Source organism: Misgurnus anguillicaudatus, chromosome 3, assembly GCF_027580225.2.
Source record: "Misgurnus anguillicaudatus chromosome 3, ASM2758022v2, whole genome shotgun sequence".
NCBI classification, from domain to species: domain Eukaryota; kingdom Metazoa; phylum Chordata; class Actinopteri; order Cypriniformes; family Cobitidae; genus Misgurnus; species Misgurnus anguillicaudatus.
In genome coordinates this window covers 42,360,474-42,413,466 of record NC_073339.2, presented here as the reverse complement: position 1 = coordinate 42,413,466, position 52,993 = coordinate 42,360,474, and the positions used below count along the sequence as shown (strand labels likewise).

At 37.8% G+C, this 52,993-nt stretch overlaps 3 protein-coding genes across 3 annotated transcripts; 1 reads left to right on the top strand and 2 right to left on the bottom strand.

Annotated features, from left to right (window-relative positions):
• Positions 1-7,710: 7,710 nt before the first annotated feature.
• On the top strand, positions 7,711-8,921 carry LOC129429908 (interferon-induced protein 44-like). Its single transcript, XM_073866355.1, has 5 exons — positions 7,711-7,728; positions 7,840-7,986; positions 8,098-8,269; positions 8,548-8,651; positions 8,733-8,921. The coding sequence occupies exons 1-5, from the start codon at positions 7,711-7,713 to the stop codon at positions 8,889-8,891; spliced, it is 600 nt and encodes a 199-aa protein (XP_073722456.1). The 3' UTR covers positions 8,892-8,921.
• Positions 8,922-12,921: 4,000 nt separating this feature from the next.
• nol6 (nucleolar protein 6 (RNA-associated)) lies at positions 12,922-27,485 on the bottom strand. Its single transcript, XM_073866229.1, has 26 exons — positions 27,328-27,485; positions 26,939-27,151; positions 26,674-26,790; positions 26,405-26,581; positions 26,029-26,197; positions 24,872-25,006; positions 24,618-24,781; positions 23,619-23,739; positions 23,459-23,517; positions 22,794-22,895; positions 22,201-22,316; positions 21,880-22,057; positions 20,757-20,879; positions 20,518-20,666; positions 19,757-19,829; positions 19,541-19,681; positions 19,329-19,446; positions 17,795-17,949; positions 17,515-17,678; positions 17,236-17,388; positions 16,540-16,637; positions 15,912-16,036; positions 14,613-14,702; positions 13,544-13,741; positions 13,351-13,452; positions 12,922-13,249 (listed from the first exon to the last, which is right to left on the bottom strand). The coding sequence occupies exons 1-26, from the start codon at positions 27,376-27,378 to the stop codon at positions 13,100-13,102; spliced, it is 3,441 nt and encodes a 1,146-aa protein (XP_073722330.1). The 5' UTR covers positions 27,379-27,485; the 3' UTR covers positions 12,922-13,099.
• Positions 27,486-27,789: 304 nt separating this feature from the next.
• Positions 27,790-35,830, bottom strand: LOC129445016 (uncharacterized). The gene is made up of 2 exons (XM_055206085.2): positions 35,759-35,830; positions 27,790-30,530 (listed from the first exon to the last, which is right to left on the bottom strand). Exon 2 carries the CDS (start codon positions 30,514-30,516, stop codon positions 29,845-29,847), a length of 672 nt encoding a protein of 223 aa, XP_055062060.1. The 5' UTR covers positions 30,517-30,530; positions 35,759-35,830; the 3' UTR covers positions 27,790-29,844.
• Between the last annotated feature and the right edge of the window lie 17,163 nt (positions 35,831-52,993).

Below are 52,993 nucleotides of genomic sequence, written 5' to 3'. Positions count from 1 at the left end.
ACTTGGCTAAAGCCAGCACTAAAAATATTTAGCCTAATTAATAAGATTTACAGTATGTATGTATGTAATATGCATGGGTATATTTGTAGAAAAAGCCAAAACTACAATTTTAAAGGTCATGTTCTTTCTGATCCTATTTTTTAAACCCTAGTTAGTGTGCAATGTTGCTATAATAGTATAAATAATACCTGTAAAATGCTAAAGCTCAATGTTCACTGCCAGGCGATATATTTTCTTCAATAGAATTCATCTTTCAAAGTCTATACAGAGAACGGCTGGTTTGGACTACAGCCCTCTATTTCCTGCTTTAAAGGATTAGTAAATTTTCTTAAAAGAAAAATCCAGATAATTTACTCACCACCATGTCATCCAAAATGTTGATGTCTTTCTTTGTTCAGTCGAGAAGAAATTATTGCAGGATTTTTCTCATTTTAATGGACTTTAATAGAGCCCAACACTTAACTCAACACTTTCAACAGAGTTTCAAAGGACTATAAACAATCCCAAAGGCAAAGGGGTCTTATCTAGCAAAACGATTGTCATTTTTGACAAGAAAAATAAAAAATATACACTTTTAAACCACAACTTCTCGTCATGTAGATCTGGTCGTGATACGCCAGCTGACCCCACGCAATAAGTCATGACGTCAAGAGGTCACAGAGGACGAACGCGAAACTCCGCCCCAGCGTTTACAAATGTGTTGAAAGAGGACCGTTGCTATGTTGTTGTATGTCAACTGATACTAATTAATGTCTTTGTGTCAGTTTATTGTTTAAAATGGTCCGTAAATGTTCGTTTTATATATGTAACACGTGACCTCCCTACGTCACTACGCATTTACGTTAGGTCGCGCTGGATCGGATCTTGACGAGAAGTTGTGGTTTAAAAGTGTATATTTGTTATTTCTCCTGTCAAAAATGACAATCGTTTCGCTAGACAAGACCCTTATCAATCGTTTGGGATTGTTTATAGTCCTTTGAAACTCCGTTGAAAAAAACTGTTAAGTGTTGAGTTATGTATTAAATGTTGGGCTTTATCAAAGTCCATTAAAATGAGAAAAATCCTGCAATGTTTTTCTCAAAAAACATAATTTCTTCTCAACTGAACAAAGAAAGACATCAACATTTTAGATGACATGGTGGTGAGTAAATTATCTGGATTTTTCTTTTAAGAAAATGGAATATTCCTTTAATGACATCACTAGAACAGATTTTTGACTAAACTCCGCCCACAGGAATAAGTCAGTCACCAGCTAAGCTAACGGCAAGCTAAGCTGCTATCGAATCACAACACACTAAACAATCAGAACTCGATACAAATTTCTGAAGGAGGGCAAAAAAGACATCAGTCCGTTTTTAGGACAGTGAAAAGAGCGCTATACAGATAAGTAAATTGTGTGAAAAAATACTTCTTGTTTACACGTGAAACATAACCACATGTTGTATTGTGCACAGTAAACACAATCAAAGCTTAAAAAACACAGAAAGAACGTGACTTTTAAAATATAGATGTTTGCTTTTATGTCAAAAATCATTAGGATATTATGTAAAGATCATGTTCCATGAAGATATTTTGGAAAAAAATGTGTATCCCCATTCAGTCCACAAGGTCATTACAGTGGTAAGCCAGCAGAGAGTGCTAAAACAAACCTTTTCATTAGTAATATGCATTGCTAAAAACTTCATTTGGATTTTCTCAAGATTTGGATTTTTTTTACCCTCACATTCCAGATATTTAAATCATATTTCGGACAAATATCAACCTATCATATCAAACCATACATCAATGGATAGCTTCCGGGTGATTGCAATTTCAAATATTTTACCCTTATGGTCACATATAACAAAAGAGATGTTACAAGTACAATCTCAAACTTGTTTCTGTTCAAGCTTATTATCAAAATGCAGTATAAACATAACCGTATCAAAAAGTTGCATTGCAGTAAAGCTGCACTGTAAAAAAACTTTGCTGCCTTAAATTTTTTTGTTAAATCAACTCAGATTTACAAGTCATGTCAACAGAGAAGAGTTGTCACAACTTATAAAATATAGTTGAGAAAAGTCAACTTAATTTTATAAGTTATAACAACTCACCTGTGAGGGTTAGCAGGAACAGATGAACCCAATAGCAGACGATGTCGGGGAAAACAAAAGACACTTTATTTTAAACACACAAAAACAAACACCCACGAGGGGGTACGCAACATCAAACACGAACTTCACAAATAACACTAAGACTGGGTATCTTGACTTAGATAGCAACACGAAACACGGCAACAGAACACAACACAATGATCCTGCACAGAACTAAAGAAACACTGACATTAAATAGAGCAAACCAAACAAGATAACGAGCGGGGAACAGGTGATGGGAATAAGTGATAATTAACAATAAGCAGGAGGACGAGGGAGCGGGGACAAATGACAAGACACCGGAGGTACATGCCCAAACACAAAAACAAGGCATGAACCTCCACACAAGGCCAGGGACTGCCAGAACTCTGCCACCATGACAAGATACAAAATTTAACAAGACTTCAAGGCAGAGTCCTGACAGTAGCCCTTCCTCAAAGGACGCCACCTGGCGTCCAAAAAGGGAACACACAAGACAAGAACATGACAAATAATAAACATGACAAGACTATGAACACATCAGACTATAAAATAACAAAAGGTGCAAAACAAAACTTATCAAACACACTGAAGTCCACAAGACACTAAAACAGGACAGTCCACGGGGGTTTGGGGCAAGGACGCAGCTGGGACTGCGCAGACCTCACTGGCTTCAGATGCTCAGTCTCCAATAACGCGGGCTGGGTCGACTGCGCGGGCTGCGCGGGCTGGGTCGACTGCGCGGGCTGCGCGGGCTGGGTCGACTGCGCGGGCTGCGCGGGCTGGGTCGACTGCGCGGGCTGCGCGGGCTGGGTCGACTGCGCGGGCTGCGCGGGCTGGGTCGACTGCGCGGGCTGCGCGGGCTGGGTCGACTGCGCGGGCTGCGCGGGCTGGGTCGACTGCGCGGGCTGCGCGGGCTGGGTCGACTGCGCGGGCTGCGCGGGCTGGGTCGACTGCGCGGGCTGCGCGGGCTGGGTCGACTGCGCGGGCTGCGCGGGCTGGGTCGACTGCGCGGGCTGCGCGGGCTGGGTCGACTGCGCGGGCTGCGCGGGCTGCGCGGACTGCGCGGGCTGCGCGGGCTGCGCGGGCTGCGCGGGCTGCGCGGACTGCGCGGGCTGCGCGGGCTGGGTCGACTGCGCGGGCTGCGCGGGCTGGGTCGACTGCGCGGGCTGCGCGGGCTGGGTCGACTGCGCGGGCTGCGCGGGCTGGGTCGACTGCGCGGGCTGCGCGGGCTGGGTCGACTGCGCGGGCTGCGCGGGCTGGGTCGACTGCGCGGGCTGGGTCGACTCGTGAGCAGAGACAAACCAAACGGCGGCCAAGCCAAGGATCGGACCGGACAAGGCAGCCAACTCCTTAAGGTCTGGATCGGACTTGACAGCAGCGCTCCAAAGCTCGGCAAAGAGCCGCCCACGGATCCTCCTGGTCAGCCAATCCGGGAAAGGACGCCCCACGATTGGCAGCAGAACACAAACAGGAGGTGTAGAAACCAACCCCGACACCGTTGCTGGGTTCAGTTTTGGCAGGATCATTCTGTGAGGGTTAGCAGGAACAGATGAACCCAATAGCAGACGATGTCGGGGAAAACAAAAGACACTTTATTTTAAACACACAAAAACAAACACCCACGAGGGGGTACGCAACATCAAACACGAACTTCACAAATAACACTAAGACTGGGTATCTTGACTTAGATAGCAACACGAAACACGGCAACAGAACACAACACAATGATCCTGCACAGAACTAAAGAAACACTGACATTAAATAGAGCAAACCAAACAAGATAACGAGCGGGGAACAGGTGATGGGAATAAGTGATAATTAACAATAAGCAGGAGGACGAGGGAGCGGGGACAAATGACAAGACACCGGAGGTACATGCCCAAACACAAAAACAAGGCATGAACCTCCACACAAGGCCAGGGACTGCCAGAACTCTGCCACCATGACAAGATACAAAATTTAACAAGACTTCAAGGCAGAGTCCTGACAGTAGCCCAACAAGACTAAATACATTTAACACTTGGGATCCTGACATCACCTGTAGTTATAACAACTCATCTCTAGTCAAGATAAAGCATAGTAAGTTGAAATGACTTGTAAATCCGAGTTAATTCAACAAAAAATTTTAGGCAGCAAAGTATTTTTTACAGTGTGCATATTGCAGTATTGTGTATTGCACGTACCATGCAGGGTGCTGGTTAGGAAAGGTTTATGATGTGTCTCCAGTTCCAGGGTCTGGGCCTTAAAGTTGTCCCTTTAGATCAGCATTCCCTCTGGTGTCTGTCTTTCCCTAAGGATCTGTGGTTCCCTGTGATAAGCCACCTAGATGCGGAAGGCTAGCCCACCTTGAACAGACGCATATAAAATGTTGACAAAGACAAAATGATAAATTACCCCCTGTACATGTTCGCCTATGCCAAAAACGGTTACTGCTTGCAACTTTTAGAGATAGAGAAAGCGAAAGGGATTATCTTTTTGAAAGTTCATTTTAAACCACTAAAGCTAATACTCATAAATACAACAAAATAAAAGTGAAAGTATAACAATGGACTATAAAAGCCTTGTACAGTTGTTCACTGCAGCTGAATGAATCAACACAGCACAATCTCCAGCTAAGACAATCTTCAAGTATTCAGAATAAACACAGGTCAGCAAATTAAAATTCATTTATATAACATTTGGAGCCAACTGAAAAAAGATTATAGCTCCGATAAAAGATTTTTAAATTTAGTTTTTAGCACAGTTTGTCTCTGTTCATGTAAATACATAAACGTACTAAGTTTTGTCAAACACAATATTTGCAAATAATATGGTTGGTGTGCAAAAAGTATATGTAATAAGTTATATATGTGAACATGAGGATTTGACCTAGTGTAAAAACGAAAACCCTTCCATAATTGACTTAAGTGAGAGCTACGATGAGAAGTCATTTTGTCAATTGGTCTTTGTTTATAAGAAGATATTGCTGATGAATATTCATGATGTAGGTAAAAAACAACATAAAAATGGGGTCATCAGAATCAAAGCCTGCAGCACCAAAGCCAGGTAAGATTTCTTTATTCCAGACAAATAACCAATATTTGGATGATTTGTATTAATATTTCTAAAACAAAATGAATTTTTATGTGATCTATATTTTTCCAATAGAATTGGATAAACCATGGAGGAACTTTAAATGGGAGTAAGTAATTAAAGTATATTCTTCAGTACTTAAGTTATTCTAGGCTATTGGTAAACTGTGTTGATTTTCCTGATTAACTTTATTCATATGTAATTCTTGTTGGGACAGTTTCACAGACAGAGTTTAATTATTTGTTAATCAGGGACCAGATTGCAGAAAATAGCAGCAGTCAGTGTATAATACTTTCATACTGCTACACCAGCTAAAGCAAGAACTACTAACCCTCTATGGCTTTTTATTTTTTGTGGAAAAATATTTCACCTCTTTTGGGAGCTTGGGTGTCACTGATAAAATATCCATCACACAATTTTTTCCCTCCACCATTCCTGACTTTTTTTGCCTTACGGCAACATTGTGCTATAATGGTATAAAAACACCAAGGTTTTTTATATGATAAATATGCATTATATGCATATATAAGCAATATATGCATTAGAAAAAAAACACCAATCACAAATTATTCCAGCAGAAGGTGCACACTACTAAGTGTAACTATCACTGCATGTGCAAATGTTTTTCACATTTTCATATAAACATATAAACCAACAAGTGTGTGCGTGCGTGCGTGCGTGCGTGCGTGCGTGCGTGCGTGCGTGCGTGTGTGCGTTATGCATCATTTTGGCATGATATTGCTTGAACAAAAGTGGTCTAACTGCACAATGTTGCCCATAAAACTAATTAGTCATGTTTGTGATTAACTGGAATCATTTGTGATTGATGTTTGTTAGAGTTGAACTTTTTTAATACATATATCTTATCAGATAAAAAAAACTTTAGTGTTTTTGTTCCCTTATAGCACAACGTTGCCCAGGGGCAACAAACACGGTCCAAGAATGAAAATAACAACAAAGAAAGTCTTCAGACAAACAAACATACTTCTTTACATACTGATGCACATACATATATTTTTTCTGTAAAATTATTTCAATTTAAACATGTTAAAAAGTGATATTTATTCTGCCAATTGATGGCATCCCATGTGGCTTTGATTCCAAAAAGCACTGCTCCAGCCCCAAACAAAAGGTCACAGCCACTTCAGCCCCTCATTTAATTGTTGAGACATGTCAGGTGATATTATACATATATTTTTTTTTAATTTTGTTTGTTGCCTGAGGGCAACCCTGTGCTGTAGCAGTGTTCTTCAACCCTGGTCCTGGAGGACCCCCTTCCAGAAAGTTTTGGATGTCTCCTCATTTAAAACACCTGAACCAACTCATCAGCCTCCTTCCAGAATGTCTCCCTAACAAGCTGATAAGTTAAAACAGGTGTGTTGATTAAGGAGACATCTAAAACATTCTGGAAGGGGGTCCTCTAGGACCAGGGTTGAAGAACACTGCTGTAGAGGGTTAAAGGGGCCATGTCACAAGACTTTTTTAAGATGTAAAATAAATCCTTGGTGTCCCCAGACGTGAAGTTTTAGCTCAAAATACCATATAGATAATTTATTAGAACATGTTAAAATTGACACTTTGTAGGTGTGAGCAAAAATGTGACACTGGGTACTCTGGGGACAACAAAGATTTATTTTACATCTTTAAAAAGTCCTGTGACATGGCCCCTTTAAGGGGCGGTATTATTATAATAAGATCTCCTTATGACATCATAAGGAGAGCCAAATTTCAATGACCTAATTTTTCATGTGCTTTCAGATAATGTTTTACCAAAACTAAGTTACTGGGTAACTTAGAAGCTAACTTAGAAGCAACCCAATTATAGCACTTAAACATGGAAAATGTCAGATTTTCATGCCATGGCCCCTTTAACAAAAGAACTTAATGATCACCATAATGGTGACATCAAACAAAACAACAACGAATATCAAATGGTTTACTGGTTTGTAAATGGTAATATGTTTATGGAATTGTTTAATCCTCTGTGTCTAACTCTTATAAGCTACAATAAAATGTTTCTCATATTGCTCAGAACAAAAGATTCAGGTCAATAAACAAATCGTCCTTTTGTGGCAATATGCCCCAGAAGTGGGGAGATGTAATATGACATATGAGAAAACATCTTCTTTTAATGAAAACAAAGAATTGTATTTCTTGTCTTAACACAGTCAGAAAGATGCCCTGATAAAGCATCTAGAAGAATTCACTCCCAGTAATCCAGTTGTGAAAAACATCCAAATCCTGGTTGTCGGACAAGTTGGAGCAGGAAAGTCCAGCTTTATAAACTCCATCAATAATGCCATTCAAGAACGGATCACATCCGGTGCACTAGTAAATTCAGCTGGTGGCGATAGTAAAAGTTTCACACGAAGAGTAAGTATTTGTCAACATAATTTTAGAAATCAAGGAGTAAATTAAAATGTTAGAATATTCAACAGCTCTACTGTAGAAAGTTGAGCCAGACAAATTGTTTTTGTATAAAGGTTTTATAGAATTTGTAGACAAAAATACATGCTTACCTCTCATGAATAGCAATGTCAAGGTCATGAGTTTGATTTCTAAAGATTAGTTAAAATGTCTCAAAGCACTGTAATTCACTTTAGATAAAATGTCTGCTAACTGTGTAAATGCTTCTATATTTTTGTTCTTGTAGCTCAAAGGATATCACATCAAAAGTAGTGATAAGCCTTTGCCCTATATCTTCAGAGACATAATGGGCTTAGAAGCTGAAAATATGACAGGGTCACAACCAGATGACATTGTCAATGCTGTGTTTGGCCACGTGATGGATGGCTATGAAGTAATAGACCACATCATTTTATAGCATTTAAAAAAATAACATTTGAGATAGGATTTGTGTGTGTGCAATATGCCTGATGTTTTTCATATTTCATCTTTTTTACAAATTTAGTTTGACGAGAGAGACTCGCTCCCTCAAGATGATCAGCATTATAACAAGGACCCCAACCTCTCCGACAAGTCTTTCTGTCTGGTTTATGTCATAGCTGCTGATACAGTAACATACACAGATGACAAACTTATTGACAAGTTGAAGATCATCCGCCACAAAATCAGTGCTAAGGGTAAAACTGAACCCTAAATGTATATGTTGTGTATAAACATTTTTGTTGATTTTTGTTATTAAAATGATACATGGCCTGAAGTTATTACAAGACATTCTTTTGAGGATAGCCTCATATTTTTGATGTGGAGATTCTTGTTTTCAGTGTCCCTAATGACGATTTGTCACCATTATTTCTAATGCACTTGACACTGTGTTGTCTTTTCTTAATATCTGCATATTACAGTTTGTGCTGTTATAAAGTGTCTTACGTTTCCTCCCTCTGTGACATCATTGTAGGGATTCCTCAAGTGATTGTCATGACCAAAATAGATGAAGCATGTCCACTGGTGAAGAATGATCTAAGGAAGATCTACACTAGCAAAAAAATCAAAGAGAAGATGCAGTCATCAAGTCAGTCATCATATTTTGATATGGGAATTATGATGTGCAAGCTATTTTCTAGTTTTATTTCTTTTTAGATGGAGATGTGCCGTGATAAGATTGGGGTACCAATGTGCAACATCTTCCCAGTGAAGAACTACCATGAAGAGATCGAAACTGAAGATGATGTTGATGTTCTGATTCTAAAAGCACTGGATCAGATTGTTCGTGAGGCCAACGACCATTTGATTGATCACTGACATTAAAAAAGATTTACACAAGAAAGTCTAAGCGAACGTACAATATATCATCAAATCAGTCATCTATATCATATTTTGATATGAAATATATAGCTATATTGACATAAAAACAATATTAATGCATAAATAAATAACTTTTGACAGATGCCTTTCTTATTATGCGCTTTAATTTCTGTCTGTGGGGAAAATTTGATGTTAAATTCTCGAAAATGTAAAACTAAATTTAAATAGTATAAAATATATTAAAATGTCCAAAACACACAAAAGTTGAATTATTTTATTTTATTAAAGGGGACATTTGACAAAACATTGTGAAAATGTAAAATAAGTCTTTGGTGTACCCAGAATGAGTATGGAAAGCTTTAGCTCAAAATATCCCACAGATGTAAAAACTACCAATTGGTTTTTATATTGTATGAATTTCTTAAATGCTAGAGGCTGTTGTGTTATGATATGTATGATTGTGTTTTGATATTATCAATGTTCTGTTTTTATTTTATTAAGTTTTTGGATTGTTGCTTCGCTTGAGCACTTTGGTCGAAGCTTTGTATTGCTTAAAGGATAAATTAAAAACTTTAAACCTTGTAGGTGTGAGGAAAATGTGCCGTTTTTGGGTGTGTCCTTTTAAATGCAAATGAGCTGATAAAATGCAAAGAGTAGCTGGGTTTCCATCCAAAGGTGAAGCAAATCTTTTCAAAATTCACCAAAAAAGAAAGAAAAAGAAATGCAAATTAGGTGCGTTTCCATCAAGTTGTTCAAGTTGAATGACGGTGGTATTGGTAATTTAGTAACCAAAAAATAAAACAAGGCACGCTTGGTAAATGGAGACAGGACTGCATCTACTGTATTTTTTAGCAGTGCAGCTTGTAATTGCCAAACTAAATGCTGTGCGCAGAAGAAGGAATGCAGCATTTTTAAGCAAATTAGCTTACTTCAAAAAAATCGTATTCAAACTGGAGGACGACCACCATCATCATCATCATCATCAAACACATCTATAGTGATAAACGCATCATTGGCATAATCGGCGAAGCCTATCTGTCTGGTATAATTCCTAATGGTGACAGTGATGGCAGGAAAACACTTCAGCACAATCAGATGCTAAGGCTACAGTTCATCATTTTCTGGGACAGCTTACATGTAAGGGATAATGTAGAGGCAGCCGGTAGTTATCGGGATATAAGCCCCGACAGTGTGATCAGGTCTTGTATCACACTGAAGGGGCTTATTTCCCGATAACTACCGGCTGCCTCTACATTATCCCGCTTATTACATGGCTACTTGCTACATAAGAAAAAAAACTGGACATGAATATGAATTTAAAACATTTTATTGGCATATTTGTTTTAAATTAACATTTTTATCCTTCCGCGAAACTTTGCACAGATGCATAAAATGATCGTAATACCTTATTAAGATCCTCTGCTTCATACTTGTCTGTCTCCATTTTTTTCTCTTTTAGCCAGTCTTTGAGAAGTTTTAATGCCCATTCTGTATTTTTTGTGTGTTGGCTTCGTAGTTGTCATGCTCTATTTTGTCAAGTTCAGTCTCAGTAAGCTCTCTGTGTCTTGTCGTTGTTCGTTCTTCTATCCACTGTTTAAATGTTTTGTTTTTTCTGTACATGTTAAAATGAATGTCAAAATTGTCCATTCTTAATTGTGGCAGTCTAGTGTTCGTCACAAGATGGCGCCAAACAGTAATCTTTATTGGCGCGGAGCGATTTTTACTCGTACAAGTAGTACCGGCTATGCGTTATTACTTTGGAGCGATTATTATTTGAAAACAACGAACCTGCAAATGTCTCAACTGACCAATCGGAATCAAGCATTCCAGAGAGCCGTGTAATAAGGTGAAATAAAAAATATTATTGTAGAGGAAATACACAAAGCAATTTGCATTTGAGCAGATTTCATTTTTTGTAAAGAAAGACAAATGCCAACTGTGTCCTCTAATGAGACAAAAGAAGTAGCATCCGAATCCGTTCATCTCACAGCCCCTGAAGCGGTATATCCTGCAAAATATCCCACAGTTGTTAGTTCTGCACAGAAGACTGCTTTAAGTCAAGAAGTGCAGGATAAGCAAGACAAAATTTGTCAAGCTGTGCTGGCAATAAATGACACATTGAAAATAAAGACGTCAGCACACTTAAATCCTTAGCAGCAGGTTTTAATAACCTTAAAGGTTATTAAAACCTGCTGCTAAGGATTTAAGTGTGCAGACGTCTTTATTTTCATTGACTACTTTATTGTCTGGCACCTTATTGATCGTGAGTGCGGTGTAACTCTTCTAATAAATGACACATTAAAATAAATAAATGTACGTCTACGAGAAATATGTGATGCAATTAAACATAAAAGATACCGTTTTCAGAATCTATTTGGTGCACTTGCTTTTCAATGCACACAGTACATACACTCTTAGAAACGTATTAGTTCCTGACACCTTGCAGTTGCAGCAATAGGCTACTGTAATACTTTCACTTTCTATATGATGCCCTGTTTGTGCTGCAGACTATCTGCAATGCAGAGATATCTGTTAAGACATAAGCCTGGTTTCACAGATAAAGCTTAGCTAAAGCCAGGACTAGGCTTTAATTTAATTAGGATGATTAAGCATATTTTACTTACATGCCTTAGAAAAGACGTTACTGTTGTGCATCTTGAGAAAAATCAATGACAGTGGCATACTTTAAGTATGTTTTTTGTTGATATATCACAAACATGTCTTAGGACTAGCATTAAAGGGGTCATATTATGAGATTTTTTTTAAGATGTAAAAGAAATCTTTGGTGTCCCCAGTGTATGTATGTGAAGTTTAAGCTCAAAATACAGCACAGATAACTTCTTATTGCATTTTAAAATTGCAAATTTGTAGGCCTGACCAAAAGCGTGCCGTTTAAAATGCAAATGAGATGATGAAATGCAAACACTGATCACAATATGATGGTGGTTTGTTGTAATTAAATCTTAATTGTGCTGTCAAAGTATTTTTCTTTCTCCCTTTGTCTCTACACTAAATGGCAGTGCAGATTAAGCGGGTGGTATTATTGTAATTCGCCTTGCTACCTACCTCACAAAACAAGCGAAATCTGAACAACCTATTTTTTTCACATGCTTGCAGAAAATGGCTTACCCAAACAAAGTTACGGCCCCACGCAAGGCCGCGTCTGATCGTGACTTTGTATTGACTTTGTATGTAATCTACTCGCGCAAATCGTTGAACTCATGTCTGGTGTAAACCCTTAGTAAAGTGGTTTTAGTAGCCTACATGTCACATAATTGCCTGAATTTAAATAGTATATTTTAATTTATATATATTATATAATATATACTATTTTGCTACACTTAGTTACTGTATATTGACTATAGATTGTAAAAAAAGATGGACGACACGTTGTCGCCTCGCTCCATTGTAATGAATTGAAGCTAAAAATGTCCGCCCATGGTCGCCGTCATGTTACGTAAAAACGTCAGTTTGGAGCCAAGGCATGCGTAGAAGGAATTATCCGTGGAGCCAGAGGCGAAGCCGCGTTATCAAACTTCCGTCCAAATGCTTGTGCGACCGATTCAATCACGGCAATCATAACAACATGCCTCGTTTCTATAGCATTAATTACTAGTTAAAATTAGACTTATTACAAAATTAACACTTGAATATATATCAGCGTGATATCAACTACCTGAAAGGACCAAAACCATTTTCAGAAACTTTTTTTGGAAGTGTAAATAATTTTTTTTATTTAGAGCAGAGTCCCATTCGTTTGAATGGAGAGGACGGGGTTAAGACTTGTACTGCAGCCAGCCACCAGGGGGCGATCAAAGAGCCAGAGGCTTCACTGCATTGTAAAAACGTACATACAGAGTTTTCAGATGCAAAAATGGAGACTAGTAAAGTACAGTTTTATCATTAATATCATACAACATACTTGTTGTCAGTGTGATGTGTCCCTACCTACCCTCACAGGGAGAGCAGGTCATGTTTACATTTACATGATTTGGTGGCTTTTCAATAAAAAAAATGAACTCATACATAACAGATAAAAGGTTTATTCATAATCAATGTTTTCATAATTACAAATAATACAGCTGAACAAGTTTTCAAAGCAAATGTCAAGAAATCTAGTAAGGCAATCAGACTATATAAAGAGTCTCACATAATCAAACATAAGCTCACACATTATCCACATTAAGAGTTGTTCCCAAAATATCTTAGACAACCCATTTCTCCGTTCTTAACTCCACATTTTTGACAAGACCCTCCCCGATGATACGGAAATCCTGCAAGATGGCCTCTACGTTTGGCACAGTGGAGGCTACATCATTATGCACCTCCACACGATGAGCATTCATTAAAGACGTCTGAGGACAGAGAGAAAATCATGAGTTAGGATGTGCTTTAAATCATATTTGTAAATTAAAATTCTCCCAACCCTATTTAGACACATTAAAAACTATAAAACCTTGAAGGATTGAGGTTCAAAGGCTTTTGGTTTCCACAGGACAGCGATCACAGTTCCACCAAATGGGTCGTAGAAAAACAGAGCTAGATCTCCAAATGCATCCTAAAACAAGTCAAATGTATAGTTATCTGGTCTAATTTGCTGAGAAATCATACAATTCATAAAAGATAGATAGAAAAAAATAAATGCAAACCCTTAGTTCAGAAAGATACACTCTGACTGGATCATAGTCAATGACTGGCAGAGCTTTGTCTGTGGTGGCAGAACCTTTAGAGACACCCTGATGAAAGGTGAGAAGAGGAGGGTCCACTGCCTTCGCTAATAAAGGCACCTGCTTTGGTTCAAGGTGGATCAGAACATCATAAGCTTCCAGAGGAGGACGAAATACCAACTAAAATGGAAAACAAGATGATGTTATTTAAAAGATGTAAACCCGAGCATGGGCGTCGAAAATGTGGGTGGGTCCCCCCAGAAAAAAAAATTCTTGGAGTAGATGCTATTTTCTTGTATTCTGGTGCCTTTTAATTAAACAATTTCTTCTACAGCCTAAAAGTTGCGTTTACCTGGTGTGTTACGGGAGTACATAGGGGCAAATGTGGTGAAAATATTAAATGGACCAATATCACTGGTCTAAAAAAGTGTGGGTCTTTCAAATAACAAAAAAATTCTGTACTTTAAACCACAGACCAATCTGAAAAAAACATGAAAAGCACTGCTTATTTTATTAATTTGTGGTTAATTTCTCCATTTACATGCAAATATTTATGTGCGATTAAATGCAATTAATTTGATTAAGAGAATTATTAAGAGAAAACGCTTCCCTGCCAATTAAGAGTTTTTACTGCAATCTATATTTCCGCTATTATCCACTAGGTGGTGCTCTTACCCAACTTATAAAACACTAAAGCATCCACTAATTCAAAACAATAAAGACTTTGTGTGTGTTATGATCTTTGCTCTGAATCTGAACTCTAAAAAAAGTCTTTTTTTGTTCAAAATTTGGTATTTTTAAAGAAACCTACCCATATTTGAGAGGTAATAAAAAGAGAACGAATGAAGGATGATTTTTTTTTAAACAGAGGGTCTGTTATTTTGTTATATATTGTATGTTTATATATTTATTTATTTATTTATTTATTTATTTTTAATCATTAAAAATGCTTGCAACTTTTTTATAAACGCTGATGGGTAAAGAGTTAATTAGATAAAAAAAATGTAACTGCATGACAGACCTAAAAATTTCATAATCAAAATAAACTTACTCTGATGTCTTGTTTTTGGCTGGAGTCGAGGAGCTGTGCCTGTAAAACTTGCAGACTCTCTGCTGCCAACAAGACAGCACGCTGGAGCATCTGAAAAGGAGACTGCATCAGTTACAAACTTCAAACATGAATAAAGAATATATAATAAGGAATAAATATGACCGATTATAACAGAGAACAATATAGCATCTAAAATGTATGTCACCAGGGATGATCTCTGCCCCCTTTTTGCCTCAAGTAAACATTTCGATACTTGGGATTCAGAATTGACTGACACCAAGTACCAAAATAAATGTAATGTACTGTAAAGACTTCTTTGTTGAGCCTACACATCTTGTTTACCAGGGGACTACTTGCATTTATATTCATAACTGTAAAATGATAAGACTGTAAAAGCAAACATTCAACTACAGACATATAATAGTCCCGTTATACATCATGATATTTAAACTGTACTTGTATTTAATATGACATTAATGATTATTATGTGTAGACACATGAGAAAATAACTGATAGCATGATCTACTACCACATTGTCAAATTTCGTGCCACAGTAGAACTTGCTCCCTGGGTAATATCTTTGTTTATTACACAGCTCTCTGGCATGCTTGATTCTGATTGGTCAGTTGAGACATTTGCAGGTTCCTTCTCTTCAAATAATAACCGCTCCAAAGTAATAACGCATAGCCGGTACTACTTGTATGATTTAAATCGCTCCGCGCCAATAAAGATTACTGTTTGGCGCCATCTTGTGACAAACACTGGACAACCACAATTAAGAATGGAAAATTTAGACATTAATTTTAATTTTGTACGGAAAAAACAAAACATTTAAACAGTGGATAGAAGAACGAACAACGACAAGACACAGAGAGCTTACTGAGACTGAACTTGACAAAATAGAGCATGACAGCTACGAAGACAACACACAAAAAAATACAGATTGGGCATTAAAACTTCTCAAAGACTGGCAAAAGAGAAAAAAATGGAGACAGACAAGTATGAAGCAGAGGATCTTAATAAGGTATTACGATCATTTTATGCATCTGTGCAAAGTTTCGCGGAAGGATAAAAATGTTAATTTAAAACAAATATGCCAATAAAATGTTTCAAATTCATATTCATGTCCAGTTTTTTTTTCTTATGTGGCAAGTAGCCGTGTAATAAGCGGGATAATGTAGAGGCAGCCGGTAGTTATCGGGTAAATAAGCCCGACAGTGTGATCAGGACCCGACGCGAAGCGGAGGGTCTTGTATTACATAACTTTTTATTTTGAATACTGACAAATAATCTACAAACCGGTACTGAAGGAGCTTCTTTAGTCCACACAGACACTTTCTTGTCATTGGGTGTGGCAATAAACATGGTGGGAAGAGATTCTCGAGAGACCACAAAGTCATTTTTTATCTCTGTGTAGTCAGCAACTGAAAATAAATAAATAATCAAGCAGTCAGCATTAAATATTCACAATATATCAGATAAATGCATATTGCTTAAAGTCATGTCGTTATGTATAAAGCATGAATTTTTTTTTAAAGACATCTTTCAGTCATGACTTATTCCACAATATATAAGCACAGCCTCTTGGTACGTTACTGCTTATTCAAGCTTTACTTATTTTACAAGTAAAATCATTAAATGTTCTTAATTAAACACATACAAGCAGTGAAAAAGAATAAACTTAAGCAAACACTGATCATCATAACAGAGTGTGGCAATGTGATATTGATTCAATGCCTTTAACATTGACAAATCAACCCTTTATAACATTGTTTCATTGATCGCTTGCTATCTGGGTGGCTATGGACCAAAACAGCAGCAAAGACCAGAACTACTGTAATAGTTTTATAATGCACAGTAAATAACTATATTATTCACGGGAAATTATCCTTGAATAGGTTTGTGATAAAACCAGAGAAAAACCTACCTGTAAGTTTCTCATTGAGGTTGACGATCAGTGGATTGTTTTTCCAGTCAAAAGTTGAAAGCAAATGGAGAAAGCGAAGGAATCCAACCTGAGGTGAGCTGGGAATGTAACGGCATAACTATATATCAGAATGGCACTGCAGCAAGATTATTAACAAATGTTATTAAGTACAATGTCTCAAGAAAGGCCAATCTATGACATAATGTGACCCTGAACCACAAAAGTCGTAAGTCACACAGGTATATTTGTAGAAAAAGCCAAAAATACATTTTATGGGTCAAAATTTTCGATTTTTCTTTTATGCAAAAAACATTAGGATATTATGTAAAGATCATGTTCCATGAACATATTTTGTAAATCTCCTACCGTAAATATTATCTTATAACTTCATAACAAAACAATTAAAATCATGAACAAAATTGGCCAAAAACTTCAACTTGATCACATTGCTACCAATTCTTTCAAGTGTTTTTTGTATCCCGCATTCAGCATTCAGTCCACAAGGTCATTACAGCAGTTAACCAATAGAGCGCGCTAAAACAAACCTTTTCAGTAGCAATATGTGTTGCTACAGACTTCATTGGGATTTTCTAAATTTTTTGTAGACATTTTTTGATGTATAAATCGCAATTTAAAAAAAACTGACCCTTATGACTGGTTTTATGGTCCAGGTCACATATAAGAAAGAGATGTTACCATGGTGGAGTAAAGGGAGCAGAATGTAGGAAAAGTGAAGCCACCAGCAGGTCAGCCGCTTCCTCTCGTATGTCTTCCAACAGGAGCTGAGATGCTAACCAGCGTTTAGACAGACGGCACACCGCACCAAAACAAGCATGTTGTAGCTGAAGGCTGAAATACAGAAAGAACAATCTCAGATTTGTTTCTGTTCAAGCTTATTACCAAAAAACAAAGAATATCAAAAAGTTGCACTCCACTGAAGCTGTATATAGCAAAATTGTGTATTGCGCGTCTAACCCATGCAGGGTGCTGGTTAGGAAAGGTTTATAATGCGTCTCCAGTTCCAGGGTCTGGGCCTCAAGGTTGTCCCTGTAGATCAGCATTCCCTCTGGTGTCTGCATTTCCCTAAGGATCTGTGGTTCCCTGTGATAAGCCACCTGGATGCGGAAGGCTAGCCCACCCTGAAAAGACGCATATAGAAAAATGTTGAGAAAGGCAAAATCATAAATTATTATCCTTAATGTGTTCATTTAGAAAAGCATTTAAAACACAAATATGTCAACATAACAAACATTACCTTCCAAACATCCAGATGGGTGGGTTTGGCATGAAATTTGTATTTGTGGTGCCTGTTAAGCAGCCCGCCCAAGCAGATGTGAAAGGCTGCTTTAATGTGACGTATCGCCAAAGGGTCATTGGGCCATTTTCCACTTCCCTCCACATTAACGACGACTACAGACAAAAGTGTTAATAGAAAGCAGCATGTTAAAATAATTCATTCATACCATCATCTAACAAAAAAAGATTTTTAATTTTCAATGTGTTGTCACTTGGGATTATTTTATGAAGCTTTTGTATGTCTACTGATGTTATAATAGTATGAATGTAAAGGGTATCAGGGTTCCCACATTTTAGTTAAATTCAAATTCATGGATCTTTTAAGGACTTTCCTGGTCCAATACCCTCAAATTCAAGGACTAAATGTGGGAGCACATTTCAAGTGAAAGCAAGGTTACATCGTGTTACCTTTTAAGATACATTGTTACAGTTCCTTTTCAAGGGAACTCCCGCTGTGTCACTGCGGTGACACTTTGGGGACGCCTCCAGGTGTAAGTGCGTCTGAATGTGTATATCAAATTTAACCAATGGTGAGGCTTAACGACAAAGACAGGGTGATGCGGAGCCAGGAAGTATAACGCTATCTGAAATATTGACAAAGACGGCGTTACAGGGACGCAGGAAGTATGGCAGCGTCTCGTTCCCTTCTCAGGGAACAACAGTTACATACGTAACCTGAGACGTTTTCATGTGTCAAACTATGCAAAAAAGCATTTTGGTATGAATCAACATTCGCATACAGAAGATTTTAAAGCAAACAGTTTAGCATTAAAAAGTCTAGAATTTTTATGATATTATCCTACACTATAGAGAATAATATGGATTTTTTTCCCAGAAAACTTCTTGCATAAAATAGATTCAAGCACTTTCAATGACCTGTATCTATGTATGTATATTTCCAAAACTTCCCAGGGCCTTGAATTTTTCCCCCAGATTCACAAACTTTCAAGGATTTCAAGGACCTGAGGGAACGGACACAATACACTTGCAATCACAAACAAGGATTTGATGTTATAATAGTATGAATTCATACTGAACATCCATAACATATGGATCACTGTCTGCGATCACAGATCGAGAGAGTCGGGCTTGAAACCCGAAGGTAACCGGTTTGAGTCTTAAGGCCGGCAGGTTGCAACTGTGGTGACCTACTTTTTGTCTGAAGTACATCTAGATGCTAAATAGCAAAAGTCATGCAAATCGGACAAAGCCTCTAGGAGGAGTTCGAAAAAGTTTTTTTTGGGGGGGAAAATTCAAAATGGCAGATACATTTTCATGACTGAAATGAGGTCCTACAGTGCATTCGAATCACCATGAGCTAAGGATCCCTTTGGGGCTTGACCCCTAATAATAAGAACACTAACAGGGGTCTTGCCTTGACCCTTAATAAACCCTAAGGAAAATGATAGGGCTTTGCACCTGCATCTTGGGGCTCAGGCCCTAAAAAATTGGGTAAATAAAACTTTTCAAAACAAGTACTTAAAACACTGTACCTTTAATTGGGGTGATGTAATAAGGGCAGGGTTTGTCCACTTTTGGCACAAATCCTAGAGCGTTTCTCCCTCTGTCAAAAAACGAATAATCCAACTTCACAGCGACCGGTGGAAAAACCTGCAGAGGACACAATAAATTACTTTAATATGAGATCGCAAAAAATGAGGTTGTCAGAAAACAATTAAGAGGTTTAAAAAGCTAAGGTGGTGACCTGTGTGCATCTTAGGGCTTGGTGGGCTCCTTGGACAGAAGTAATGGATAGCGGCAAACCCTCCAACTGCCAAAGCTTCCTGCTCAGATCATCATAGGCCTGAACCACACTCAGACTCTCTTCCTCTCCTGTAGTGCACATCTGAAAAACAAAAACACACTGTGGACTTGTGCACTTGAAGCAACAATTTTGTTTTTACATTTTGCTAGAAATTACCTCTTTGTCAACCATGATAATGTTATCCAGCTGGCCGACAAATCTGATGCATGTATTAGGGATATCTGCATGACTGAAGAAATGACAAAATAACAAATGAATAGTAATGACATTTATTCAAAAATGACTTATCAACAGCACATGCAATATGCTGTAGGGTCCTATGGGTCATTACAAATTATTTTGACTCCTTCGTTACTGTCACATAACTTGGTTTGTTAAAAAATGTGGTGATGAACTACTGAAAGTCAAGATCTTCTCAATTTATCAATGCAAAGTCCTTAAAGGTGCAATGTGGGACTTTTAGAAGGTTCTCGTGATAGAAATGCAATTTAATATAGATAACTATATTATCAGTGGTGTATAATGACCTTACATAATGAACTGTATCGTTTCCCTAGAATGAGGCATTTTTATCTCCATACACCGTGGGTCCGCTTACATGGAAGTAGCCGTTTCTACATTAGCCCTAAACGGACAAACAGTTCTACAAAGCACGCTTCGTCCCTACGTTGTTTTGAAATTGAGCTTGGTTGCAATTGCAATCTCACTGCTAGATGTCGCTAAAAACCCCACACTGGATTTAGATTAGACTGACCAAATATGATGTTGATCTGGTGAAATCTCCATGAGCAGTTAATCAGTGTAAAACAAGACATTTCCTGCTGCCTATAGGTAGTGCATTGACTATAAATTAATTTTGGCATGTTGATGTGTTCAGGTCACGACTAAAAAAATGAATGAATTGAACAAAGACATACAGCTCTAGCAGGTAAGTAATGATCTCCAGTAAGATAAGTCTCCTCTGGCAGATGGAGCTTCCAGACCACATTACTGCTTCAGTTATGGACCCATCCTGAAAGCGTCTCAACTCTGACCGAGAACCCCACAGCTGTCTGAACTCTGCAGCCTGAGAACACCAACAATAGAGATGGTTTTAGAAACTTCTACAGTACTAACACACAAACACAGATGTCTGCACATATATGGGATGGTTTACCTTGGGACTGTCTGCTGGTGGTCCTCTTTCAATACAAGAGAGAGCATTTTCAAGATTTAGCAGCAGGCCAATGCTTAATGGTGGCTGGTTTTTGTGCTTTGGAGGTGCACTGTCCACAGACCACTGTAAAAACCAATGAATAAAGACCAATAGTAAATAATATATTTATAACTGTATTATATTATAATCTATGGCTCGTGCTTGATTCTGATTGGCCTGTCAGTTTTTTATTCCCATGTAATTTTGTTCCTGTGTTGTTATCGCAAAATAAGCCCCTTCAGTGCGATTCAAGACCCTCCTAATCTGTCTGGGCTTATTTCTGCGATAACAACTGGCTGCCTAAACATTATCCCTGACATAGTTAAATCAAAATGAGAGGAAGTGAATCTATTTTGTCTTAATAAAAATGAAAACTAAAACAAATAAAATTTTAAATAAAACTGAAGGGAACATATTTAGATTTATGCTTTTTTCCTTAATCCGGTACTGGGGCCATATCTACAGCAGTCTACTATTGTTACTTATTTCTGCTGAGTGACAGGCTGTTACATTTTTTCATGTCAAGTAATAATGCCCAGTATTTGAAGAGTTTGGTTCCAAAACGCAATAAATTCATTTTGACTAATTTGGGTAAAAATGTTTTCTATACCAATAAAGGGACATGATGAAAAACACTATTTTCTGTTACAAATGTTCACATTGCATCTTTAAGTTATAAAGCCATCAAAATTACTATTTTGCTTTTGTTTGTTTGTTGATCACGAAGTACAAAGTAGATGAGGAAAACTAGGATTCTGTGTGTATTCAAAAGCACCGCCTTTATTGTATACAATGCGTGGAATGGTGCGCTGTGATTTGTTGAGCGGATTTATTGCATTCTGCAGAGAAGGAGGACTGGTGTTTGTCGCGGTTTAGGAAAAAAGGAAGAAAAGATGACAGAATAACACAGCAGATATCAGATTTTGCGTAAAATTAAGAATTCACTTTTTAATACTGACCAGATACAATACTGACTTTGGTGGTAACTAATAAAAAAATGATGTTCATTGCGTTTAGAAACTCTTTTTATTAACCAGGTCTAGTGCCATGTATTAAAAGAACATGTTATTGCCATTGACTTTACCTCTGGGTCTTGTGGGAGTGAGTGTGCCAAAAGTTGGATCCTTTCTCCAAGTCCTCGTTGCAATAGGGACAAAATGAAAGGAAGTGCAGCGAGAACGTAGTTCCCACTGTGGTCCATGAGCTCATTGAGCAATGAAAGCTTTTTACAAGAAGCCTGCATCTTTACCAGATCACTCAACCTATGAAAGAGCAACAGAGAAAGAGAGCAAATGACCACGTTATGGCAAAAGTATTTCACTTGTCCACTAAAAAGGAAAAACAGTTGAACTGCACGAAAGGGGTTTTACACAAAAAATACCAGGTTTCTGTTAGAAACACTTACTGAAAGACACTGTCATATGTTCTGATCATGGCTTTGGATGTCATAAGCAAAGACTGGAAGCCATCTACTGTAGGATCATCCCAGATCTTGAGCGAGAGAGATGCCTCATGGTGGATCTGACAAATCAGAAACATTTAGAATTAATTATTCTGATAAATTCTTCATAAAGTACCTCTGTGAAGCTGGCACCCCATATAATTAAACGAATGCTAAAACTTTTCTTTAACATTTGGTGTTTAAGATAGTAAACATAGTTATTTTGGAGGTGTGACGTCACTCTGTGCCCTCCACCCTATTTTGTTCAAATCAACATGGCACTGTTCGTTTGTGCTCGATTTGTGTTGGAATCAAAACTAGAAATGGAAAAAGAATCAGCCTTAATAATAAAATTAAAACAATAACCAACACTAGTGGATAGGGGCATCAACGCTCCCAAAAATATTCTTGCTATATTTCACAAAGGAAAGCAATTACAGCATTTGTTGTAATGGCACATATCAGGCACAAACGAATGCCCGATTTCGACAATATGGAGTGCCAATTTCAGTTAGTGAATATCACATTACTGCTGTGGTAAATACAGAAGTGCTCACCTGTCTATAGGTAAAAGTTGTCATATCTGCACACAGATTGAGATGTCCAGAAGGGTCCACAAATACCACTGAAAACGCCATGTGAAATTCAGCCAGTGACGGCTAAAGAAAAAAACAGATATAATGATTCAACTGAGTAAGTGCATGATTAAAGGGTCATAAAATACTACACAACATTTTCTGAGATGTTAATAGAGGTGGATTTGTTGCACATCATAGAAAACAATGCAGCTACGTTTACATGCGCACTAATAATGCAATTATTTCCAAAAAGAAAGTAACGACTTAATCACAGTAACTCCAGCAAATCTCTTCACTCATTAACTCGTTAATATATTTATGTTAAACACGTTCCTGTGAACATATTTTGTTATTGGGTGCCGTGAAGTACACCGTTGTATACACTGCTGTCACATTTGCCCTGTCTTTGGATAAAGCCGAGACTACGGTCAGCGAGTTATGTTGTACAGGGAAAACTTCCTAATGTCAAGATTAGTATAAATCTGTGCTTAAAAGGATAGTATGCATACTATAAAAGTCAATGGGTACCATCAACTGTGAGCGTGACAAGTTTTGGGTGTACTATCCTTTTAAGGTGCATGTCGAAAGCACATGACCATTTCGGTTAAAAAGGTGGAAGTCACGACCCTTTAAGTTCTACTCACTGCGTTTTTGTCTGGGTTCTTAGCCAAGGTGATACCGTTCTTGGTCAGATCGGTGGAAGCTGAAAATATAAAAAAAGAGATTTAACTTATTTGTCTCGCACCATGATAACATGTCATTAAACCATAGCTTGATAAAATATGATATTATGACCTCCCTTACCCAAAAAATTCAGTGCGTTCCTGAACAGCTGGTAGGCATTCATGCTTTTGCCAACTTTGTGCGTGGACAGAAGATAAGCCATTAACATAGAAGCATGGAAGCCACAAAAACAACCTGCTCCCTGTAGGTTGACAGAAACAGATACAGTTACAAAAAAGCTTTTGTGATCTAGTTTAATTTTATCTTTATTAGATCAGAACACCACAACAATGGACCAAAAGGCTGTTTACAGCTGGTATTAAGATGCGTTTTGGTTGATCAGAACACAAGTGGACGACGCTAAATACAGGTGTGTATGGGGTGTAAAACGTTTTGCGCTTGTCCACTTTTGCCCACGTTCAAAGGTAGTCGAAAACGCATTCAACCAGATTGCTTCCGTTGTGTAGATGCTCATGTGGTCAAATGTGTCCAAACAGCCACGAAAGGACGCTAACTCTCCCCCTATTGATCTAATTTAATGTACCTACCGAGCTCAATGTTTTTACACCTGACCTGACTTCAAGCACAAACCAACAGTGTTTAGACTTTTATTTATAAAACTAAAGTGTCTCATCTGCACCTCTTTTTATTTTTGTTGCATTTTGCAAGCAAGTGATAGTTGCGTGAGCTTATTTCATAAATTGCGCTGAAATATCAGAAAAATTTCTTACATATGCATGTACAAAATGTTGTGCTGCATGTTTACTAACAACACAAACAGCGGACTCTGATCTAATATTAGTTAGCATCAATTTAAACCCGTCATTTTAAATGAAAGCAGAGGGACTCGCCCACAGACCACCCCCTGAAAGTAACCAGGACTGAAGCGTTCGAAAGTGGACAAAAGAAACAGATTTAAACACCAGGTGTCTCTCTCTCATCCACTTGTGATCCGATCGACCAAAACGCATCTTAATACCAGGTATAAACCGCCATAATTGTTTCAGACACATTATTGAACTCGATTCGGTTTATCATCAAATGGTTCCTTTTAACAAACCAATCAACTAAATGGTTTACCTGGTCCAGTTCTCTCTGTCTCAGCCAAACTTTGAGGAGGGCCACACCATCTTTAAAAGCAGGACACTGTGCGCTAACGCCCAAAAGGAACTGAAGATGCGATAAGGGGAGGTGATCTCCAAGAATCGTGCTGTTATAATGAGGAGTAGGAGGCTCGCTGCTTTCTGTGTAATAAAAACAACATGAGCTTAAATGTGTTTTGACATGAAATAATTCACCTCACTGTAACAAACACATCTACAATTTTCAATTACCTTGCTGTTTATTGGTAACGCCAGTAAACCACTCAGTCCTGACATTGTTCTTCTGAGGATGAAAGCGTTGGGGTTTGAGAAAGTTTGGAGGGGGCACGGCATGAATCCGCAATGTAACACTGCTGCTGTCTTTACCTGAAGGACACACACACACACATACACACACAGGTTACATTTACATAGAGCTTTTAAGTGTTATGACTATCATCTTAAAGGATCACATTCACAAAATTCCTTTAAAGGAACACGTCGACTTTTTGGGACTTTAGCTTGACACCTATATGTGAGTTTTGGGTAGGCAAGCAAGGCAACAGTTGGGCCTCCACATTCTCACCCAGAGCAGCCCACCACACTCAGCTTGCAACACAGCATAGCACTAGGGATGGGCATTTTTCAGAAAAATTATATTTGAGCACATAAAACTTGTATTTATTTATTTAAATGACGTTTATTAAGTCTATGATGTTGTTTTGACATGTTTATGTATTTTTCACTTTGTCACAAATTAACAAAAGGGCTTTAATTAGTAAATATCCATAAGACGCCAAACTTTTATTTTGTATATTTGTTTCTAAGTTGAAAACAATTTTTTTTAAATGTATACAGAAAAGCAGTGTTTAAAGGGATAGTTCACACAAAAATTAATACTCTTTCATAATTTTCTCATCCTTATGTTGTTCTAAACCTGTATGAGTTTTATTTATTTTGCTGAAAACAAAAGAAAATATTTTGAAAAATTATGGTAACGCACAGCTGATTGTAACCATTGACTTTCATAGTAGGAAAACGAATATTATGGAAGAATTGTGATAAACATTGATAAAGATATTTTGATAAATGGTACAGTAAGCACACATATAACAGAACCCATTGAATTCCATCATATTTTCTTTTCCAACTATGGAAGTCAATGGTTACAATCAGATGTCTGCTTACCATCATTTATCAAAATATCTTCTTTTGTGTTCATCAGAAAAAAAATCATACATGAGGATGAGAAAATAATGACAGAATTTTCATTTTTAGGTGAACGAGTAACCAGTTGGAGGGTTGCCATTAAACTCTGTTGTTGTGTAAAGAAACAGCCAAAGCACATATAGTTTCATGTTTTTGGTTGAAAACATTGTCGTGTAAATGTGGCCTTAGACCAATCGTACCTCTGGGTTTGATTAGAAGGATGGGACGAAGACGGTTGCCATGGAGACAAGAGTAGCGTACTGAACCCACACTCTTGGAGGAGATGAGGTGTTGCGCCAGGCCAGCCAGATATAGCGCTCTCTTTCGAGGGTACCTCTGATTGATGGCATCCATCGGGTGTAAAATAGTCTTCAAAAAAATAAAAAATAAAACAATAGAATGCATTACTGAAAAGCATTTCTTTACAAAGAAGTTAATAGATAGACAGATAAACATAATTTTAAACAAAAATAATATATACAACCTAAAAATAAACAATAGTCATGCTATTTAAAAATAATTGTATCTAAATCTGTACAAACACACAACAGGAACTTTCCAATGCAAATAACTCACATCTGGAATGGTGACGCCCAAATCCACCGTAACTCGAGGTTTAATACACGTGCCCAGTGGATAGCTGCCCACCATGCTGACAGATGAAGGAGGCTCCATGTGAAATTTTCCTTTTGCTACTTTTGGGATGAGGAGGAATGGGACCTCAACACCTGACAGCCATGAAACGTCTTCCAACTATTATAAGAGAAATAGCGATTTTGCTTTTATAAATCAGTGTTGTCAAATAACCAGTGATAACCTCAGCAAATGTTTCACTAATGTCTTACCTCCACAATTTCAGTTATAGGTACAGACTTCAGGTGATCTGTGACCTGCTGCACAAAAGACTCCACAAGCTTCTTCCTGGGCTCACTTAGCGATACCTCCTTCAACAGCTCATCCATCTAAACACATACAAATCAGTGATGATTAAAGTAGATCAATGTTGGTATGATATGGATATGCATTGCTGTGACATGACACACCAAACCACATAAAGCTAAAATTACGTAGTAGTAAAATCTAATTGGCAGAAGGATTAGGACACCATACCTGCATTTTTAATAAACTGCAATGAAAGAGATTTTCTGCGTCTTTTAGCTGGTTAAATTCTTCAACTGTTGGGGCTTTGTACAACTCCTGTTTGGACATTTTAAGTGGCTTTAAGACTCCATGATGTGACACTGTGCTCTTTGCTTTTCGTTTAGGACCTCTGGTCGTCTTCTCTTCTTCATCTTCACTTTGAGACGGAACTGGTGATTCCACCTGATGAAATAAGTTTTTGTATTCATTCTGAGGCACGACATTTTTACCATAAAATATATTTAAAAAGTAAAACGCAGAACGTGTTTTGCCTCCAATGTTATAAACTGATTTGCAAACTGCTGTATTTTGTTAATACTACAGACTATTACAGTAACAAAAAACAAGCGACACCAAACCTCATGGTCCTGGCTTTCAGTTGATATCGGTTCCGTTCTCCTTTTCTTCATTTTAAAGACAAAATCTGATTTTACATGGAAGTAACCACACAACGCTTTTCAACTCGTAGCAAAATGCTCACATGGGGAACACATGGGAAGCTCGGTTCGTTCAGTTCTGTGATTGGTCCGTGCACAAGTTTCCCTTCCATGATTGGTCGCGCGTTCTTCTTCTTCTTGTTATTTTGAAAGGCCGTTTACTCAGATGAATATTACTGCCACCTACCGTATTTTGTGACCCATAACTTCTGCGTTCTTCCCAATGCGGCTCAGTCTTCCCGTGGCTTAACCATATTTATTTTATTGAACACAAGGGAATTTACAGTACAATTAAATCTATGTGAAAAATAAAATACAATATTCCAACTTAATCCATAGTTAAGGAAAAGTACAATACAGTGTAACCGTAGAAATACATGATGGAAAACGCAGTTCTGTACATCAATTATGTTTTTAGAGCTTTAATTTTAAGAATCATAGAAATCGTTTAGATCCATGGAAATGATTTAATATTTGATACAAATGACAATTGCTTCACGTATATGGTATTTTCTAAAATAAATAATTATGTTATTCTCGAATATTCTCAATATATTGTCCAATTAAAAAAAAAAAAACAGTATCACAATTCAAAACAATACCATTGCTATTTATAGTAATAAACTTATAAAACCACATTGTTTTTCTGAAAGATTTGCAGCATATTGCAGTTGATCGGTTCATATGAATTTGGTGTCGTTACCATTTTACCCAATTCAGCCTCTTAAAGTTTATAACATGGAATTAACGAAACTGAATACAATAAAGTTATATAATGTTATTATTATAACAATAGTATTTGGTCAGTTGGTCAGTGCACATGGAAGTAGAATTCAAATAACTGTTAAACTAGTGCCAAGTCTTACCACTAGATGGCGCCTAGCGCTCATAAACGGAATTAAAACAGATTATTTTCTCAAGTCATTGCACACTTAAATATAAAAAATATTTTCTCGAACAAGAGTACAATAATTTTCCTTACAGTTTTCCTTATTCGGACAAATAATCAAAATATAGGGTTAGGGTAAATAATTTAAGGTCAGATACCTCTGATACCCAACATGCAGCATGAGGCTTTTTATTTGATTGTCAAAAAAAAGTAGGGGCATAAATTAGAGGTAAACCAACTTCTCCAGGCACCACACTGTACAAAAAAAAGTTAAAACAACTTGGTTTTGCAAGTCAATTAACAGACTCTTTTAAGTTTTGACCTGTACATTGTTGACATAAGTTAAAATTGTTTAACTTCATTTTCTAAGTTAAAGTAGCATAAAAATATATGTTGGTTTGACAAAAATGCTGCATTTTTTTACAGTGCACTACACCACTTGTCATAGCCCTTCTTTTAATAATTCCTGGGCCAAATTTGGGCCACACACATCCCTCTACTCACACCTGGCCTAGATGCCACTGGGCCATCATAACTGCACTTTGCTACCTGGGTTGGGTAGTGGAACGTTTTGTAGTTATACACCTGTGGTAGGATGACCGTGTGACGTGAATTACAATACTCACTAAAGATTTTAAGAGAATTGTGTAGCTACTCGTATCTAAAAAAGAAACGAGAATTGAAGCTTAAACATCAGTCAGTACAGTGGTTTTCAAACTGGGGGCCGCGAGATTGTGCCAGGGGGGCCCCAGTTTTATGCCATTTTATAAAATACTTTCATTTATCATGAATTCTGTGTAATTAAACCTAAAAAATAATAAGCCAACTAACCAACAGCACTACTAGGTATAATTTTATATGTTTTGTTTAATTAAAATATTACATTTTAAAACTGTTTTATCATAAATTTTCTTTCGGGGGGCGCGAAAAAATGCACTGTACACAAGGGGGGCCGCACGCTGAAAAGGTTTGGGAACCACTGAGTCAGTAAACTCGAGGATGACCTCAGAAAGAACTTAAACAGTGAAACTGAGTGCTTATGCATGCTGAGTTTAGAAAAGCATACAAAGTGCTTTCTAGTGAAACCTGAAGATGCTGAATTTGACATTTTGAAATAAGGAAGATTAAAACAGAAGTGGTATGCATAAAAAAGTAGTACCACAAAAAAAACGGTAATTTTTTTGTTTGGAACTGTTGTCTTTATCACATGCTGTTATGTTAGAAAGATCACTGTAATGCATTAGGAAAAGCAAATGAATGAATATAAGAGATACAGTTAGACCCTTTACTGCTCAAATCACCTGATGTTATTTCTTTTGGTTTCCTTTACCAAAGTAAAAGCATGTAAACACGTTACCACAAGAGTCAGAAAAAATAGAAACATTAAAGCCCAAGAGTAAAGAGCTAAAATAAATGTAACACTGATCACCATAATGGCAAAAGGTTGACAGAATATAAACTTCCATTTCCTTTTAACTGCTACTGTATGCTTTATTTAACATCACTATCATCTCTGAGTTATCTCTCTTTAAGTTTTTTTAAATTCTGCTCTAGATATTTTCAGATATGATGTTCACATAGACTTCAACGTCACAGAGAATGTTACTGTAGGAGTTACAAGGCGGCTTCAGAATTGAGAGGAGGTCATGCATTAACTGTACGGCTTCATCAAGGCTCTTCTGTTGGTTCTGTGGTCCACACAGAAGTTTAATGATTCTTTCACTGCTCTGCACGAGATCTCCCAGGACAAATGTTGATGCAGACTGAGATTTAAGCTCTTCCACTGGAGGCATTACATTTCTCAGATCGCTTTTTGTCAGTTTAACGGTGACTAGAGGACATAAGACATTCCCCAAGAGACCCATGGTGTTCTCATGCAGTTCCTTTATCACTGCAGCTTTTTCCTTCAATGAAACCACATAGGCAATCTTTTCATAAACAGCAGGTTCAGTGCTCTTCCGGACATGTCTGTCCTCCTGCTCACAGACATCAAGGATTCGATACATAAGCTGTCTAACCCTGACACAGTTCTGCTCGATACTTTCACTTTCATTTGCTGAGACTGCAGGTGAGATGTTTTGATTCATTTGAGTATTGAGGATCTCCAACAGTCTGTTAGTGACTTCAAAGTATTTGTGTACATAGTGGTGGAGGGACTGGGTAGATCTGATCAGGTCTTCTTTTTTACTCTCATCTTCCTTGCCAAAGAACCAAGACAACATTCTGGTGGTTTGACCTGTATTAAGGAAGAAAATAACACAGTTATTAATATTTTTGCTATTTAATATTCTCTCTTTTTTCAGTTAAGAACGCATTATGATCTTTCCGTCCGTTGGGTTTTGGTATTGTCAAAAGCAAACATAATGCTCTGCACTTTCAAAAAGGTTTATTATTGCAGTTTTATTATTTTTGCGAATTGCAGTTTTCACAATTTATGGTGACAGATTCCAGATTCAAAATATAACACTGACTGTGCTTGTACACATTATTGTATATCATAACATAAAAACCTTTAAAAAGTGTTCACCCAAAAATGAATTTCTTTATTCTGTTAAAACAAAAGAAAATATTTATATATATTTTTTGTTGGCACTTATTAACGTCCATATTTATCCTACTACAGAAGTCAATGTACTGTCAACTGTGTGCTTGCCATCATTTATTGTGGGTGAGCAAATCATGGTTTCAATTGTGAGTGATCTATTCCTTTAATGAACAATAATGACAATACTTTATCTAAAACTTTGAGAAATAAAAGTTTTATTTACCAGATTATTGGCTTACATTATAAAAATGTGATCAGAAAGTCATGGCAACAAAATGGTTTTAAAAACAAGTAAAGCAATTTAAACTTTTTTTCTAAACTTTTTCATTAGTTAAAGCAACTTATTACTAGTCAAAATTGTAAATAGCAGATTATAAATGACTCAAAAGGGCAATTTGATTATTCTTAAATGTAAGGTAGCAAACTTAGAGACCTTGTCAGATGCAAAGATACACAATACAAACACCACAAGTAATTTTATTACGTGCACAAAGAAATGCATAAATCTTATTTTAGCATGTTGTAATCATAAGTACTGGTTATTCTTTAATTCCACTTTATACTTTTGACAAAAAATATATATTTTGTATTTGCAAAACAACACAAATAAACAATAAGAAAAGCAATATATCAGTTTGGTTAATGTGTAGGATAGCTCACATTGAACATGGAACATAATTTTCTTCAACAATTAATTTTTTTTTTAATCATTTACATTAATTAAATTATTTCATGGTGTTAATTAATTCAGTAAACTTAAATCACTTAATGTTAATGTACACAATGACTGATACAATTAGGATTGTTTAGGATTAGGAATAGGATCAGGATCACTATTTACTTTTTCTTTCATTATGTCAATTCTTATCCTGGCTTCGGCAATGGCATACTGATATTTTTTAGATTGTGGTTTGAAGTCATCCAAAACCGCATCATACTCTTTCAGTGCTTTCTCAAGCTGTTTACGTTCAATGCGGCCTAAAATGGCCCCAACAATCATATTAATTCCCATGAAAACCACCCCAGTCGCAAGGACTGAAATGATCATTGATCCCATTATACCAAACTGGGATGATATGTTTTCCAGAACAGTTTCTCTTTTAATTAGCCAACAAACTACGACAGCGGTTACACACCCACCAACCCCACGAGTAGTTACACATCCAACAACTCCAATAACCACTTCTGCAACTTTTGCATACTCATGCATATTCAACTGCAAATCCAAATCCAAATCAGCATTCTTCACTTTCTCATACACAGCAGGATCCAGCTTCTCCTTCAGCTCCTTATCAAATTTTTGGACCTCAGCTTGGATCTCACGGATGCATTTAATTAATACATCACAGTTCTCCTTGAGAGTTGCTTTTTCATTCAGGCTGACGGGTTTGAGGGACAATCCTACGTACTCATTAAGAAGCTCAACGAGATCATTGGTGGCAGTGAAGTTGTCTTCCATCAGGTCTAAAAACTGTTGACTTTTGCGGATAAGCTTCTCCCTTCTTTCAGGATTTCCAGGGTAGAAGATATCACTCCAAGACATTTTTATATATTAGAATCTTGCAATTCAGAGAAAAACATTGATTTTAAAACACAAGCATAATAACCCTTCATAATTATGATACACATGAATATTTTAGATCAAGGGGTGGCCAAACTCAGTCCTGGAGGAACAGTGTGCAGCAGAGTTTAGCTCCAAGACCTTTGTTAGCTGCTTCAGGTGTGTTTGATCAAGGTTGGACCTAAACTCTGCAGGACACCGGCCCTCCAGGACTGAGCTTGGGCACCCGTGTTTTAGATTATATCATATTATAGAAACCATTCACCTGTTTTACCGAATAACTAATTAGAAACAAACAGCTGAAATTAGTTAACACTTTTGACCCTGTCAGCTGGGATGAAAGTGACACAACAGAACAAGATAGATTTTTGTGTTACACTTGTTTTTGGTAAATATACATGACTATGACCTTGATAATATGTAACTGCAAACATTTTTTTGTAATTATCCTTGAAATAAATTACAAAATTACATTTTCATTTTAAATTTCAGTTTCATGAAACGTCTTAAAAGCAACCCAACGGTACAAACTTGAATTGTTGAGAATAAAACATTTTTCAACAGTTTGAACACTATAAAAATTTAATCATATACATTTTCAACATAATGCAACAGTATTAGCAGCTGGACAAAAGTAACAAGTGTTACTTTCATCCCAACAGGAACAAACTTACATTTAGCGTGTTTTCACATATAGTTTATTTTAAAAGAACCAAACCCAGTTCACTTAAAGTGAACCAGAAAAGGAACTAGCTGAATGTGACCTCAGTCCTTTTGGTGTTCACAATATAGTGAACTCAAAAGAGGACCCAGTTCTTTTTTTAGTCCTCTTCAGAACTGAAGTGATCTCAGACCCTTTCTTGTTTACATCACAACTTCATAAGAACTCAGACCCAAGCTTTCTATGCAGGAGTTTATTTTGATACGATGTCAAAACCACACGCGAAACGGACCGGGACCTCATTGATTTCACATATCAAAAAGAAATCGAACCAAAAGAACCCAAAAGCGAACCGTACTCAGACCACCTCCAGACGTGGTCTGAGTTCGGTTCGCTTTTGGGTCCTTTTAGGGGGGTCTGAGATCACTTGGTTTGTTCACATATACACCCTGAACTGCTCTGAGAGCGTTTGGAGGGCTCAAACGAACTAGGTGTGAAAACACCCTTAAACTCAATTTACTTTTATTTTGAAAAACTCGGAGAAGGCAAACTTCAGGATGTGTTAAAGCACAAAATAACCTGTAGATTGTTCAGTACTGTAACACACATGAAACCATAAACACAACAAAAATTTGCTACAAACCATCATCATTGTGATCAGTGCTTGCACTTCATCGGTTCATTTGCATTCCAAAGGACACACCCAAAATGCCACATCCTTGCTCACACCTAAAAAAAGTAAATTTTAACATGTTATAATAAATTATCTATATGGTATTTTGATCTAAAACTTGACATGTGTACTCTGGGAACACAACTTGTGACATGGCCCCCTTTTAGCAAGGGAACTATTGTGCTGCTAACTTCCGGGCTTGGCCTACAAAAATACGTCATCTCTCTGGCATTCTATTTAACCCCACAACAGAATCTCTAATGTCACAGGAACGCTCCTCAGGCCCTGACCAAATTTAGGGGTATTTTCAAAACTATTTTTCTATGAAGTTTGGCCTTTTGTCCACATGCAAACCCAGTAGGACTGAAACCAACTTTTATGAAAACTACTAGGGTGAAGAGTTTTTGGCCTGTGATGTTAGCCAACATGGCATTATGGTTAGTGATATATAACCATATGTTGGTTTGGCATGCTCTTGACAACACTTCGGGGTTTTTGCGCGTTCGTGTGGATAGTGTGATTTTTTTTACAAAGGAGTGGCAAACATAAAAATACCCCTGTAGATGGGGTCTTAAAGGGACAGTTCACCCAAAAATGAAAATTCTGTCATCATTTTCTCATGTTGTTGCTATACACTGTAAAAAAAATTCCGTAGAAATTGCAGCTGGGTTGCCGGTAATTTACCGTAAATTTTAATTTATGTTTTTAACTGGCAACATTTTGTTCAAAGTTAAATGAACATTAAACATTTACAAGTCTTTGTCTTTATAGAGTAAAACTAAAAAAACAGTATCAAGCAAAACATTATGGTAACCAAAATCTGAAGCAAAAAAACAGAAAAAGGTTGATGATAACTTCTGGTTCCCAGAATGCTTTGCATGAGGCTGTTATTGTATAGTTTTATTCTGTTAAGATAAATACTTGTTAATATTAAAAATTTATTTAACTTTAAACAAATTCTGGCCAGTTAATCACATAAATGTAAATCCACGGCAAATATTACCGGCAACCCAGCTGCAATAACATTGTAATTTCTACTGATTTTTTACAGTGTAGGAATATATAATATGATTAACACAAAAGAATATATTTTGATAAATGATGCTAAGCACGCAGCGTATTAACCATTGACTTCCATAGTAGGAAAATAAATACAATGGATGTATTGTGATACTAGTTAATGAGATAATGAAGTGATGTCTAAAAATGTATGATGAACAAGCAGAATCACTTAAAGGGGCCATTTGACAAGACTTTATTAAGATGTAAAATAAATATTTGGTGTCCCCAGAGTACATTTATGAAGTTTTAGCACAAAACACCCCACGGATAATTTATTATAGCATGTTGACACTTTGTGGGTGTGAGCAAAAGTGTGTTGTTCTGTGTGTGTCCTTCAAAATGCAAATCAGCCGATGAAATTCATACACTGATCGCAATGATGGTGGTTTGTTGCAATTAAAACTCAATTGTGCTGAGAATTATTTTTTTCTCTCTCTTTCTCTCTGCACTAAATGGCTGTGCCGTGGTTGGATAGTACAGATTAAGGGGCGATATTATTATAATAAGATCTCCTTATGACATCATAAGAATAGCCAAATTTTGAATGACCTATTTTTCAAGCACTTGCAGAGAATGGTGTACCTACAGCTGAAATAACATAGACCAACTTCAAATAACAGATTACAGTTACATTAAATTATTCAGGATCTCACCACAAGAGGACTAAACAACTCTACAAACACCATTACCATCTTCACTTAAACCTGTTTACATTTGTTTCTGAATTTCAAGAGCTCTTATTGAGAATTAGTAGTAGTCACCATTATGCTCTTCTGGTAATCTCTTTTACATTGTCGTGTGTATTTTTACTAAAGAGATTTACACACAACATAATGCAATTTGAAGGATAGATTTACATATAACTTTGTTCTACTCTTTAGAAAAGTTTTTTTCTCTACAACAGCATCCCAGTTACAAACTAAAGAGTAAACCTGCAAGGTTATGGTGTTGGTTTTGCTCACCTAGGTTTAGTCTGAGACGTTGTCTGTGTTGCTCGTGATTTAGATGTCTGATGATGTTGCTTCCTTGAGCTGTTGGCGATGAAGCAACTGCCTGTAAAGCTTTTATATTCCACAAAGTTATTTTCACTTTCAATATGGCGTATCATGTGGGGAGGTGCTTCCTCATTTCACAAAAAAAATACATTCATTTCATTCCCATTTTAAATGTAATCAAATTCAAAGTATGGGAAGGCTTCTGGTTTGTATAAATCTGATGAAATCTTGCATTACACCTGAAAGAATGTTGCCTTTAATATTGCCTTTAAAGTAAAAATGTACTCAAGTAATGAGTTACTACTTTAAATCTGTTTAATACTCCTACTACCCTACTGAAAAATCCAGCTAAGACCAGCATAAGCTGGTGAGCTGGTTTTAGCTGGTCCCCAGCTTGGTTTTAGCTGGTTTTGCTGGTGTAGGAAGCTGGTTTTGCAAGCTGGTCTAGGTGTGTTTTGGTCACATTTTAAGCTGGTCTAGCTGGTCATGCTGGAATATCAGCTGTCCCACCAGCATGACCAGCTTTGTCAGACTGGGAGGACCAGCGTAAACCACCTTAAACCAGCTTAAACCAGCTACCAGCTTATGCTGGTTTTAGCTGGATTTTTCAGTAGGGTAATATAAATGTAGGTATTAATTCAATTTTTTAATCAAATGATTACTTTATATGTAGTTATATGTGGTTCTAAACGTATGTTTAGGAGGAGCCTAAACATTCAGGCCTGTCAATCATCATTATAGATGTATATAAGGCAGCCTTCAGGCCTCCGGATCCAGTTGCAATTTTTCCGGCATCTCTTCTCTTTCCCATCTCCTCCTTTACTGCTCTCTTTCTTCTTCTGTGCAGTTTCTGTTGCAGGGGGATGAACCCCAGCCTCAGGTTCGCTCTCTCGGAAGGTTCAGAGCTCTGGTGCAAAGCTCCATTCGAGGACAGCAAGCCAAGTTTGTTTACCATTAATCACTTAGACCTAAATGTGCAGGTGAACTGTGAATATGATAATAAGATATCTTTCTTTGCACTCAAGCACATACTGGATCGTGTGAAAAAGTTGAAGACTCACTGAAGTGCCTGAATTTTATTTTATGTTTTGGAGCACAACATTCACACTAAAAGCCAAATTCTGATTTTCACACAATCAGAAATAAACTCTGTAGTTAAATAAAGAAAACATCATACGTACAAATGATCATACAATTAGTGAAAAATTAGCAATTAGTCAGCATTGACTAAAAAGTTTTATGTTATATATTAGTATCTGTTTTATTGCATTTTCTGTTTTGACCAGCATGTGTCACCCTTTGTGTGAATGTGTTTTGTTGAGAAGCATTACTGTGTGCGCGCGCGTGTGCATGCTGATTCTCTTCTGGGGTCTTCAATAATCAAATAATCACCACTCAATCACTTAAGTATCCAATTAACTCTAACACTGCTCATATAATTCACAGCAGTATTAATTTAACACTGTGGGGCGGTTTCCTGGACAGAGATTACCTAGGTCTTAGTTATATTAGGAAATATAACTAGTTTTAACAAACTTGCCTTACTGGGGTGGCAGTGGCTCAGTGGTTCATTTAGGCTGTCTACAAACCGGAAATTGCACTGCAAAAAATGACTTTCTTACATAAATTTTTTTGTCTTGTTTTCAGTAAAAATATCTAAAAATACTTAAATTAAGATGTATTTTCTTGATGAGCTAAATTAGCTAGGAAAATAATTCTAATTTTTAGACAAAAACTGTCAACTTTAAGTAAATTAGTGCTTAAAACAAGCCAAAAAATCTGCCATTGGAATTAGAAAAAAATTCTTGAAATAAGTTTACTTTTTCATAAACACTTAATTCAAGATTTTTTTTTTTTTTTGCTTGTTTTAATTCGGTTAAATTTTATATTTTTGTCTAAAAACTAGACTTATTTTCCTAGGTCATTTAGAATTTTTGGTCTAATCCCTGTCCGGGAAACCACTGTGGGTTTTATTGTGTTTTCAGTTTGAAGCAATATGTTTCTCTTGTATGATTGTTAGGGTTTTTAAGTTATAAAGTGGCTCAAAAGTTAAATTTTTGGCAGTAGCAAACCGAAAGCAAGACAAAATACATCTTTTAGTAATTCACTTTGTTTTGTATTTCGATTGGGCTTGGTGGCGAAATGATTTGCATTTACGAATAAGTGAATTAAAAATATTGCTGTTATATTCAGTCATTTGAAATTCTCTTTAAATAGTGTGAAAATCAGACTTTTTCCATGTTTAAGTGCTATAATTGGGTCCCCAGTGCTTCTATTAACCTAGAAAATGTGAAAAAGAACCATAGACTGTAAAAAAATATGGACGTAGTGTCCGTGACGTCACCCATAGGCAGGGGCGGAGTGGGACCAAAAAATCTACCAGGAAATTTCGTATACCACCGGCCCTCCGTGGTAAAAAAAAAAAGGTCTTTTGTATTTGTAGTAAAACTACGGTAATACAAATCGTAATCAACATGCAAAAAATACATTTTCATAATAATAATAAAATCATCAAATCATGGATAATTTTCCTAAATGAGTAACTATACAAAATGATACCTGGAAATGTCCCGACGCTCCTGATGGCCACTCCGCCACTGCCCATATGTTTCTGAAGATCGTTTTTGAAGCTAAAAGTAAAAGTTGCCATTGCCATCTTGCTCGTCACCACGCATCACTCGCGGATATCCAAAAATGGGTAAAGAGGCAGGACGTGGGTGAGGCTGAGGTGACTGGTTGCTGAAACCATGCCCGCCTAGCTCGACTCTACGCTGAAAAAAATGATTCATTGTATTTAATCAATTTTTTAAGGTAAGTGGTTGCAATCAATTTATTTAAGCTACATTTAAACAAAAGTTTTATATTTTATTTTACTTTACTAATATTTTTGTTTAAATGTAGCTTAAATAAATTGATTGCAACCACTTACCTTAAAAAAATTGATTAAATTCAATTAATCATTTTTTTTCAGTGTAGTGACAGCTGTGGCTATTGAACCATCACTAAAGTGGCCCTTAATTATGCCGAACTTTAAAGGAACAGTATGTAAGAAATTTAAATCAATGAATCATAAAATGACCCTGATATGTCACTAGACATTAAGAAATCATTTTCATTTCAAATACTTATATCACTGACAACAGTGGTCCGGCCATGATATTGTCAATTAAAAAGTTGAGTTGCAGCCCTCAACTGATGTTTATGTTGTCATTTTGTGTATGGCCACCAGTTGTGTGATTGCAGTACCAGTTTTAGCCACAAGATTTGTGATTGCAATACCAGTTTTGGCCACAATCCTACATACTGTTCCTTTAAAGGGGGAAAAAAGGATGTTTGTTTTATACATTTTTGCAATTGTAAACTTGAAACTGTCTTTACTAAATGATAAAAGACTATTTATTAGGTGCACTGAAAGTAATAATATTAATATACGTCATCTGTGCACAAGATAAGGCCTTAAAAACATCAGCCAATTGCTCTTGCGGTCATCGCAATCATCATTGGCCCTCTGGCTTGTCAATCACTGCCATTACGATCCTTGTGAGATACGTGCGCGCTCCAGTAACTTTACACAGGCGACGCATGCGCATAGCGCATGAAACTCCGTCTTAAGTTTCGGTTTGTTTTCATTGTCGATCCTGCTTTCCTCCTCGAATTTGCACCATGGAAGAGAAAAAACCCGAAGTAGGACGCAAAAGAAAGACTTTTTTAAAGCCGCTGGGAATAGGAGAAAATTGTCAGAAGAACGTAACTTAATGTAACCAGAGTCGTTAATGGAGAAACATTTCAACGCTGGAGAGCAATGAAGGAACAGAGAGGTGTCAAGACAGACGCGCAGTTCGCAAAAAATCTTCTCAACAGGTAACAGTGATTATTCTTTCTTTGTGGAATAATTATTGTTGTACTGTTATTCAGGTATATTGACGTTGTTATTGTACTGTAGTTGTTGTAAGGCAGTGACCAGTCTGCTACATGCTAGTTGAAATGTGAGTAAGTTAGCGTCGACTGATCTAACGTTTTAACGTCTTATGTGTTTATCATATCATGTCACATAATGAATTCACTGACGCGACACAGCATATGCCTGTGGCAAACAAACACTCGTTCGTGCACGACTTTAGGAAGGCGTTCTCTAGAAATGAGCTGTGAAGGCGGGAGGCTGTTCTTACGCATGCGCTCATTTAAAAAACTCAGTAACCGTTTTTGGATTCTCGGTCGGCGAAAAACATCCTCTTTTGCACCTTTAAGGCTTTATATCATTTAAACGGATGAGTTACAAAAAAATTCACCCCCCTCACAGTTGTCATGAAATGCAAAATTAGCCATACAGACCAAAAACACATTTTGTACCAGGCTGTAAACATATTATTTTCTACTGTAAAGTTGGCCATTTTAACGTGAAGGTCTATGGGAATTGATTCCCTTTTGGAGCCTGCCTCCAGCGGCCAGTCGATGAAATGCAGATTAAATCACTTCATCAGAGGGATCGAAAGGTTGCCCCTCGAAAAGAACAACCCAGTAACTTAGTTTGGGTAAGCTATTCTTTGCAAGCATGTAAAAAATTAGGTAGTTCAGATTTCGCCTGTTTTATGAGGTAGGTAGCAAGGCCAATTACAATAATACCGCCCCTTAATCTGCACTATCCAAGCACTGCCATTTAGGGCAGAGAGAAAGAGAAAAAATAATTGACAGCATAATTGAGTTTCAATTGCAACAAACTGTCACAGGTCGGAGCAGACCCGAGATAGCTAAAGGGTCACGCCCCTTCCTAGTTTCCACCTCGAGGAGGTCCCAAAGCCACCCCAGAGTAGACTACGTTTAAAACACAACTTTATTTAAATATTTAAAAGGTAAGGGGAAGGGGCAAATTAAAACAACTCTCTCTTCTCGCCCCCAGGACTGAACTTTGTATTAGCGGGGAGTAGGGCTCCTTTCCAGGGGCTTCCTTTTATCTGTGGCGCCCTCCGCTTCTCCTGGAGGCAGAACAAGGAAAATACAATCAGTGCTTTCTCCAGTAATTTTCTGCTACTTGCCACTGGTGTTTGTGAAGGTCGTTGTCTGAGATGTTGTCGCTTTTCTCTTCAGGGTCGTGGCTGGAAGCAAAAGTAAGTTTTCCACAGAACTAGGGGTGTTTCGTTCCTCTTCAGGATCGTGCTGAAAGCAGAGGTAAGTTACACATCACAGAGGTAAGTTATGCACAGACTGGGGCTTTCCATTCCTCTTCAAAATCGTGCTGAAAGCAGAGGTAAGTTACACATCACAGAGGTAAGTTATGCACAGACTGGGGCTTTTCGTTCCTCTTCAAAATCGTGCTGAAAGCAGAGGTCAGTTACACATCACAGAGGTAAGTTATGCACAGACTGGGGCTTTCCATTCCTCTTCAAAATCGTGCTGAAAGCAGAGGTAAGTTACACATCACAGAGGTAAGTTATGCACAGACTGGGGCTTTTCGTTCCTCTTCAAAATCGTGCTGAAAGCAGAGGTAAGTTACACATCACAGAGGTAAGTTATGCACAGACTGGGGCTTTTCGTTCCTCTTCAAAATCGTGCTGAAAGCAGAGGTAAGCTACACATCACAGAGGTAAGTTATTTCGTATCTCATCCAACGCTTCTCCCAGGGGCGGTGGACTAACAGGGCGACGGCTGTACACAAGATACCCGGGGCCACTTGAGCGTCGTAGGGACGGCTGGTCAGGGCGTACGGAGCTGAACGCTTCCCTAGCTCCCCCCCTCCTATCTGGTTCCGGGGTCCTGAACTGGGGCGAACTCTTTGAAGAGGCTCCGCACGCAGATGGTTAGTATAGGTAGCTGTGTACAACAATGACCTTCGGCCCAAACAGTAGATACCAGTCGCTTACTCACACTGATGCACAGGTATGGTTCACCACCGCCCTCTCTCAGGATCGGCGAGAATTAACGTTGACCCACCGAAGATCCTACTTTTTGATTTGCCTTCACTTGCACTGGTCTGGCCTCAACGTGCTTGTATCTTTCCACGGGTTCACTGGACTGAGAGCGGCTTCTGTCTCTATAAGCACAGCACCACACTGCAAGCTTTAGTGTACACACACAAAATAAAGATCAAGACTCACCCACAGCATCTCGCACACACTTCGTGAAAATAAGGATTTGGCCCGCTCCACCCAGGTCTCTCGTGTGACTCGTCGGGCATTATTCACAGCACAAAGGGAAAGGCTTTTGGAGGTCGTCGTTGGATCTTCTAACTGCTCCTACTACACGTCTTTCGGCTCGCCCACGCTTCTCTCACCAGTGGGGCCGAAGCTGTTTAACAACACTCACAACACACTTCAAGCAGTTCTTCCTTCTCAATGTTTGTATAGTACTCCAAACGTTACTCACATGTCAACATATCCGTAAATCAACATTGCTTTTCCTCCTCGGCTCAACCCAGTCACGTAGTTCATCGATCCTTCTTCACCCAGTCACCTCCAATCTCCGTTTCTCCTAGCTGGAACTATTAACAGCTTCCACTTCTTTCCCCAAGGGAACGGTTTCGATCACACACCGGCCTGCACAGTAGCAAAACAAAAGTGCATCGAAAGCACTTTCAGTGTGGTGCTCCTTTAACTCCCACAGCTCCGTCCTTTTCGCCTCTTTTGGCTGCCGCACTATTTCCTTTCGCTATAAGCGATCTGCGGATCAACGGCGCCCTCCGGCTCCTCCAAGGACGGAGTGTGTGGTTTGGTCTGCCCTAGGCATAAAGAAGCTCACGCCTGAAAACAACTCTGACTCTTTGTGCTTCTTTGGACCTTTTTATGTGTCTTGTCTTTACTCCCTCCTCCAATCATGGGTTGCCACCTAAATTCACCACACCTGTTGCTCGTTTACCCATAATCTACGTTGCTAGGGAGACCAGGAAGTAAACAGGTGTTTTTAAAAATCGGGCCCGGACGGAAACCATCTTCAGGCGGAACCTTTCTCCGCCACTTTTGGTTCCGCCCTACCATAGTCACCCGGTGACAAAACCATCATTGCAATGTTTGCATTTCGTCCACTCATTTACATTTTAAAGGACACACCCAAAAACTACCCTTTTTTCAGGCCCACAAAGTGGCAATTGTAACTGTGGGTTTTTTTAACTAAAACTTGGGGGCACCAACGACTTATTTTACATCTTAATCACATTTTTATTATATGACCCCTTTAATATGAGGAAATATGTGTACCACTTTTGTTTTTATCTTCCTTTTCTCAAAAAAACATATCAGCATCTTTTGTGGTGTATATTCAGATTGCGTATGGCAAAGAACTTCTCTTTTCATAAGCACATTGCAAAATCAGTTTTACTGGTAATTGCACCAAAACAGATGAGAGTTCATTTTGTGGTTACCTCAAGTTTACTGACCGATGTCTTTAAGGCACAAGTAGCAAGATAATTTTATCAAAATCTTTAGTTGGTATTGAATGTTAGGTCACATATACCCGTAGCAAAGTGTAGGTGTAGCCCAGTATACGCCTGGGTTGTCGACCCAAATGCCTCATTTAAAAAAGTGTGTGTGCAACACAAAAAATCCACAGCAACATTAAAATGATTAAAAAGGTCTTTACCCCCCTAGAAATTTTACGTTCCCATAACGTTCTCAGAACGACCCCGCTGGTGTTAAGGACGTTGCCCAGTAAAGTTCCCAGAACGTTATGAGACGGACGTGTTGTGGAGTTCCCTAAAGGGTTGGAGGACGTTATTTGGCAGACCTCCACGGAACATTCAGGACGTTCTGGAAATGTTCAGGGGACCATATTTTATGTACACTTTACGTTCCCATAATGTTCTCAGAACGACCCCGCTGGTGTTAAGGACGTTGCCCAGTAAAGTTCCCAGAACGTTATGAGACGGATGTGTTGTGGAGTTCCCTAAAGGGTTGGAGGACGTTATTTGGCAGACCTCCACGGAACATTCAGGACGTTCTGGAAATGTTGAGGGGCCCATATTTTATGTACACTTTACGTTCCCATAATGTTCTTAGAACGACCCCGCTGGTGTTAAGGACGTTGCCCAGTAAAGTTCCCAGAACGTTATGAGACGGACGTGTTGTGGAGTTCCCTAAAGGGTTGGAGGACGTTATTTGGCAGACCTCCACGGAACATTCAGGACGTTCTGGAAATGTTAAGGGAACCATATTTTATGTACACTTTACGTTCCCATAATGTTCTTAGAACGACCCCGCTGGTGTTAAGGACGTTGCCCAGTAAAGTTCCCAGAACGTTATGAGACGGACGTGTTGTGGAGTTCCCTAAAGGGTTGGAGGACGTTATTTGGCAGACCTCCACGGAACATTCAGGACGTTCTGGAAATGTTAAGGGAACCATATTTTATGTACACTTTACGTTCCCATAATGTTCTTAGAACGACCCCGCTGGTGTTAAGGACGTTGCCCAGTAAAGTTCCCAGAACGTTATGAGACGGACGTGTTGTGGAGTTCCCTAAAGGGTTGGAGGACGTTATTTGGCAGACCTCCACGGAACATTCAGGACGTTCTGGAAATGTTAAGGGAACCATATTTTATGTACACTTTACGTTCCCATAATGTTCTCAGAACGACCCCGCTGGTGTTAAGGACGTTGCCCAGTAAAGTTCCCAGAACGTTATGAGACGGACGTGTTGTGGAGTTCCCTAAAGGGTTGGAGGACGTTATTTGGCAGACCTCCACGGAACATTCAGGACGTTCTGGAAATGTTAAGGGAACCATATTTTATGTACACTTTACGTTCCCATAATGTTCTTAGAACGACCCCGCTGGTGTTAAGGACGTTGCCCAGTAAAGATTCCAGAACGTTATGAGACGGACGTGTTGTGGAGTTCCCTAAAGGGTTGGAGGACGTTATTTGGCAGACCTTCACGGAACATTCAGGACGTTCTGGAAATGTTAAGGGAACCATATTTTATGTAGAAATTTTATGTTCCCAGAACGACACTGCTGGTGTTAAGGACATTGCCTAGTAAAGTTCCCAGAACATTTGAGACTCACCCACAACTTATCCAGAACCCCCAGAACATAGCCATAACTCAAACAATATATAATTATACTGTGAAATTGATACGGTTGGTGTGGTGGAGGATAAAGGATGAGATGGAGATCATGATGAATCCAAAATGATAATCTTTAATTAATATAAAACAAGGAACTTGTAAACAGCAAAACACACAACACATCACTATAAACAAGAACTGACCTAGACAAAGGGAAAAGCAGGGTATTTAGACAATGGAGTGATGAGGGGGATGACTGTCAGGTGAGGATAATAACATACACAGTTCAGGTGAGAGAGTGAAAAGGATTATGGGAAATGAAGTCCAAATGAAGTGAGATTACAGGAAAAACAAATAGAAGGTCAAAATCTGGCAAATTAACAGAAGGATAATAAAAAACAAAAACAAATAAATAGCCAAAAAATACAAGAATAACATAAAAGCTAACAAAAACCCACATTAATTAAATTGTTTTAAACAATAAAGATGCAATTAAAACAAAACATTTACATTTGGAGTGCATAAAATGTAACATATTTCAATATACAACAACTGGTTAAATAAAATAAAAAATAGCCCACAAAATATTAAATATATGTTTACAGATGTGCAAATGTGTATTAGATATATAAATGTAAAAAAATAACACCATGTGATAAGGTCACAAGCTTGATAAACATCAACCTTTAGGAACTTCAATCTCCAGGGGCCCGTACCATGAAAATGGTTCCACAAACTCAGGGTTACAGGATTAGTTTCAGGTTGACAAAACCAAGCCAATGTGCAGGCCTTGTTGGTAAAAGCTATTTTCATGGTACCCAAAACCCAGGATTTGCACAAACTAATCCTAAACAAAGCTGGCTAACCAACTAAACCAGCTTCATGTTATAGGCCCCAGGTCTGGAGCCTGCAGAATAAGAGCATACAAATACAAATCCAGTTAAAAATATATTTACATAAAATGCATAAGTAAGGGCAAAAACACATATTACAAAACATCACAAATCCAAGAACTAAGATTTTTAACATTCAAATCGAGATGTGAAAAAAATATGTAGGAAGATTTCAGACTTCCAGAAAGATTTTCAAATTACCAACTTAAAGAAAAAAGCAATTACAAACTACAAAAATGTTAAGCTCCAAAACTTCTTGGTCAAGTATTTTTTATTGCCTGCTTCATTATTTGCCATTATTCTTTACTACTTCAAACAATCCAAGCCCCACTACCTGAAACATTTTTAAAACATGCTGTCACTTTTAAGCCAAAACACTTGTGCTTTTGTATCTAATACTAATATTAGGCAAATTAACCCATACAAGAAATTACCTCATACAAAATTTAACAAATTCAATACATTCAATGTTGTAATTTAAATCAAATTACACAAAGATAAATAATGAACATGACTCTTATGTTTTTAAATAATGTGTGTTAAAGTTACACCTTCTTTACCCAGATTGCAGGAAGATACACTTCTTCAGGTTTGACAATGTGTGGTACATGACTTCTGCAAACAAAGCACAATAATGATTACATTTTTTTTGTAAGACAAACGCTAATTTATGATTCTTAGGTATTAAATTCCTTTACAAAAGTATTTCATTTGATCTTTGGTTGGCTTCTTTGTGGGCTGAGCATTAATTTATTTTGTAAAGATCGAACATCTTAAAGATTTTTTTAACATCCTCTTTATGAAAATTGTTTAGCTCACTGTAAGCCTGCATGTTTATCATTATACTTTAAATGGCAAATAAGAATAAATAGCCTAACATAGAAATAAAAAACATCACAGAAAAGAATAGCAAATAAACAGAAAAAACATTTATGTAACTCGCTGTAGAACAACGAGTGAAATCTATTTAAAAAGAAAAGTATCTTAACTTACCTTACAGTATTATATAAAGACAAAACAAAGATCACGCGTCGTCAAGTGTGGCAGTTTGAATTTCATGTGACTTCCGGGTCCTCTTGTAAGCTGTTGCATTATGGGAAAGGTAGTTCTTTTCATAAAGCAGATTGAACGATTTGCTGTTAACTGACTACTGTTTCCAAGATGCATTGCAATCTACATCATTATATTCAGAGAGTATAACATAATACGTTATGATACGACCAATAGAGGACCATGTAGGATGGTTCTGTAAATGTTCCAAAAGTCCTTTCTGTAACGTTCTTATGTGACCACAGGATAACCAATATGGAACGTCATCCTACAGTCAGATCAGGAACGTTATGATACGACCAAAATAGTACCATGTGGGAATGTTCTGTTAATGTTCCAAATGTCCTTTCTGTAACGTTCTTATGTGACCACAGGATAACCAATATGGAACGTCATCCTACAGTCACATCAGGAACGTTATGATACGACCAAAATAGTACCATGTGGGAATGTTCTGTTAATGTTCCAAATGTCCTTTCTGTAACGTTGTTATGTGACCACAGGATAACCAATATGGAACGTCATCCTACAGTCATATCAGAAACGTTATGATACGACCAAAATAGTACCATGTGGGAATGTTCTGTTAATGTTCCAAATGTCCTCTCTGTAACGTTTTTATGTGACCACAGGATAACCAATATGGAACGTCATCCTACAGTCATATCAGAAACGTTATGATGCGACCAAAATAGTACCATGTCGGAATGTTCTGTTAATGTTCCATATGTCCTTTCTGTAACGTTCTTATGTGACCACAGGATAACCAATATGCAACGTCTTCCTACAGTCATATCAGGAACGTTATGATATAACCAAAATAGTACCATGTGGGAATGTTCTGTTAAAGTCTCAGGTGTCCTATCTGTAACGTTCTTATGTGACCACAGGATAACCAATATAGAACGTCATCCTACAGTCATATCAGAAACGTTATGATACGACCAAAATAGTACCATGTGGGAATGTTCTGTTAATGTTCCAAATGTCCTTTCTGTAACGTTCTTATGTGACCACAGGATAACCAATATGGAACGTCATCCTACAGTCATATCAGGAACATTATGATACGACCAAAATAGTACCATGTGGGAATGTTCTGTTAATGTTCCAAATGTCCTTTCTGTAACGTTCTTATGTGACCACAGGATAACCAATATGGAACGTCATCCTACAGTCATATCAGAAACGTTAAGATACGACCAAAATAGTACCATGTCGGAATGTTCTGTTAATGTTCCAAATGTCCTTTCTGTAACGTTCTTATGTGACCACAGGATAACCAATATGGAACGTCATCCTACAGTCATATCAGGAACGTTATGATATAACCAAAATAGTACCATGTGGGAATGTTCTGTTAAAGTCTCAGGTGTCCTATCTGTAACGTTCTTATGTGACCACAGGATAACCAATATGGAACGTCATCCTACAGTCACATCAGGAACGTTATGATACGACCAAAATACTACCATGTGGGAATGTTCTGTTAATGTTCCAAATGTCCTTTCTGTAACGTTCTTATGTGACCACAGGATAACCAATATGGAACGTCATCCTACAGTCATATCAGGAACGTTATGATACGACCAAAATAGTACCATGTGGGAATGTTCTGTTAATGTTCCAAATGTCCGTTCTGTAACGTTCTTATGTGACCACAGGATAACCAATATGGAACTTCATCCTACAGTCATATCAGGAACGTTATGATACGACCAAAATAGTACCATGTGGGAATGTTCTGTTAAAGTCGCAGGTGTCCTATCTGTAACGTTCTTATGTGACCACAGGATAACCAATATGGAACGTCATCATACAGTCATATCAGGAACGTTATGATATGACCAAAATAGTACCATGTGGGAATGTTCTGTAAATGTCTCGGGCGTCCCCCTAAAGTCACATGAGGAACCTTGAACTGCAAGACTTTTATAACCAACAAAGGACGTTTTAGGAATGTACCTAATGTTCTCTAAAGGTTCAGGTCTTTTCATCCTCTTTAGAGAACTTTTAGGGAACGTTGCGAAAGGTCGCGAGACCGTCACCTTCTACGTGGGTAGTAGCCAATCATGCCACTCTTAAACTAAACCCAAACTTACAGAGGTAACCACTGGAACCAGCATTTTTGCAACCGCAAACCGAATAAAGTGACCTTGTCCACACAGACACAAGTATTTTTATAACCCTGACTTTCGGGTCGACCGTTCGTCCACATGGAAACTAAGTATCAGGTCACTGAAACTGATGGTGAGGATTTTCAGAAACGCCGGTTGCAGTGTTGTCGTGTAGACAGTAAAACCAATGGCTGATTCCGAAATCACATACTTAGTGAGTAGTTACTTAATTTCACTGAGTACCTAGATAACGTGCGCTAAGACGTTCACGTTAGTATGGACAGCATCCGCCATGTTGATGTTATCATGTGACCTATGACATAGTAGATTTGTTTGAGTTCATGCGGAACCACAAGAACCGACAGAAGGATGACATCACAATACCGCGAGAGCAACTCGAAATCAGACTTCTCCGTATGATTTCTGGAATCGCTCTCACGGGACTTTGATGTCATCCACCTGTTGGTTCTTGCAGCGGTGCATGAACTCAAACAAACCTAATAACAGGCATGAAAACATATGCGTGTGTATGAGGGCCAGGCGCACTAACACCTGATTGTATCAGTAACTTGCAGAGGTGGAAAGTAACGAATTACATTTACTCACGTTACTGTAATTGAGTCGTTTTTTTGTGTATTTTTACTTTTTTGAGTAGTTTTTAAAATCTGTACTTTTACTTTTACTTAAGTATGTTTTATTTAAAGTATTGTACTTTGCTACATTTTAACTCATATCCGTTACTGAGTAAAAAAATATTTTAAAAAGCAAGGTGATAAAGACGCGCAACGGATGTAAATGGGCGGGGCCCGGGGGAACGCGCAAAAAGAACCATGGAGACGGACGAGACAGGCGCGCGCTAATGCAGACCCGCCTCACTTCAAATCTTATGAAAGAAACCCCTGGTCATATTTAAGTGAGTGTTTCATTTCTATGAAAGGTAGGATTCATGCTCTTAAGTACGAAATTCCACAACGCGTTTTTAATACCATGCGCATTATCTTCCGAGCTCTAGCAACTTCGCGTCAAGTCAAACACAACTTCAAAACGTCCTTGAGAATGCGCAGGTCATTAGACATTGCAGAGAGCGAGAGAGAGAGAGAGAGAGAGAGAGAGAGAGAGAGAGAGAGAGAGAGAGAGAGAGAGAGAGAGGAATAAAGGTCATCAGGTACCCAGGTCAGGGAAGTAAGAAGATTATAAACGTGTCAAATGTATATAGACATGGCACTCATCTCATTATATGCTCATTTAAACTATATATAGTTTAATAAAATAATGTATGTTACCAGCAATACATCAATTACAACCTTACTATAGTGATTGTATTTACTAGCTGCTGACCACCTTCAAAAGTGCATAACTCACATGTAAAAATCATTAAACAATTCCATAAATGTTTCTTACTTTAAAAAAGCTTTTTATTGTATTAACTTTTTGTTATTGCACTTTAATTGTAAAGATGTTCCTACAATTAAAAACAACTAGTTTGAGATGTTCCCTTGTCATTTTTGAACTATACTAGAAATCTCCACCTCTTCCCGCTGTAAAAAAAGTAACTTTTACTCTGAGTAAAGTTAAAATGATTTACTTTTTACTTTTACTTGAGTAGATTTTTAGAAAAGTAACTTTACTTTTACTTAAGTAAAATATTATTAAAGTAACTTTACTTTTACTTCAGTACAATATTTTAGTACTTTTTCCACCTCTGGTAACTTGACAACTCTACTACGGTCTCTGTCAGTGTTACAGATATTACATTACACATCATTTTGTAGTGGACAAAAGTAAGTAAAACAAGCAGACTGCAATTTAATATGTGTTGTCAGATGCAGTGTCGGCGCCAGAGAATACAGAATGAGGGGGCCTCCTATTTTACTGGTGGGGCACCTGGTTCATCTTATAATTTTATTATTATTATTACTACATGGCACTGTAAAATGCTTGGTACTGATTGGCCACTGGCCAGTCGCAACATTCAAAGGTATTTTATTCCTTGAACAACCGCCTGAAACACAGCCTCACCCGGACGCCAGTGCGAGCGAGTCACGTTAACAGGGACAGTTTAATACCTACGAATTAATACAGAATAAATATGCATAATTAATAACGTATATGAGATTGTATTTACAATGATTAAACCGAATGTTCCTCTTTTGACTTTTAACTTGTTTTAACGCGTCTGGAAACGTTTTGCCAGAAGGTTTGCATTTCTTAAAAATAAGCTAATAAAAGACATCAAATCAAAATGTTATGTCTATATATTTACTCATATAGCAACTAGCCGTGAAATTAGCAGGATTGATACAGCCAGCCAAGTTGTTGTCGCAAATAAATCCCTCACCATAGTAAAACCATAACTTATAATGACGTTAAAGTGCAAGACTGGATAACTCACGCAAATAATAAAGACCAGTACATAACCAAATAACAGCAAAAGAAAACAATGTTACTGACATATCTAACACCAGAATGAACTATGCGTTTACCTTCAGAAGAGCTGCAGGCGACGAGAGGACTTTTTAAAACTTTTTAAGAAGGTCCTATTATTTGTCGCGAAATTTCTTCGTCTTGCTCAAATGCCAAGACTTACAAGTATACATTATTTAGACAGAAAATTAGTTGGCGATTGAGCCCCCGAACGTGACAGTAACTTTCAGTGCAGACAAAACACTGGGGATACCTTTAAGAATTTGTGTTGTTCAAATGTAGTGGCTGCGTGTATGTAACTGGCTGACTATGTTAGCATTTGTTACCTTTTTATCATCCGCCTTGGCTATCGTGACGGTAGTTGTAACAGTTCACTCGGGTTTGTTTACATGCAGTGATGAGCAGACAATGTGGTTCCGAAGCACATTTTTTTTATTTCCAACGAAACAGTCTCCATCGCTTTCTTATCAGGTTTACATCATCTGAACACCCGGGTGGCAGGGCAAAACTTGCAAATAAACTTGAGATAAACATGAAAACAGCTCGTATTTCCTTCTGTGTATCACTATTAACAACGCACATGCGAACACAGCGCTCCTCGACTACATTACCCAGAGTTCAGCACGGTCTGCACTACAAGCCCCGCATTCTTAAACATTGTGGGTTAGTATTTTAATTATTATTTTTTATTAATTATACTCCGAATTTTATTCAGTATTCATTGTATAACCAAATGTATTTGCAGCACATTTTTTTAATTATTAAGTTCATTGTTATTTTGAGAAGTAAGGGGGCACAGTGACTCAAGTGGCCGGGCCATGCCCCCTAGGGCCCGCTCGTGGCGCCGACACTGGTCAGATGACAGCTGCAGGCCATGTGATTATAAACATTTTAGTTTTATTTACTTAAAACAACAAGAAACATGAATATAAACAAAATGAATGAATAAAACCATCACAATAAATGAAAACGTATAGTGATAAGTGAATCCCATATGAAACAAAACTTTATTCAAATGTATTTTCGTAACTATCTATCACACATTTACTGCCATCTCAACACAGCTGTGACAATTCTACAGCTTTATTTTGATGAATCAGCTGAGCACTTTGTGGTATATCCTGCCGATCTGTGCGTGAAATCAGGGTGCTGGAACAGTCCTGTTTGTGTATTGAAATCACCCGATTGGCTGGTCTCCGGTCGATTGCTTTGCTTTCCCGTGGCATCATGGGAAAGCTGGGATAGAAGTGTCCATCCGATGGACGCTTTAGAATCTGGGCGGACTCAGTAGAGCATCCGGGGATTTCTCACCTACTGATTTTATGAATACTGAGAATTCGGACATACTACTCTGTTCACGTACTGTTTCCCCTACTACATTTTCAGTAAGTACTCGGTTTCGGGCGACACTTAGGTACACGTGCCTCTGAATCTAGCGAGAAATAGTCCAAAATCCCGGTAATTCTCGCCTACCCTTTTACGTATACTGACGTTTTGGACATACTATTCATTCGCCTACTGCTTTTTGCCTACTATATAGTATGGCAGTATGCGGTTTCGGATTCAGCCAGTGTTTTTTCTTCTGATTAAGGCTTCTGATTGGCCAACGTGGCTTTACGATTAGGGTTATACCACCACCTGCCGGTGTGGCATGCTCTTGACAGCGCGTGATAGCATGTTTTTCCGCTTTCATGTAGGTGGAGATTTTTTTTAAACCAAGCATGTGTGG

Excerpts from the sequence above, each read along its gene's own strand:
- nol6 (XM_073866229.1), bottom strand. The coding sequence starts at position 27,378 with ATGAAGAAAAGGAGAACGGAACCGATATCAACTGAAAGCCAGGACCAT. Across the intron at positions 22,896-23,458 it reads AGAACCCAGACAAAAACGCA|CCGTCACTGGCTGAATTTCA; the intron begins GTGAGTAGAACT and ends TTTTTTCTTTAG. Across the intron at positions 13,250-13,350 it reads TTGAACCTCAATCCTTCAAG|ACGTCTTTAATGAATGCTCA; the intron begins GTTTTATAGTTT and ends CTCTGTCCTCAG.
- LOC129445016 (XM_055206085.2), bottom strand. The coding sequence starts at position 30,516 with ATGTTGTCTTGGTTCTTTGGCAAGGAAGATGAGAGTAAAAAAGAAGAC.
- LOC129429908 (XM_073866355.1), top strand. Across the intron at positions 7,987-8,097 it reads ACGTGATGGATGGCTATGAA|TTTGACGAGAGAGACTCGCT; the intron begins GTAATAGACCAC and ends TTACAAATTTAG. Across the intron at positions 8,270-8,547 it reads CCACAAAATCAGTGCTAAGG|GGATTCCTCAAGTGATTGTC; the intron begins GTAAAACTGAAC and ends ACATCATTGTAG.